Below are 60,948 nucleotides of genomic sequence, written 5' to 3' on the forward strand. Positions count from 1 at the left end.
TCAGACAAGTTTTGCTCACAAGCTGGATTGGGTTGCTCTCTATTTTTAGTGGGTGACTCTCGAGGGGTGTAGTCAGCCGGTGGCTCACACTGGTTGTAACTTGGTTTCTTTCTCTCACCACTGTTTTGACCCACCTTCTCACACAACCCATCAAAGAACTTGTGCAACCCATTAAAATGACAACCCTTCATGACAGACCGAAGCCTAAAACCATCAACCCTTTTGAACTCCTGAATCATCATTCCTAGCTGAGGTTCCCTACTTGACACCCAACTAAGAACAGTGCGCAAGTAAGAATTTTCATCCTCAACATGTTGCAAATTAAGCTTGAGTTTAGGACAAATAGTGCATTTAAGAAGTTTAGATCTAGCAATGAACTCAGACTTCTCTAAAGCACTAAGCTTAGCACATGCATCATCCAACTGAACTTGCAAAGCAGGGCAAGACTTACATGCATCAAGCAAAAAAGGTCTATTCTTGACCTCATCTAAAGCAGCCCTAGTCAAATCCAATTCATCTACCAATAAAGCATGCTTAGATTGTAAAGATGCAAGACTAGCCATATGAACACCACATTTATCACACTCAACAACATCAGAAATAGTAGAAACAGATTTAAGCATATCTATCTCAATCAAGGCACTTTCTAACTTAGCCTTAAGCTCAACTCGCTCTTTAGCAGCCTTCTTAAGCAGTTTATCTTGATTGATCAGGCAATCATTAAGTTCTTCTACTTCTAGAGCAAGTTGTTTAGGAGTAGGCTTTACCTCAGTTTCTGTGTCAGAGTCACTTTCCTTGTCATCCTTCTTGGAGTTGAGAGCCATGACACAGTACCCGTTGCGATTCTTGCTGCAGTAGAAGCAGAGGCCATTGAAGTTCTTGCCATCCTTCTTCTTTGCCTTGCGGTCGTCGTCCTCCTTACTTGAGCTTGAGTCGGTGTGGTCGTCGGTGTCGGAGTCGACGTCGCTGAGGGAGGCGATGATGGCACGTGCTTTGGCCTTCTTGCGATACTCCTTCTTCTCGCGGTCGGTGTACTTCTTCTTCTTCTTGGTGCCGTCCTTGTTCTTGTGCTTGTTGTAGTCGTACTTGCTCTTGGATTTGTTCTTGTCGGGACAATCGGCGGCGAAGTGGCCTGGCTTGCCACAATCGAAGCAGTTGTTGTTGTTCCTTCGCCTGTTCTTGCGATTGTCGTTGAAGCGCATGAATTGCCTCATGATCAAGGCGAGCTCATCATCATCAAGAACCTCCAGCTGCTCCTCTGAAACAGAAACCAAAGAAGACAAGGCAAATGACATAGAAGAAGAGTTACTCAAAGACTTAGGCTGTCTAGAGCCTGACATGAGAGCCATACTATTTGGATCAGTAGGGCCTCCTTGTTTTGCTCGGAGCCTCTTGTCAACCTCCGTAGATTTCAACTTGGCAAAGAGTTCATCAATGGAAAGTGTTTCATAATTCGGTGACTCGATGATAGCATCAACCTTCGTACCCCACACTTCGTGATCCAAGGCATGCAGGAGCTTTAAAGCTCTATCATGATCAGTGTAGGGTAAGACGGTGATATTTGCTTTCATCTTGTTCACAATAGCCAAGAAACGCTAAAATAAAGCATCGGCAGACTCATCAGGCAAATGAACAAAATTCTCATACTCACGCCTATAAGTCTCAAAGAGTCTAGCCTTCACCTGACTGTTTCCCTCATGGAAACTCTAAAGTCGAGACCAAATCTCATGAGCAAGAGAGAGATCTTCGACTCGATCGAACTCAGCACGACTCAGACTCGCAAACAGAATATCAACCATCTTGCTGTTGGCGTGATACTTATCCCTTTCATCCTGAGTCACACGAGTAGCAGGAATCATATAAGTCACATCCTGAGTGATTTCCCAAACCCCTGCTCCCCTACTATTTAGATGGGCTCTCATGCGAGTTTTCCAATACCGATAATCAGAGCCATCAAAGTAGGGTGCAGCGGTCGAGAAAAAACGCTCAGAGGTCGCCATAATAGGTTTCGAAACCGATTAGGGTATGGAGAAACCTTAACCGGCTCTGATACTAATTGAAGGACCGAAAGGGCGACTAGAGGGGGGTGAATGGGAGCCTATAAAAATTCTCAACGAGGACTAGGCCTATGTCCCAAACGCAACCCCAAAGCACACTGCGCGTTGTATCATCAAGATGACGCAAGTTAACTCGTGACAAACTCACCCTAGGAACGATTTGACACGCTCAAGATATAACGGAAGCAAGACATAAAATGACTTTAACAAGTTTGCTCAAAACACGATTAACCAAGATCACTACTAGCTAATCACTCAACTAAGCATGCAAGAGAAAAAGATTAATTTAAGTGCAAGGCATGACTTAGCAAAGAGTGATAAAAAGCTAACGCAAGTAACACTGATTAGCAAGATACACTAGAGATTAAAATACTAAACAATCTAACAGAGATTAGCTAGCAATTGCATTGATTAATTGAATACAGAGAAAAAGAAACGCTCACAGTGCTGGACCTGCTTGTGTGCTACGCTATTGACCTGGGCCTAAACTACCTGGTGGTTGTGCTGTGCTGCTTGATGGGCCAGGAAGGAGAGATGGCCTGCCGGCCTCCTGTCTCTCATGCCTTGGGCCGCGAGCTGCTTTGGCAGCGAACTGGGCTGCTAGCCCTAGCACGCTGGCTTGGGCCGCTGGCTCCTGCTTGCACTTGTGGGCCGCTTGGTTCTTTTGCTGGGCTGCTACTTGGGCCGCTCGCGCTGACTGCTACTGATGCTCGCGTAGCGCTACTCAGTTACCCGCGCACACGAACAGAGAGACGAACACAAGAACAGGAAGAACCGGAAGAACAAAAGCGAAACTTCAACCCTAAAATCCTCTCTTAATACTTCACGAATCGAGACGAAACTTGAGCCATAGATGTGCAACCCAAAGGCCTAATAGATCCATGAAAAAGATCTCAAAATGCCCAAGTATTCATCGCAGATTTGGAGAAAAACCGAAACCCTAGCTCAAGAACATGATTCAGGAAAATTCAAAATTCAAGCCGGATTCGTGAGGGATTTGAAGGGGGATCATATCAAAGGTGCTTCCTAAGGTCCTAGAAACATTTCCCTTCAACCAATCTCACAAGATTCGAGCTCAAACACGAAGAACAATCAATCCCCAAAAATAGCTCCGAAAATAGCGAAATAGAAAAACGCTCGGGAGACAAAGATTTAGCACGAATTGAGATATCAAAACACAACTAAATCATAAGGACAACATCTTTACAAGATGAGGACTAGCCTCCTCCCTTCATCCACCCACTAAAGATGAAGAAATCAAGAGAAAAAGAGTAATCACTCTCTAATCTCCCTCTCTCCTATCACCTTAAGCACATGACTAGCCTCTAAGCCAAAAGATAATGAGTTTCTAAGCTAAGAGGTACTGAAATAACCAGCCCCCCATCCCTATTTATAGTCCAGGACGAAAGACTATACTACCCCTACAGCTACAACTAAGATAACTACCCACGCAGGAGTATTTTGGTCCAAGTTTTTATTTGTGCATCGGACGGACACGCCGCCTTCACGACTTTGCTTCGCCTCGACGCAAGCTTCGCAATGACGCCACATGCCCTCCTTCTCGAAGCTCCGGTCGCACCGGGCTCGCCCCCAGTTTTGAGGCCCAAACCGGGAAACCTGCTTGCGCGGTGGTTTTGAGGCCCAAACCACCCAAACCGTCCATCTTTGCTTGGCCGCCATGCGACCTCCACGATGTCGACGCGTGTCCAGCCTCTACCAAGCCTCCCGCTCGACTCGACCGACGCCGTCTCCATCTCGTCATGTTCTCCTGCCGTGCCGTGCACCATGTGGACCGCCCGTGACTCCGCCCGGACTCCTCGGGTCCATCGGTCCAAGCCTACTCGCGTTCATCATTCACCGCCCTTGGTCCATCGGTATGAACCTTTCGCTTGACCTTCACCGCACGCCATCGACCGTCACGTCGTATCCTACACCTGCACATCACAAGCCAAGAGCAACATCAATTCAACACAACGTTGTCAATCACTCATCATCCAAGGGTGACCACCATTGGTCCTCAATTTAATTTGAGCGGTTCTACCACATCACCTTTTTCTCACCAGTCGCCTAGGATATGGTCCTCATCAGAGAGATCCTATCCCTTTTTGAGAAAGTCACAGGGTTGACAGCAAACTATGCCAAGAGCCAAGTTTTCCCTATTCATTGCACAGATGATCATATTTCCTTGGTCCGTGACACCTTGCGATGCAAGATCGCAGACTTCCCTTGCACTTATCTGGGTGTGTCGCTCTCAATCTGCAAACTTCCCAAAGCGGCAGTACAACCACTGGTCAACAAGGTCGCTAGGCACCTCCCTCCTTGGAAGGGAAGATTACTCAACAGAAACGGTCGTCTAATCCTAGCCAAATCCACCCTGGCTGCTATCCCTGTCCACATCTCCATGGCCATCTCAATGGCGCCTTGGGCAATTAAAGTCATCGAGACTCTAATCAGGGGCTTCTTGTGGTGTGGTTCTGAAGTTGCTTCGGGTGACCGTTGTGCGGTCGCTTGGGGCCTGAACATCCCAAATCTACACATCATGGGACTGGCCCTGAGATTGCGTTGGTTATGGCTCGCACGTACCGATACACCAATAACTTCGCTAGGCTTCAAATTCTCGCATGGTTTCTCCACCAAAGCTTTCTTTGATGCTTCTATCTCGATCGAGGTGGGGAACGGAGAACGTGCCCTGTTTTGGGAGGACAACTGGAGTGATGGGTGTTCCATAAAGATTCTTGCCCCCAAACCTCTAGGCGACTGGTTTGGCGCACATGAGAAATTCGAGGAGACTGCGTGACGGTCTCATAGGCAGGCGCCGGATATGAGACATCACTCATGCATGTACAGTTCAGGTCATGGTCCAATTTCTTTGAATTTGGGACCGGCTTCGCGATTGGTTGCTGCGCCAGGATCAAGACAGATTCGTCTGGAAATGGTCGAGCTCAGGGGAGTTCCAGGGACAGACAACTTTAGAAAGTACAGGTTCCAGGGAAATGTCGTTTCTTTAGGTGGCTGGTGTTACATGGTCGTTGCTGGACTTCCAACAGATTACGACAACATAACATACGCGGCTGGTTCGCTTAAGAGGTCGAAACCTTGGATCACTTACTAACAGGTTGCGTATGGGATGGTGACGGCGGATGGGACGGTGCCCGTCTCCGCCCGGGTCCGGCCGCGCGTGGTGATAATGTGGGCATGCGGCTGCCCAAGCGCTAACCAGGTCAACTCAGGATGTCAGGTGACGCTAAACGGGCATCCGGCTATCTGTCGACCGCAGCAGATGGGGAATAGCGGGCCGCCAGGTAGTTCGTTTGTGAACTTGGGCCGACGTGCTTCCGCGTCGTCGGTCTCCTTGTGGTGGGCTTAGGTTTGGATGGATGTGTGGACGACTCCGGCCCAGTCAATGCTCTCTCTCTGCTGTTCCGTATTTGTGATCAATTTCTTGTGTTCCTGACAAAAGTACTTTGTGTTTTATCTAGTTGATGAATTCGAAGGGTTTTCATGACTAAAAAACTGAATGACTCCGGGAACCTCACCAAACATAAACAACTGAATCACCTCTGATGATGGCAAAGCTGGCCGAATAAAAGAAATCTTGTTTGTGGCACACGGTTGTATCGGCAAAAGTCAAAGAGGAGGCTAAAACTTGGGTACTGGCTGGAGCTAAGCAACCTTGGAGATCTCTCTTAGTTTTCTTTTACTTTTCCCCTCTTTTCAGTTTTGATGCCCTTGGGGGCTTGTAAACTTCTGCTCTAATCAGTAAATTTTGCACCATGTTATGGATTATTATGGATTTGGTACGTGGGCCCATCGAAGCTCATAAATCTTGACTTTTGCAAATTGAGTGATTGACCCTCGGCAAATATAGACCTTATTTAGTTCACCCCCAAATTCCAACTTTGGCACTATGCAAAAAGAAGATTCCCCATCACATCGAACTTGCGGTACATGCATGGAGTACTGAATGTAGACGAAATCAAAAACTAATTGCACATTTTTGTTGTACTTTGCGAGACGAATCTTTTGAGCCTAATTAGTTAAAGAAGATTCTCCATCACATCGAACTTGCGGTACATGCATGGAGTATTGAATGTAGACAAAATCAAAAACTAATTGCACAGTTTTGTTGTACTTTGCGAGACGAATCATTTGAGCCTAATTAGTCAATATTTGGACAATAATTCACAGATACAAACGAAACGCTACAGTGTTGCTACAGTAATTTTGACACCCCAAAGTTGGGCAACTAAACGAGGCCATAGAATTGGCCATTTACTGAAGTAGTGCGAACACTAGGGCAGAATGGAGTGAGTAAATAGTTGCCACGTTATCCAGTGAGAACCGGGTCCTCGTTTGTGTCCTGAGACGAAAAGTCTCCTCTCATCACTCAGCTGACTCTTCCCGCCTCGTGAGCCGCACCCACAGCCCGTCCTTCATCTTCATCGTCGCCGTCATCTCGTATGCCGGCGGCGCCTCCATTCCGGCCACTGGCGCCACCACTTCCACTCGAAACCTCCGGAGCACGGCCGCCGCGACCGTCTTCATCTGCACGTACGCCATCTCCTTCCCGAGGCACACCCGCGGCCCCGCGTGGAACACCGGGTACCGCGCCGCGTCGACGGGCACGAACTCGCCGCCGTCGCCGAGCCACCGCTCCGGCACGAACTCCAAGCAGTCTTTGCCCCACAGCGTCTTCATCCTCCCCATCGCGTACGCCGAGTAGTTGGCATACCACCCCTCGCGCACCGCCGCGCCGCTCGGCAGCTCGTCGTCGCGCACCGCGACCCTGCCGTTGAACGGCACCGGCGGGTACAGCCGCATCGCCTCCGTGATGGCGGCGTGCAGGTAGTGCATCCCCTTCACGTCGCCGCCGCCCGACGCGGCCTCCTCGTGGGCCCGCCGCTCGCAGCGCGGGTTCGCGGCGAGGAGCCAGAAGAACCAGGTCAGCGCCGACGACGTCGTGTCCTTCCCGGCGAGGACGAAGGTGATGACCACGTCCCGCAGGAAGCGGCGCTTGGCTGCCGGAGTGGGGAACATGGCGCCGAGCTCGCTGCCGTCCTCCTCGTCCATGGCCGCCATGAACCGTGACAGCAGGTCGGCGGCATCCCCGTCGTCGTCGAGGCCGTTCCTCCGACGCGCCTCCTTCGACTCGACGACGGACATGGCATAGCTGTCGATGACGCCGACGGCCTCCCTAAGCCGGCGCGACCTGCCGACGTCGAGGAGCTTCGTGAGGCGCCGCACGAACGTGGCCGGCGCGAGCGCGCGCCGGAAGGAGATCTCGAGGGCGGCGTCGAACGCCGCGAAGAGCGCCTCCTCCTGCCTCGAGTGGGCGTCCCCGCTCTCGACGCCGAACGCGACGTGGCAGATGGTGCCGAACCCGAACCGGCGCAGCGCGGCCTGCAGGTCGACGGTCCGCCCCTCCGCGGCGGCGTCGTCCAGGAGCGGCAGGAGCCCGCGCCGCAGGTGGGCCGCGAGGACGCCGTCGGCGAAGCGGCGGAGCGAGCGGGACGAGAAGGCGTGCGACGCCAGCTTCCGCTGGAGGCTCCAGAGGCGGCCGTCGGCGGCGAAGAGGCCGTCGCCGATGAGCTCCGCCGTCGCGTCGCGGAAGAGCGCGCCCTTGGCGTAGCCCGCGAAGCCGGCGCGCAGGAGGTGGTCGACGTCGGCGGGGCTCCCGGTGGTCACGGCGTGGCCCGCGCCGAAGGGGCCCCACGCCTCGATGGCGCCCGAGGGCGCCGCGCGGAGCAGGTCCGCGTACCAGTCGAAGAAGCGGCGGCGGTTGCGGATGAACTCGAGGGTGTTGCCCAGGAGCGGGTTCGGGTACGGGCAGTGGGCCGTCGTCGTCCATGTCTGCTTGGCTGGAGAGCCCCCACGGCCCCGGAGGCGGAGGACGAAGACGGTGAGGAGGAAGACGAGCACGTAGGCGAGGTGGATGGCTTCCATTGTTGCACGGCACAGACGGCCTCAATCCGTGTTCAACCGAGGGAACTCTAGCAAGTGCCAAATTTTTGAGTCACTAACATGTGGCATGTATGCAGTCAATCCGATCGATGCTTCTGATTTCTTCAAAGCCTCTATATTTTTCTTGCATTTCTTCATGCCTGGTGACAAGTCATGACAGCGTCTGATCCGCACCCTGTTTCATGCTTGACTTTGCGAAGACTAGCAGCTTGTGGGCTGCGCGTGGAATCATCAGCTTGCTTCTGACAGCTTTCGTGCTGGGTCAGGTCCGGATGGGATAGCGAGCAGTATACCACCCGCTAAAGTTTAGTATGTGTCACATCGGACATTTGATACTAATTAAAGGGGTGTTTTCTTACACCATCTTATTTTTAGCACGTGTCACGTCAAATGTTTAGATATTAATTAGGAGTATTAAATGTAGACTATTTACAAAACCTATTATATAAGTGGAGGCTAAACAGCGAGACGAATCTATTAAACCTAATTAGTCCATGATTTGACAATGTGTTGCTAAAGTAAACATTTGCTAATGATGGATTAATTAGGCTTAATAGATTCGTCTCGCCGTTTAGCCTCCACTTATGTAATGGGTTTTGTAAATAGTCTACGTTTAATACTCCTAATTAGTATCTAAATATTCGATGTGACACGTGCTAAAAATAAGCAAAGGGAACCAAACGCCCCCTAAATATAGACTAATTACAAAACTAATTGCACATATGGAGTTTAATTCGAGAGATGAATCTATTAAGCCTAATTAGTCCATGATTTGACTAACGTGATGCTACAGTAACCATTTGCTAATGATAGATTAATTAGACTTAATAGATTTGTGTTGCGAATTAGCCCAGGAGTTCTGCAATTAGTTTTATAATTAGCTCATATTTAATCCTCCTAATTAGCATCCGAACATTCGATGTGACATTGCTAAAGTTTAGCACCTAGTATCCAGATGATTCCGCATTAAATTTCTTAAAACAAGATCCATATTATATATATATTTATGTCATTTTGTGTGCAGTGTCAACTCATGTGTAGTGATACTACTAATTTATACAGAGGTTGTGTATCAACTTATATATAAGTTATGTATCAATTTATGTAAATTACGCATATGGCAACTCATATATATTTTATTATGATTTTCTATGACTTTGATCTAATATCTGTAGCGATTTATCAATACCCAGTAGCAATCGCAACGAATGTATATTGTTAACTTACGTACAAATACCTAGCAGCAGCTTATAATAACTTTAGTGATTGTTTAGTAGCAAATAATGTAAAGAAAATTTACGTGAATGCCTGGTGACAACTCGAACCTCAACAAAAGCAAGTAAAATGTCCCGTAGCAATTTCAGTGAATTTTTCCTCAGGGAATGCCTCGTGTCAACTTGTATACCATGCAATAATTCTTATATCAACTTATGTAGATATTGTAGCTACTTATGTTGTATAAAAAGAATCTTGAATACATATGCAAAATGCAATATTGATATCATTTTTTGAAGACCTACATGATGCACCGTGCAAATGAAGTTTGAAACGGACAAATATGAAATAATTATAGCCATTCAATTTGGAAAAAAATTAATTAGTACAAACAACGCAACTTACAGTACTACCGTCGTCTCTACCAAGCTGCTTCTTCGGCAACCTGTGCTTCCTGCTCGGCCCAAATATGTACGCAGCCCAACTAGCCCGCTCTTTGACGACGGGCCTTGGCAAAAAAAAAACAATCTGCGCGTCAGCGCTCGCCAGCCCGCGTCGCGTGATAAGTGGAGAGCGCGACCAGTCGCGTTATAGCCTTTTCCGTTTCGGATGATGCAGTTGCGAGCCAAGAAGCGCGGCGTGGCAGGCCCTTGGGCCTTGGCCATACACAAGTGAAGAAGCTGCGGGCCGCAATCGAGAGTCAGAATCGCGCGGGATGGGAAGAAGCTTCGGCCTGCGTGTGAAAAGGGCTGGCGCAATGGGCCGGGGATGCCAAAAAATGGATTTTTGAAGGAATGTCACGGTCACTGATTTTATCATGCTAGTACCATCAATCGATTAACTTTTACTTTTTTGTATGATCGATTTAAATGTTACTTTTCTTCACAAAATTTGATGCTATACCTATTTATTTCCTGGAACAACCTGCGACCATCAAGATTGAATAATTAGAGTAGAAATATGGATTTACATACAAGATACAACTATATATTACCAACAATTTTGGATGTGAAGTCTTGTATAAAACTAATATATATAGTCCATAATTCCGAGATAAGCATGAGTTACTAACTCCAAATGATACTCTTCTAAGTAAATATGTAACCTCACTAGAAAGATAATTATATTCCGGTAACTCGATAAGCTTGGAATAACCAAACAGTTCAAATTTGTATTAAAAGTTACTGAGCCACAAGTTACTTCCCTGTTCCTGAATTCTAATGTGTGTGTCTACATACATACATGCATGCATGCATGCATGCATACATATATACATAGGTCAAAATAACAATTTGGGTCGCCCTAGTTTAAATTTTCATTTAAGCAAAGAAAGGAATATCATGAGCTCTATTGGAAAAATGAACAATAGTTCCCTAAATCCGCATCATTTCCTGTAGCCACTGGCTAATTGACAAGTCGGATTGACTTGGCAGCCTACAACAAGGAGACTGTCCAATCCAGCAGTGACAGGTCAGACCCCACTAAACCCCCTCTCTCACACACACATCAAACCGTAGCCATCAGTGCTGCAAACCTGTCTACTCATGCGTATTTCCAATTAACAATCAAAGAGATAGATTCCTGAAAACACTTTAACCCTTCGTCCAAGCAATAGCTACATCAAACAAAACGCCGTCCCTAATAAGCGGCCAGGGAGTCGTAGGCTGAGCGCACTACGCAGCCGTGCGAATCAGGCTGTTCCAACCAGGGCCCTCATCAATCATCGTCGTCTTCCCGGTCATGTTGACGGCACATTGTGATCTCCCTGCTGCATCACCTTTTCTAGCAGTGTGACTAAACGACGTCTGAGAAAAAGGACCAATTCATGGATAGGATAATTTTTTTATTTGCCTGAAAATGACTAATGGATGCGCAGATGGAATACATCATTGACGTGCAGGGATTGACATGTAACATTCAGATCGTATCGACCATAAGCTTGGGTAATGGTGGTTAGCTAGGATCCTTGAACGTTTGAGACAGCTAGCTGGGCTAGCTACTACCACATGAGATGCTACCTGTGGCGCGCGGCGTTTGCTGCTGAAAGCTACTTTGGTAGGGCCGCCACTCTGACCTGATGCAGCATTAGTTAGTGGGGGTGTAGGATGATTCTCCAGCATCCATGCTCACCTTGCCCCTATGCATGAATAGTATGTCTCAAAAGGTTTCTTTTCGGCTATCTGAAAGGTTATTATGCTTCCATGATTTGTGTGAACATTATGCCATGCGTATCTCTGCGATGTATACGCATGTACCACTTATCAGTTTGTGGCTGCAATTTGTGCGGCTACTCTAGGAGAGATCGATAAGGTCGTTATTGTTAGAAGTAGTTGTAGTTAGTCAAAGATGGAAATGAAAATGGTTATTTACGGTGTAATATTCATTAGCGTGAATCCAGAAGCAGCACATCGAGATAATTATGTCTTCCAATTATTAATAACTCCACATCAGCTATCGACACTACTACAAAAGACCATTTCAACTGATGGCTAGGTATTTGTACAGGAGTTTACATGAACTGACTCTACTAAAAGAACTATGAAAATCTTGCATTTACACAATGAGGGTGAACAGCAGCCTCCTTTAGAAATCATTTGTACATGTGCGCGTCATTGAAGAACAACACCTAGCTAGAAATACAGTTCCAGAGGTGGTCGATTGTGAAAAATGAATCTTTTAGATCACACTTCAAAAATTATTTTGTAGGTTGTGTATCATATAAGTCATGCGATTTTTCATGCAAAATACACACACTCAGAATCTAACCGGACCTTCTCTTCACGCATAGCCTCTCTACCATTTCACCTACGTAGCAATTCTTGACTAATGGAGTGATGCTATTCTTTTTTTTACCTTAACCTCTCCAGAACTTATAATAAATATTTTGACCCAGTAAACAATCTTAAGTGAAATGATTGTAACATAAAGTTGTAGATGCCTTCGAGAGCTATAGGTTTTTTTAAAATTTATCCCCGTCGGACTTAGTATGAAAAGCTATGATTTTTTTCTCATAATAGAGCTGTTTACATTTCTGGAGCGCGGCTGCTTCCGTGACGCATTTGTGAAAATCAATTTCTACGGGTTCTAGCTTATACGACTCATCTCTGAAAATAGAATCTATTTTTAATGACGGTAGCTTATGTATATATAACCATAAAATTGTGATCACATGATCCTTGCAAAACAAAAGCAAGTATAAGAATATCATTTCGTGCATCACTAAGCCGCCATATTTGCTTCTCACACTAGATTTATGCAATTTTTTTTAACGAACGGGCACAAAATAATGCCAATTCATTAATAAAGAAGAGACGGTTACAAGAAAACAGCCTAGAGTTAAAGAAAACTCTAAGCCACAACATCCGAAGACTTAAGACTCTACAACTCTATCATCACCGGTCGCCACAAAGTATCGCGCTTTTCTATCGAAGACCAAACAGCAAAGACAAAGTACCTTCCAAATCACCACAACACCAAGCATGTCTGTCGTTGAGATGGCCTATGTTATATATGCAAAGCCAATCGCTCCCACGGCACTAGATCATCCTTGTCCACAAGTCGCGCACATGTAGTTGTCGAAAACCCCACACATGGCTTCACAACATCATAAACCGAAGGAGAAATGGACAGTACTATGCCGTAAAAGGTCGTCGCCATGCAGGAACCATTGCCGTAATGACACTGCCCCCCTCCCCCCCAAAAAAAAATTTACTAAAGAATTTCATGATCTAGACCACTCCAAGACTACTTCGTAGTTACCACCACGAAACCACAAAGTGGTGCTAGAGGGGCTCCTCACCTCAATCTCATCACCTCGGAAGAACACATCGCATAGGGGTCTCGCCGTGTCCACTACTGGACCGTACATCATGGATCTGTCACCATCAAAGGGGTACGCAACGCCACCCTACAATCCTAAGATCACCTTGTTTTGCCGAGTTGTCACTGAAATCTTGATTGCACCCCAACTCCCCAAGCACAACCACCAAAAAGCCTATCTAGAAATGCTGGTCTACGAGCTGAAGCAAATAAACCCCAGATTATAACATGTGACCTCTCTATCTTAGATGTTACAGCAATGCGAGGTGATATGACGAGAGATGACCTGTGACACAGCGGGAGCAGGAAGCGTGGTACCTGCCGGATTGCCACTGATTTGCTGCTGCAAGCCTACAGGACGCAGAAGATCACGCGCGCCCACATTTGTCCCCACCTCTCCCCCAAATTATGGGGAAGGTCCACCACCGAGAGTTGAGCACTAGCGTATCATCAGGTGTCTCCCAGCCAGGTTGCATCCGCGCGCGCACGCCTATAAATTCGGAGCCCCCGTGCTGGCCCGCCCAGTATCATGCATGCACTGGCACCAGCAGCAGCTCAGGCTAGTCTTTGGCTTGCTGTAGCTACACACTTGTCTGCAGCCACATATCCGATCGAGAAGTGCTGTTGCGAGCACGATCAGAATGGCGGCGAACTCCTCGACGGCCGTGAAGATGGCGTCGGACGGGCTGTGGCAGGGTGAGAACCCTCTCGACTTCGCGCTGCCGCTCCTCGCCGTGCAGATCGCCGTCATACTCGCGGTCACGCAGGGCCTCGCGCTCGCGCTCAGGCCGCTGCGCCAACCGAAAGTTGTCGCCGAGATCCTGGTATATTGTTGTTTTCATTCGTGGTTGAAACTTATGAGCCCGCGACGAGTATATATTAGCAATAACGCAACCAAAAGTATATGATCATTTCCACGTACAGGAAATCAAATATGCGGATCACCAAATCTTCAGAAAATGATGGCCCGCAAAGCTAACAAGTGATGAACATGAACTGCTAAGTCAGATCTCTAACCATTCACACGTCCCCAACCGCATTGCTTGGCATGCTTTTGTTTTCCTCCATCTTTTTAGGAGGGTCTAGTATGCTCGTGTTGAAACTACAGGGGTAGTGTCGTCCAAGCGGCACGCGGCAAGTGTGCGTCCTACACCAGAACAAAACAGCATTCTCTAGACAAATAAACGGTGTGTGTAACAGTTAACAGTTACAGTGTGCAAGTCATCTATCAGTTCGGGGGGAAGATAACTTTAATTTGCAAGTCATCATGTAGTGTCTTGCATGGACGGATGACGGACCTCTCGGGTTGAGCATGGCACAAGCCATCTGAGCTAGCTGCAGACGATCAGCCGCACGAGCGATACAAGGGGCAACATATGTTTCGCTTATAATATGATCGGTGTGTTTGCTTATATTCGCGGCAAGTTAACGCGTGCGTGTTCGTGCAGGGCGGCATCTTGCTGGGACCGTCGGCCCTGGGCCGGTGGGGCGCCTTCCGCCGCACCATCTTCCCGGCGTGGAGCTCCGCGGCGCTGGACACCGTGTCGGGCCTCGGCCTGCTGCTCTTCCTCTTCCTCGTCGGCCTCGAGCTCGACTTCCGCGCCGTGTGCCGCGCGGGGCCGCGCAGCGTGGCCGTCGCCGCGGCGGGCATCGTGCCGCCGTTCCTCGCCGCGCCCTGCCTCGTGCCGCTGCTCAGGCTCGCCGTCCCGTCGCCTCAGCACCACGCCGCGGCGTTCCTCCCGCTATGCGTGTTCGTCGGCGCCGCGCTCTCGGTGACGGCGCTGCCCGTGCTCGCCTGCATCCTCAAGGAGCTCGGCCTCCTCGGCGCGCAGTTCGGCGAGACCGCCATGGCCGCCGCAGCCGTGAACGACGTCTTCGCGTGGGCGCTTCTCGCCCTCGCGCTCGCCGTCTCCGGCGGCGGCGGCGGGCCCACGGGCGCCTCAGAGCTCGCGCCGGTCTACATCCTCGGCTCGGGGGCCGCCTTCGTGGCGTTCATGCTGTGCGCGCTCCGCCCGCTCATGGCGCGCCTGGCGCGCCGCACCGCCGCGCTGGCCTCCTCGGGAGCGCTGGTGGCCTGCGCCCTGCTCGCCGGCGCCGCGACCGACGCCATCGGCGTGCACCCCGTGTTCGGCGCGTTCGTGTTCGGGCTGTCCGTGCCGCGGGAGGGCGGCCTCGCGGAGCGCTCGGGCGAGGCGGTGGCGCCGCTGGTGTCCGGGCTCATGCTGCCGCTCTACTTCGCCACCAGCGGGCTGCACACCGACGTCGACACCATCCGCGGCGCGGCGGCGTGGGGCATGCTCGCGCTCGTCGTGGCCGTGGCGTTCCTGGGGAAGTTCGGCGGCACGTTCGCGGTGGCCGCCTGGACCGGCATGGCCAGGCGCGAGGCCGCCGCGCTCGGCGTTGCCATGAGCGCCAAGGGGCTCGTCGAGCTCATCGTGCTCAACATCGGCAAGGAGAGGAAGGTCTGTTGCGTGCAAGTTGGCAGTTGGCACTCAAACGCGAGTTGAACGTGTGTTTTCTTAACATATATACATACCTGTGGGTGTGCAGGTGCTGGATGACACAACGTTCGCCATCTTCGTGATCATGGCGCTGACGACGACGGTGCTCGCGACGCCGTTCATGGCTGCTCTGTACCGCAGCACGCCGACGGCGACCACACCGGAGAGCGACGGGACCGAGCTCAAGGGCGGCGACGCCTGCCCGGCTTAGCTCAAGCCGAGAGGTTCAGAGGGGTCAACACTCCATGTTATTGTGTTCTTGTATGTATTGTAATAGTACGATGTGCGTGCCGGCAGGTGATGCTGATCAGTACTGTTCAGTGCCAGGGTTGCAGATATGTAATGTACGAACGTAACTGTCGTGAGGAAGTGTAGGACTCCATGTATGTGTGTGTTCACACCTACGTCAACATCCTCATGGATTCATGGCAAATTTCTCAAGTTTCTATCTCACGAACAGAGATCCATGGAGAAGGCTCGATTAATGTGATTTATGGTTTTACACTTGTACTAGTATTTTGTAAAAAAAAACATTTTTCTTTCCAAAGAAGTCAACCTTTTGACTCTTGAATAATTATTGCCAGAGTCTTATTATAGCTCCTGAACTTCAAAACCATGTCTTTGGTTCCTTGAGATCATTTGAAGGTGGCTTTAGATGACATGGCAGTGACCAGTGAGTGTCACCTATGACTTACTCATCTGTCATCTCCCTTCTGTTATCTCTTTCATCGTTTCTGACTTTCGCCAAAACAAAGATACAGTTTTGCTAGATGCTTTTGTCAAGTGACGTGGTGCAAAATCAGTGTGATTTATTATGAGGCCAATATGATTACACGAAATTGATAGTTGAGGGGCCAAATTTGTCCAACGTTGGAGTTCGAAGGCCAATCGGACATGAGCAATAGTTCATGCGTCAAAAGATGCCCAAGGGCCACTTTGCGCAGTTGCAATTAATAAAACCATGTTTTGTCAGTTCCCAAAATATTGCTCCAATGGTGGAGGAAAGTAAAGAAATGCTATGGACATTTTTCAAGCAGCCATACGTAGCGTTAGGAAAAACCCGATAGGAAACGAACTATACGAAATCATCTCGACAATCCTTGCAACTATGTTTAAGAATGCTCTCTGCGTTGTAGTACCACCTCATCCTTCACTCTCGTCTTCCCCAGTGTAGCATTTTGCAAAAGATAAGCTCTTTTCACCATCCTGGTACCAGCTACCACCGGGGTCTGGGGATCCACTAAAAACCGTTCAAATATATGCCTGAAGAGAACCAATTCAAACCAACCATGAAGCCTAAAATCAGAGTTATATAGATGATGACTTCCCTCTGCCTATCTACCATACAACATATCTCACACATGTACACTACAATATAGGCACGGAGCAAACGCACAAGTGAAGGTGTCTCTGAGCATAGTCAAGCAGTGTCCGTGTCGCAACAATGGAGCATTCTGCGTTTCATCCCTTTTTTTTTTCTCCCTTCCATCTCTGCGCATGATGAAGCTGCTACTGGCTAAGTGGTACGCACTCTATCTCGATCTCGACCTCTCCGCGCTCGACGTTCTGGAGCTTCAGCGTGATCTCCTGCTTCACCTTGCCATTGGCAATGGAGATCACGCTGTCCTTGGCAAGCACACCGTTGCTGTCTTCACTGGCCGACCATCTGTAGAGCTCTGTCAATTCGGTGATGGTTGAGTTCTCGTGCTCCTTCGTTGCTGCGATCAGTGGCCGAATGTCCACCTCGGCCTCCCCCATCCGGTCATCGGAGCTGAATGTGTCCTTGTCAAATACTTGCTGTTTGAGGTGGGGGAGAAAAACAGAAGGTTGATCAGTGCAGAGTTTGAACAAAACATTTCATCTGAAGTGAATATTTACAGGGAAAACTATGTCGCTGGATAGATGAACGAGGTAAATACTCGAGGGATTAATTGCAACCTCTCAGAAGTCGAAACAAATGAATACATACCAGTTTAAGAGGTGGAATTGGGTCAGGGATCGAAAGCATTAGTCTTTCGTTCCAGATAGGATTCAGTGTGTTCTTTATCACTTTTGTTTTCATGGACTGAAAAATATGAATGTGTTAGCTGGAAGTCTCAAAGGAATTGAAAACGAGAACAGTCATCTTTGCAGAACCAAGCTGCCATATTTGCCAATAAAAATGTGCTTACCTGGTGCCCTAGAATAATCATCACATATGGATCACTTGACATCACATCACGAACAGCTAAATCTGTGCCTTTTACGATATTGACCTTAACTAATCCAACAAATTCTATCATTCCCACATCCGACTGAAACAGGAAAAACACACCATTAATGTAAAGTATTATATTGAGTGCCACATACACTTGTATATTTAGCATCAGTGAGTTCATCGCACCATTTTCTTTAGTCCTTTGTTATCTGAATCCTTTTTTCTCCAGCTATTCCTGAAAGCATGGCCAAAACCATGTCTGTTGCTATTGTGCTGCTGGTGTTTATCTGGCGCATTCTTCTTATGAAGTGGTAAAGGACATGAAAATTGTGGATCACATACAAACTGTTGAAACTGGTATTTTTTCCTGCATACATACATAGAGAGGGGGGGGGGGGGGGACAAAAAATCATCAGATAGAGTTAGGACAAGTATTGATAATCAATTTACTTCCTTTTTTCGAGAAAGGGCAGGAGAACTGTATTAAGGATATAATCAATTTACTCAATATGTACCTAATGAAATCGTTACGCTCCTCAGTTGAGCACTCTTGTTTTATCTTCTTATTTTCAGGTAAAAAGGCCTCATATCTTGCATTAACAACAGAATTTCCTCCTGATTCAGCTAAACAATTGACTTCTTCATCTGTCCACTCATCCAGATTCACCGAAATCACCTATATTCAATTAAAAATGAATATCCGGTAAGTTCAGCATAAGTTCTGTGACAGTAAAAATAGAGTAGCATTACTATTATGAATTATCCATTAATCATGGCATACGGTAATAGAGTGATGCCTCTTGCTTTTGACAAGAGAAACAATGAGTGACTGCAGTGCACATGTATGGGTCATGGAGGCTATATGTTTTTTCTTTTGAGAAATCAACATTTTGAAGCCTTGCTTTCTAGGGTAGCTCCAACCATAGAAATGGAAATTTGGAATAAGCTGATCTGTGGTGGAACTGAAAATGGAAAAAATGCCTGAACAAAAGGAACTACGAAAAGCACAAAGAGGAAAGTCCATTGGATACCTTTGATATGTGCACTCCAAGACTTCTGTGTGTTCCGGAGCACTTAATGCAAATGAATGCCCCAAAAGGCAAGGCCCTGCAAGTGCAAAAGAAGTTAAATGGTACTAATGCCCATTTTGGATAAGCAGTGCAATATTATTGGTCAGAAAAAAACAGATGCCTGTCAAAACAATCAGATCTAACACTACTTACTAAAGCTATATAAAACAATATTAGATCCTTAGGGTTTGTGAAATTGACCAAAGACTGAAAATTTGCATCTGATGCAAGAAGCAACAAAATAGAATGCATCAGTTAGATATCAAGTGTGACATAATTGACAACTCTAGCAATTTCTTGATAAGCCAAACTGAATGTTCGGGATGAACACTTCTTTTAGAGACTTACGCCCATTTTGGATCAGGAATGCCACAGTCTGCACAGAATTTGTTTGCTGGTTGGTTCAACAGACACTCCAACATTTCCCTCGCAGTAGCCGGATCTGTATCAGAAAATAATCACAAGTAATCATCTGGAGGACAGAAGCCGTTTGCAGCGGGAACACATGAATCAGGCATTGGCAGTTAAACAAACAAAGAAAATTGAACCAGCAGCTCCATCTGTCAATCATTCATCACATAAGATTATTTAGTTTAATTTCTCTCACAACGTGCGAGCTTTTAGTTTAAGAAATTGAATGGCACTGGAATTGACATGAATTCATCAGAGACACGGTGCAAGCAAGAAAACATTGAAATCGATGGCTACAGCAAAATGGGAAAAACAAATAGACAGCAAGGTTCAGTAAAACATTGGCATCCTCCAGCAGCAGAATGTAACGACAAATTTCAGAAATTCACGATCAAATCGAGCATGTATGCTTTATAACCTGAGTCCATATCATTTCCCCAAATTATTAACATTGTAACGTCCTCGATAAATACACAAAAAGATTCAAGAATGCAAAAGGGGAAAGAGGAGGATATCAAACAAAAGACAAACCTGATGCATCAGAGTGATCATCTCCACCATTTTCGGCTTCAAATCCATCGCATGTCCTTCAAGAGAAAGAGAGGGCAAAACATCAAATTGCAAATCCCTAGGAAACGGGCATGCCAGCGCAAGATAACACAGGAGATTACAGAGAACGGAATTAGATATCAGAAGGGACAAAACGCGCACCTTCTGTAATGGGCGCTTGGGGTATCAAGGAAATGCAGAAGATTGTTGCCCTCCATTCGCTCCCTCTCCATCTATCTTTCTTCCTCCTCCTCTACCTCCTAAACTCGTGGAAGAGGAGAAGAACGAGGTGGCCCGCCATCACCCCCACGATTAAATAAAAAACTATAGTCCGGTGCAATGCCCTGATCGAATCGGCTGGCAAAACGAACAGGGTAGGGGAATGGGAGTTGAACGCCGGGAGATTTGGCGTCGAACCAGCGGGGACGCGTCAAGGATTCGCCCGATTTCTTGTTTCTTCCCTCTTCGTCTTTGGTTTTTTGCCCCCTTGATGCTGTTGGATGCGGGACGCGGTATGGCCAAGAATAGGCGGTGACGGCAATTCTATCTGTTTTTGTGTGGGCAGAGTTTAGAGGAATGAGGAGTCCTCCGCTGGAGGAAGGCGGAATATGCCGCGACGCCACTCACGCCAGCAAGAACCGAGGGCGTCAGGGCGGCCTGGCGGGCAATCGGCCATGGCCACGAGGCCGACTACGACCGCTGGTGGTGTGAGAAAATTGAAAATGGTTGGCTGGGGGACGAGACTAGCAGAGTGCAGCTCTTGGTCAGTCGGTCGGCCCACGAAAACTTCAGTGGAATGGCTACAAAATCAGAAGGATTGGCTGGATTCAATCTTCTGTAAATATTGTCCAAATTATTGAGTTGAAACAAACTTTGAACACTTTTTAGGATATTATTACTCCATCTCATACAAATATATGTTATACATATAGCATCCTGATATGATGGCAGTTTAACTAGTAAAATTTTATAAAAAAACAAAATTTCGAGTAAATACAATTAGTTAAAATAGAAATAGTTATAATAATCAAAATATAGTAACAGATATCATAGATTGCCGATCTACTTAAACTTTCTTATACTTAATAGTTAAAATTTAAAAGTTAAACCGGCAGAAGCCCTAACTCACATGGTATATTGCCATAGCTTCATACATTGTTCCTCGTTTTTTTTCTTCTGCGAAGGAGCTTCATACAGGCATATCACTATATTAGTCTTTTAACATGCACCGAGGAAAAAGAAGAGGCAAAAGTAGAGTGAACATCTAGTAGGTGACTTCATTTTTACTTGGAGTGAACCATTTAAAAGAGTTCAAGTATTCAAATCTTCAGTTTGTGGGTTTTATGTACTTAGGGGGTCTTTGGGAAGGGGGCTAAAGTTTAGCCCTCCATTTTAACTAGATTTTAGCCTCTCCATGCCAAAGAGGAGGGCTAAACTCGAGGGCTAAACTTTAGCCCCCCATAATCCATTAGCCCCTCCAAGGGGTGCTAAAATGGACTAAAGGGGATAAAAGTGGTCCCCCTTGTCCAAAATTCCTCCCCTTGCCCCTCTCTCCTCCCTCTCACTTCTCCCTGCCAGATCCCGCCGCACGGCACCCCGCCGCCTCCGCCTCGCCCGCCGGTCCCGCCGCCTCCCGCCAGTCCTGCCGCCTCCGCCTCGCCACCGCCGCCTCCGCCTCCGGCCAGCCCCGCCACCTCCGCCTCGCCCGCCGGTCCCGCCGCCTCCTCCCCTCACTCTCTCTCTCTCTCTCTCTCTCTCTCTCTCTCTCTCTCTCCCCGCGAGGGGCACCACGGCACCTCGCTTCCGCCGGCCCCGCCGCCGTGCCCCCCGCCCCGCTTCGCCTCGCCTCCGCAGCCGGATCCGAACCCAACCTGCCCCGCCACCGCCGCCGCTGCCGGTTCCTAGCCTGACCGACCACACCACCGCCTCCGCGCCGATGAGCTGCTGCCTCTGCCCCGGCGAGCCTCCCGCCGCGGCGTCCCCTCCGCGCAGTCGCGCCGGCGTCGCGGGCTCTCCTCCGCGGTCGACCCCGCGGCTGATCAGCCACACCGGCCGTGGCGCTCCATGCGCAGCTCCAGGAGGCGGAGGAGAGGGCATAAGAGGAGGATGTGGCTGCCGTGCTTGCTCGATTGGAGTTGACAAGGAAGGAGTTGTGGAGGGGTAGAGGAGAGGAGATAAATAAGAGTAAAAAGATCTTTTGGCAATCAAAGTGCTAAAGTTTAGCCCTCTAACCAAACACCTCACAGTGCTAAAGTTTAGCACTCTATTTGAGGGGGCTAAATTTTAGCCCAGGACTAAACTTTAGCCCCTCCTTCCAAACAGGACCTTAGATGAGGATTAAAGAAAAGTTGAAGAACAAAAGATTATGATAAGCTAATAACAGTAATACATATTCAACTGCAAACTGTACACACATGTACCCATAAAGTACTAGTCATTTTAGTCATATCTCAAATAGAGACAGTTTGTCTGTGCTAGCACACACCTAAATTCCCCCCTTTGCTACCGAAAACGCGCGTCTAGTACTAGTCATTTTAGTCATTAACATACTTCCCTTGGCTACATATTTTAGGGGATGTTTGGATCCGGAACTAAAGTTTAGTCCGTGTCACATCAAATATTCGGCGGCTAATTAGGAGGACTAAATATTAGTTAATTATGAAACTAATTACACAGATGGAGGCTAAACGGCAAGACGAATCTATTAAGCCTAATTAATCCATCATTAGCAAATGGTTACTGTAGTAGCACATTGTCAAATCATGAACTAATTAGGCTTAATAGATTCGTCTCGCTGTTTAGCCTCCATCTGTGTCATGAATTTTACAAATAGTCTATATTTAATACTCCTAATTAGTATCTAATATATTTAATGTGAGATCCATTCCTCTTCCTGCATCAACTCGACCGCCTGCAGCCTTGCAAGAAATGATGGCACTACGCCTCTTACGCCCATTGAAGCACCAAGCACGCATGATATCCGAGCGAGAACGCGCAGGCAGGAAGGCCCATGGGCCATGGCCATGGAGAACCTGCCCTCCATAGTAGGTGGCTAGGGGCCTACGAGTAGCACCTAGCTACTTCATAAGATGATGCTGCACCCTTTGTTTTCTTGGAGCGGTCATCTCATACAGTGTGCCATCATGGCTCCGTGAAAAGAATATTTTGTGCAATTCTCGATCCTCTTCGCCCAGAAGGAAGCAACTCGATCGATCCCAGCTCGGCTGCTGCTCAGGCGCAACCACCAATGCTTAACGAGGGGGAAGGAGATTCTGGTTAGACAGGAAAGGAGGACGGTTGCACAAAGCTCTCTTGAAGCTCATTGGAATAGAAAGAGTCAAATTATACTTACGAGCGAAGTCGAGATATTGATGAGAAAAAAAACTTAAATCTAATTATGGACACGGATTCTCACTTCTAATGAATAACTTAAAAATTTAAAGATTCAGAATTGTTGGACCTACAACACACAGTTTACTCTAAAAGGAAAATGATCAGCTAATAACAGTACGCATTCAGCTACTATCGCGCACACATGCACCTACCATACCATCGCATATAGATTAGTCATTTCGGTCAAGGGATATACTTCATTGGCCACGTATATTAACATAGGACTGCAGGAAAATTGTGGAGATCACATAAAGCAATGCAATACTCACATGAAAATCCTTGTACAATTCCTAATCTTCACAAGTGGGAGCGCTGGTTTACAGTAGCTTCAACTATTTAAATCTGAACTTGAACAATTAAATAATCCCTGAGATTCTAATTATCATTTGGCTAAGCTTGGATAGATAGGAATGCAGCACGCTACTGTAATTCGATCGAACCAGCAATAGTAAAATCTTTAAAAATAAAAAAGAGAAATCCAACTTAATCACATTGCCTTCATCCGATATAAAGATCAGCACGGAGTTACATATATCATAGGATTGGGAAAAGAGCAACAACAACAAAAAAAAAACTTTAAACATGAAGTCTGCCTCTCAGTGAGCGGTATATCAGTTAATCACCATTTGCTAGAACTACTATGATAATTAGTGCCAAATTGTCTAACATCTCCAGCTGACAAAGATAACATCATCCCCATGGGCAACCGACAAGTATGAAGGAACACGCTGCTGTTTCTTGCTCTTGCAGTAGACAAATGTCAAACAGCTTGACTAATGATCCTCTGCAGAGTTCAAATCACAACAAATTGAAGTATGCCAGTGCTTTTAAGTATGTCGAAATCACAACAAATAAAAAAATTGTGATGAAGCAAATTGGCAAGCAATGAACCTAAGCCTGACAGGACTAAGATTTTCAGTAGCAAATTCTGATAATCTGTGAATCAGCTTCAAGCAAAAGAAAGAGGTAACTGTGAACTCCTCTGAACTAATCATAAATTGAAAAACCATATATGCTAGATATATAGTGAAAAAGCAACTCTTACAAAGGTGACTACATATACAATCCATTGCATTGTGAGCATAAATGATGTTTTCTAAGGCAAGCATAGAGAGCTGTTATGAGTTTATGACAGAACATGCACACAAATGAGGCTATGGGTACCCCATGGGTCCCCACCGACCAGGATACAGTGGGCCCGCCCGACCAGAAAGTGCGGGTCAAGAACTTGAAGATACTTGGAGCACAAGACAAGGAGGCCGGACGATTCAAATCAGCACGGATATTGCGGGATACGTATTGTAATCCGACTCAGATCACCTTCCATGTAACAACCGAGTAGATTAGGTTCAAACCGACTTGTAACCCTAGGTCGTCAGCCTATATAAGGCGGCCAAGGGCACCTCCCGAGGGCAATCCCCATCCGATCCAATCTATTCTTCGCACCCACTCAAAGTAATACAAACCAGCAAAACACAGGACGTAGGGTATTACTCTCCCGAGGCCCAAACCTATCTAAACCTTCGTGTTCTCGTGATTACCTTTGAGTTCTTGATCTCACAATCCTCCCTGCCTACAAATCTACCACTTGGGTAACCCCCTGGTGGACTGCTGGGCTACTAAATTCGACAATTCACGCGCCAGGTAGGGGTGATTGTGAGATCCTCCCCAGCGAGCTCGATAGCATCTCACCCCGGTGTCATCTTCCCCGAGAGCATGAAGGATTTCCTCGCCAACCTGATCTAGCTCTGCTTTGGGAGCATATCAGTGGACTCTGACTCCATCACCTCTTCCACCGACTCGGCGCCCGCTGCCAGCTCAGCATCTGTCGGATCTACTTCGACGGAGCAAGATCTTCACTCGAAGATCATCACGCCACTTGCCCAGCAGGTCGGCGATCTCTCTCTCTTCGAGAGAATTCCGAACATCCTTGCGGTAACCCGCCCACCCACGTCCTCCGACTTAATCGCGGGGCTAGATCGCATTAGCAACACTATTGCTGAGTGCATTGATCTCTCTGAGGTGGCACTACGCCCAACAAGGTCGGCGTAGGGTCCTTCCCTCACCCCCTTTGGTCTGAGGAACTTAGCTGCCGCGTTTTCTGCAAAACTCACGTAGTCCCTTCAGATCCAATCTAAAGACCCACCCGTATCCGCCTAGTTTCCGAACAGTGGCAAACTTCAGATCCCTTGCATCGTCCTGACTCCGAACCCTTACGAAAGCGACGACGAGAGCAACTCCACCACGCCAGATCGCGAAGCCTTCATGGTCTCTACTGATGATCCACCCAAGGATGGTGAAACCTCTTCTCAGGAAGCAGGCCGCAACGCCAAGAACTAGTTACGTGTAGTACGGCTCCAAAGGGAGCAAGCCGATGCCCAACAACGCCAACAACCTGCTGCTAACGCGGGAGCGGAGGCGGTAGGTGACCAGCGTCGACCACCGGCCGTTGCCAATGGTGACCCACTGCGCGCTAACGACGGCGACAACACCAACTAGATCCGAGCATGTATCCGCGTCGCCAACGCCTAGATTGAAGAATGGGCCCGAAGCTGGTCAAGACACTCCTGGTCCAAATCTACCCGGCACTCTCGAAGCCGATCCGGTCATAGCAGATCCAATATCCACCGAGATGACCATGGTAACCGCGTGGGAGGTCGGTTGGAGCCCGTTCGCAAAGAGGAGGTGGAGTCATCCCGACTTCAAAAAAGGGCCCCCGAGGTCCTCATTGCTGAAGTCGATCCCGCTAGGCCGACCACCTTCCTCTGGGAAGAGTTTGATGTCTCCATGAATGCTCCGTGCCCCTTCCATAAGGACGCACATCACAGTCTCCGGGACTACATAGTCATCAAGAAAGAGCTCATCGCCCCGGTGAAGTACAAACGAACTCGCTGCAACAACTATCGCAGGGACAACAATAGTTGCGACAACCGTCACCACGATGACTGTGATGCCCCTTCATCATCCGAGAGGTCATCCAACCAGGCACCTATCGACTCCAATGGGCGGATGGCTTAGGCGTCCCTAATTTGTGGAACATCGAGCACCTGCTGCGCTTCTACCCTTAAGGCCTAAAAGCTATGTATTCTACTTTCCCCTTTTTACTGAATGAATAAAACCTCCAAGGTTCTTTGCATACCTATTGCCTTCCTGTTCCTTTGTCCGAGCTATTCCTGACGCTCAGGGGCTGTCCGACCTATTCGACAGACTACTCACTCTCAAGATCGGGGGCTTCCCCCAAGCGCTGACCTCTGGGTCTCTCATCTTGCTCGTCCCTCTCTCAAGGCAATACGAGTAACTCGTGTGGCCGGCGTCCTAGCTCGCGGAACCTAGACAACCTTGCGTGCACCCCTTCTACAAGCTTGAGATCCACTCTCAACAGAACGCTGGTCAGGCAAGGCTAGGCGTCTAGCGGCTACAGGCCTCGGCTACACGTTGTCTTGTTGTATACACCAAGGGAGAGATGGAGCTCCTTTCTTTCCGCATACGTCAAGTCAATCACATCGCATGTCTTATCATACAGTTTGATACACCACAAGTCTCATTTTATAGGTCCGGATCATTAACAATGTTTTCGGCAACATCATTAAACTGATCGGCCAGTTCTAGAAGCTTCTCCGCAGCGAAGTTAGCCGTGACCCCTGCACTAGCACGCTCCAAGGGAATCCGCAGGAAGTGTGTCTTCAACACTGCCAAGACGTCCTTGACGCATTCTGTCGTGGTGTCCTTTAGCAGCTCCTTTAGCCGACCAAGCGCAGCCTTCAGGTGATCAAGAATTGGCGTCGGTGCGGCCAGGTCAGTTTCCAGTTGGACCATGTCCATCACATAGCCAGATGCCTTACGTAGATCTTCCAGCTCTACCTCCAGCCTTGCAATCACAACTTGGTCATGCTGAAGACTATGCATTGCAACCTCTAAGTAGCACTCAGTATCTTTGCGCACGCCGGCTTCGTAAGCCAGCTTCTGTGACACAACGTACTCACGATGGACCACCACATCATGGTCTTGCTAGAGACAAGCATTCAAATCTTCACACTCTTTGAGGTGTTGCTTGAGCCTTTGCTCCCTCGCCTCGGCATTTGCTCATTCGAACAAGCAAATATCAATACCAAGACTTCAAGGGCTGCATCGAGTAGACAGGTTGGCACAACATACCTTTCAAGTGTGCAGCAAGAATCTGTTCCCACAAGGCATGATCCAGGTCTTTCTGCATGGCATCCTCTTTGACCTTCTTGAGGTCGGCCTCAAGTCGCTCTACCTTCAGGCAATATTGCTCAGCTTGCTGGATCGCGTTTGGCCTCTTATGAGCACGCTCGGCCAGACCCTGCTTACGTTTTAACAATCAGAGCTCTGCAAAGGAACTTGATTTCAAATATAAGTTCTCCAGGTTGGTCGGCTCACTTAAACATAACAACTTGGTAATCTTCAAGGATGATTGTCGCAGCTCGGAGCTTTCTTGTCCAGTGCCGCGTACCCAGCAAAGTCAGCCCCAGAGAAGTCCAAGGTATCAGAATCATCTCCTCCATCCCCAGTGGACCTCTCCGGTGGTGGATCATCCCTGGGCAGCTCTCCCAGCTGAGGCTCGGCTCTAGCCCCCTCACTAGACATCTGCTCGGCCCTAGAGCCGACCACTGCACCAACTGCAATATCTTAGACTACGCTTTGCTTTGGTGTCGGGTTTGGTATTGCTCCTCCTCTGGCACGACTACCCTTATCCCTCCCAGCCTTCGGAGGTGGTGACTGTTCAATAGTGCGGCCGCTCACCCCCTCAGTCTGAGTCGAGCAACCGGTCAGCCGCGCACCAGATTCATCATCTAGCACAACATTCCTGCATTGTCGGTGCAAGCAGCAATTTAAGCAAGACAGGCAGCAAAACAACCACAGGATGGATAGTATAATCGGATTGCAGTTACATGGTGCTCTGCTTCACTCGGAACTTGGGATGTAAAGGCGGTGGCGGTGCCAACACATCTCCGCTAGACCCCCGCGGATCTTTGCCTTCAACATCTCCTTGACCCGCTCCACGTCGGCCGCGGTCGTCTCAAGGAGCTCGAACTTCCTCTTCTTGGCGGCTGGGCTCGGCGTGTCTGATTCTTCGCTGGCCAACCTGGCTGTGGAGTTTGCACTCGGGGCAGCCTTCTCTTTCGTTCTAGCCATCTTCTTCCTCTTACTTCTTGGTTTTTGAGACTAGGAGGCTGGAAGCTACTTCACGACCTGCCGTGTCCGGCGTCCCACTGGTTTGGAGTCCTCGGCTCGGCCGACCTCTTCTAGCATGTCCTCATCCGACCCGATGGAAGAGTCCGACTCCCAATCAAGGCTGACAGGCGGCTCATCAGACTCGGTGGTCGGGCAAACCTTGGGTCGCTGTTGCTCGGCCCCTCCAGGAAGTGGCGCCGGGCAATAGAACTCAAATTCGTTGTTCTGGTCAATCCACAAGAATAGTCAGAGACAACATACAAGCACAATAGGAATGCCAAATCAATGCAGTTAAGATCATACCAGGTCAGCCGGCCTCTTGAGGGAATATGCTTTGGGGCAGCTCTTGTTCTTGATGATGCCACCAAAAAACTCGAAAACCCGGTTGGCAACTTCTTCCTTGGTCACCTTTTGCTGGACCTCCCAGGCTCCGTCAGTCCTCGTGCTTGGGGATAGGCGTCTATTTCAGGTCGGCATGCCTCCGCGGCTCCACCAGTCCTCGCGTTCAGGGGCTAGGCACCTATTTCAGATCAGCGTGCCTCTACGGCTCCGCCAGTCCTCGCTTTGGGTCTGGGTGCTATATTTGGATCTCTTTTTATGAAGGAAACAATACATCAGATTCTTGACCAATGGACTGAGTACTTTAATCGCTTCAATGCTCGGGAGCTACTCCATATGGAGTGTGTCTTGCGATGCCCTCCATGTGTTTCCCTTCGATTTATAGGATGCTAGACATCCCGGAGCTCGGCAGTCGCATAGCTATGCACATTTGGTCATACGTCTATGGAAGCTTCAATTTTTCTTTACTTTTTTGAGCACCACGTAGCCTCTCCATCGCTATAACAACTCTGCAACTTTAGCCAAGTACATTACAAGCTTTGTTGCGCATCTGTCAGGCTCATGTTTGACTTCACATTGCTCAAGGGCTTAAGGGATCAGGGTACCCACGGGTCCCACCAACCAGGATACTGGCCGACCTGACAAGTGGGCCCCACCCAACTATGGCGTGCAGGGCAAAGAATGAAGACACGTGGAGCACAATCTGGGAGGTTGGACGAATCAATTTAGCCCGGATATCATGAGATACTTATTGTAAACCGACTTAGATTGATTTACTTGTAACAACCGACTAGGATTAGATCTTATTGACTTGTAAGCCTAGGTCGTCAGCCTATATAAGGAGGCCAGGGGCACCCCCCGAGGGTAATTCACTCCACCGCACGTTAACTCCTCGCACCTACGATTAGCAATACTATCCATTGGAACACAGGACATAGGGTTTTACTCTCCAAAGGCCTGAACCTGTCTAAACATTGCATCTCTGTGTTACCATTCAAGCTCTTGGTCTTACGATCTCCCCCACCTATAAAATCTACCACCTGGGTAACCCCCTGGTGGATTGCCGGTCACTAAATCCGACACACGAACAGTTTGAAAAATTTGTTGAAGTTGTGCTCAGGTTGAACATCAATATGCCACTACTGGACGCTCTATAAGTTCCAACCTATGCTCGCTACTTCAAGGATATACTGATGAACAAGCAAGAGATTCCGCAGTTCACTACAGACCACATCAAGATGACAGAAGAGTGCAGTGCTGCGATCGCTAATCAAGCTCCTGAGAAGAAAAGAGATCCTGGATGTCCAACTATCCCATGTTCAATTGAAGCGCTGATGTTCGGAAGGGCATTATGTGATCTTGGCACAAGTGTGAGCGTCATGCCTAAAACTATATTCGAAAAGCTACGCCTGTCGGAGCTAGAACCAACTGTTATGTGCCTAGAGTTGGTGGACAATACCCTTCGTTATCTTGAAGGCATTCTAAAGATGTACTTGTGAAGATCGGGAATCACTTTGTCCCTGTTGACTTCGTGATACTCGAGATGGGAGAAGGAGCTAAATCCCCACTCATTCTGGGAAAGCCGTTCCTGAAGATCGCAAGAGCAAACATAGACGTTGGGAAGGGCGAGATCAAGTTTCATATTAATGGCATTATGAGCGCGTCCAAGTTTCGCCCACGCTTTGAGGTATGAAACATGATTTCTAGCAAGTATATACCGCCACATCGTCGTGTCAAGTAGGAGGAGAAGAACAAGAAGGCAGAAGAAAAGAAGCCAGCAGAAGTTGTTATCGTCAAGAACAAGGAAGAACGCCAGTCTGTGAAGACCAAAAAGATAGCCAAGCCTATTCCTACATCGAAGTCAAAGATGGTGAAGAAGTAGGTGCCAAAAACTGCAACGCCGACACTGAGCGCTGGTCTGAAGTGAAGAACTAAAGAGTCTAGTTATAGACTATAAACGAAGCGCTTTGCAGGAGGCAACCCGATCATCGAGTCAAGAATAAGCTACTGGGAGGACAACCCTGGAGTCATTTGAATTTTCAAGTAAGTGAGTCGCAAATTTTGCTACATCATACCTGGTGAACATTTAATAAGTTGAACCTTCGGTCAGAACAATTTTTGGAGTTTTATTCGCTCAGTCGTTTTCTATTCCTCTCTTTTTTATAAACCAATGACATGAGCCATCCCAGTTTTTATTTGATTTTTCTTGGAAAACTAGAACAAAATATCGCCATCCTATCAGACTTTTCATCTTGACCATGATGTTTAGCCTGACTTGTTTTCATGATAAACCCATGAGTAGAGCCCGTGTTGTTCTTATTTTGCAAATTTTGACGCATGCTAGAGTCCGTGACCACTAGGATTTTAGTTTGCTTAAACTTGAAAAACTCATTGGTTTTCCTAGAATTAGAATTTTTCTTGACCATCTAATTATTTCATTCAAAATTCCTCTCTCACTTTTGATCAAAATTAGAACATAAACCCATTACCCCGCGGTTGGAATCGAGATTGCTTCATCTCAATTAATCAGAATGAATGATACTGATGCAACCAAAATCAATGTAGTCGGAAATCTTTTCGACTTACAAATATTTTTGATGCTTCAAAACTCCTCTAAAATATATTTGAACTAATTGCTAGCTCTGAGTTGATTTTTAATTGTTAAAATTAAAGGAGGATTAAGCATCTAAACATGATTTGGAGGGTTTGTGATCTTCATTAACATTAATGGCTTGATTTGTGATCATGGGAACAATCATGGAGGCACTCTCACCTACCACACATGCATAAAGAAACAAAGAGTGGCCTACCATACTTATTTGTTGCAGCTCAAAGGACAAAGCATTGTGTGAAATTGAGAAAACAACAAGGCTATGACACATAGGTGCATGATTTTCAACAAACTGACAACACAAAGGAGTGGAGGGGGTTGATTTGGAGGTGCCCTTCACGTGAACACTGATTTTTTTAGTACAATAATGAGCAAGTGGCCATGTAAATAAAGATGAGGAGGAAAGTAGCCAGGAAGACACCAGGCCGATCGGCCTGAAGTATTTTTAAGGCCTCCCGTGCCCCCCTTTGGTAGGTACCTCCTCTCATATTTGTTCATCATATTTTTCACCAAGAACACCTATGGATAGCCTCTAAAAATTTTGAAACTCCACTCTTACACAAAAATTTTAGAAAATAAAAACTTCAGCAAGCACTTCTTGCTAGTTCTTGCTCTTGTGCATTTCCTCGTTGGCAAGAAACCCCTGCGAAGTATTTTCTTTGAAGTGTGTAGAAATGAAGAGCTTTGGAAGGCTTTTTAGAAGGTCGAAGAAGTCACGATCGTCGGCCAAAGCTTCATCTATGTCAAGTGCTTCGTGGCAATACTCGGTCTCCGATTTACCACGAGGCAGCGACGTCGACATGGAGGCACCACGCAGTGACCGCATGCTGCTTGGAGGGATGAACATGAGAAGCTCTTCCATGTGGTTCGATGAACCGCGTGGAATTCCCAAAGCCATGCCACAACCTTCGAGGAGAGCAACTCACTCTCAGAGTGGCTACGCTGAGAAGAAGTCAATATATGGCTTCACCATAAAAAAAATGAAGAAGAGAAAAGGCTAAAGAATATTGTAGGAAGACTTGTTGCCAACCATGATGATCAGAAGATGGCTCACGGAAGCTACATCTGGAACTAGAGTTGTTGGTTCATGTTGCTATCTCACTATGATAGTAGCATGCTTAAAGCCAGATATTAAAAGGCTCCCTGCATGGGTTATAAAAGCTAGAAGCGTCGACGCCAAGACTATGAAGAATGCACATCTGATCAGCGACGATGAGGAAAATGGCTATACAGTAGGGGTCACCAATTTTGAACTGCCCGACAAAAGACTTGGAATTTATCATGTGGGCAAACCCAACAAAGAAAGAGAAAAGAGGGCAAAAAATCAAAAAAGGCTCATTCTTGCAAGTAGTTCCAGAAGTACCACCGCCACCACCCAGCTCAAGGTAATGGCAGACTGAGTTTCAAAATGCACCGAGCTATGAGTGAGTTCCCAAAGGATGGCAGCAGGAGCAATGGCCAGAGGCGCCGGCAGAAGTATGGACGCAAGGCCCGTTTGCACCAGACTTTCAGCAGGCGGTGCAGCCACCACCACCACCTCCCTATGTTTTTCATGGTTACATGCCACCACCTTTTCAGGGACCCCCATCATATGCTACATTGTCTGCTCAATTCAGCCACCTGCCACAGCCACAAAGAAGTGCGCGCACCATAGATGCGTACATACAAAGGAACTTAGAAGATGCTGATACTATGATGCAAACTGCCGAGAGGATCGAAGATGGAAGCATGAGCATCGCTTATCATTTTGGGACAATGGGAATCGTTCCTCCGGACTAGTACCAAGGTGGCGCGTAGCAACATTACGAGCAGGGATATCATGAGCACCAACAACAAGGAGAGCCACATTACAACCCGCCGCAAGATGACCTGGATTAAAGACCGAAGGGATCAAATAAATAAGCACACATGTGATTTGAGTTTTCTTTTCTTTTCTTTATTTATTTTAGATGTGTGTTTGGAGTGCGTAGTATTTTCTGTTCAACTTTTCTGTTTTATTTTCATTTTATTTTCAATTTGTGTGTCTATTTCATCTCATCATGCTTAATAAAATATGCATCACCTGAACCTAATGATATGTGATTAATTGTGATAGTTTAAGTTCTTGTCATGTTGAAAGATGATGATCGTTGCCGCTTTGTTTAATTTTTGTACTTGGTTATTGCACCACTGAACTAATGCTCTATCTAACATGAACTGAAATTGACATAAACATTAGCTTATCTTTTTTGTGAAGGTTATGATAATTTGGACCCATATGTTTGTTTATTGCTCTCCCTTTTAAATGGATCAAAGTCTCTTTTATTTTTTGTTACAAACCAAATCATGTTGACCTTGTCAATAATACTCCTTGCAATTGCTCTACCCGTCCAAAGCCAAATATTTATATCATGATGAGTTGTAGATTGCAAAATTTATTTTTGTGTGAATTGATTTAGGATCTACTTTTATGGTATGAGACTTAGAAGCTAGTCAGTCCTTTTTGTGTAACCTCTTATTGCTAGCCTTTCTGTCCATGCATTGTGAATTTCCACATCGAGAATCTTGCAAACCTCGCTGGCATCCAAACCTAAACCCATATATGTCATTTTTGTGACTACCTCCTTGACCACAACCCAATATGAGTATGGAAAATATTTCGATGAAGATTCAAAAGATTATTCAGTGCATTTTCAAAAAGCTCAAGACCTGGAGGCAGCCACCAGTGCATGGAATAAAAAGCAAAGGAAACAGAGGCTAGAAGGGGCCAGGCCGATCGTCCTAGGGTGTTCCCCCCTCTGTTGCCTCTGAAATTTGGCATGGAAGTCCCTCCAGAGGAATTAAATAATTTTTTTCTAAAAGATTGAATATTTTGGTACTTACATCAGCAGTTTGTTCTTCTTCCTTTTAATGCTTGAGGACGATCATTGTCTAAGCATGGGGGGAGTCATCGCATTATCTCTGACTACTGCTGAGTAAGTAATATGTTGCAAAGAGTTTTGAGGAGCAAAACAAAAAAAAATATTGTGGAAAAAGAAAGAAAAAAATGAAAGAAAAAGAAAAGGAAAAAGAAAGGAAAAAGAGAAATAAAAGTACTCCTCAGTTCTTTGAGCTTCATATAGATCCGAAGTGCTCTCAAGATTAAAGATTATTCCATACTCATTTTTCCATCCATGTGCAATCCGATTACGAGAACCTCATCTATGTCTCGTGATCACTCTTTGCCCTTGTACATGTCCACTATCTAAATTTGTGTGTTCATTCTCTCCCTCTCCATAAGCAATTATTTTTCATGACCTTTTTGACAAGTCTCAGTAAGATCCATCAGAAGTCTTTCCTGTTTTGATAATATCCTGATTATAATATTTTTGTTAGGACTAACATTCCCAAAAATCTAGATAAAGCCTTACAAATATTTTATGAGTGATGACAGGTTGGAGAAGTTCTAGCATAGGTTTGAGAGACTTGATGAGCTGAGAGAACATGAGCAATTGCAAGGAAGTTTAAATTGTTGATCTCGGTTCAGCTCCTTTTTTAAAAGTTTTATTAAAAATCTTCTGAGGTTTGTTTAAAATTGAGAGCAAAAGAATAAATTTATTGTGGGATGTGCTTAAATGATATCTACCCTCCATCTTAGAGAAGGCTGGTTGCAACTTGAATATTAATTGAAAAATTCTATGAGAGCATTATGTTTTCTTGTGTGTGATCAAGTGCAGGATTGAACACTAAAAGGCAATGCTGATTTCTATTGAAGACCTACTCAAGGACGAGCAAGGTTTAAGCATGGAGGATTGTTGACGCTCGTTATTGACACACTTTTACCCCTGTTTATCTTCAATAATGATATGAATTTAATACCTAAACTATTGATCACAACCTAATAAACCGGTCATTTTCACATGTGCAACATATTTTGGAGGATGTTCTATTTTTGCAGGGAATTGGATCTAAAAGAATATTTTTTGGATAAAGCACTGAACAAGCATCAAACCAAATGAAAACGAAGGCCAACGAGCCCACAAAGGGCATGGGCTGATCGGCCCAGAGGAGCCTAGGCCGATCAGCCTAGGGTCTTCTAGAGCCCTCCGACGCCCATCTTTAGCAAGCAATCCTCCAAGATGACTTAAGGGCTAAATTTGTGAAGATATGGCAAGGATGACTTCGGGATCAACGAGGAATCAAAAAAGATCAAGCAGGAGATTTGGAAAGTTATTAATGATCAATCTCATCCTAAAGCTACCAATGTGCCAGGCCCACATGCAAGTGAAAATAAGACTCATGAACATCTAAGAAGACTTGGAGACGAAGCAAGACGCGAGGGGCCAAAAGGAAGGCCCAGGCCAATCGGCCTAGACCCTCCCAGGCTGATCGGTTTCCTTGGCCCCCTCGCCTTCCAATTTTTACCACGCACTCTGTAGACTATAAATACCCCAAAAACCCACCGAGCCCCATAATCCAAGATGACGTACTCGACATGAAGTAGCATAGAAGCAGAAGGAGCTTGATGGATACCTCTCCAGAGAGTCGAGAGCTGTGTAGTTGTCGGGGGTTAGCGTAGACGAACCTCTGCCGGCGTGATCACCCTGCAAGGAAGATCACGCTGGAGTTTTGAAGCTAGGAGTCATCAAGATCAAGGTAGGATCCTGGTGGTGATCTTGTGATATACAATCATTCATGGTGAAGTAATAGATGTGTTCATGTTCTTAGCAATCTAAATATCTTCTTTGATGGTTTTATGCTTTATCGGGTTTGCTTACTTTTCAATCTATGGATCGATGATAGATTGCTTAGGATGTTCTTGTGGTCATGGTGATCAGATTTGCATGCCTGATCTACCGATGAGTATGACACGTTCTCTTGATCGTGCCCTTAACTTGCTTGCGCTGATAGAGGTGATCGTGACAGGATCTTTTTAATGTATGGTGGGGGGTTTTGGAATCTGGACCGGAGGTGTAGAATTAAAGATGCTTTTTACTAGGATTATATATGTGTTGCTTTGCTATCTATGCTCGGAATTACAACATATGCATAGTCTAGATTGCTCTAGATTGGTTATCTCTGCTCTATCTGTTATCCATCTGTATATACTTAGTAGATTGAATTTGAATCTCTCATAAATACCAAGTTAATACTAACAATGCTAGTTGAAATAGATCTTGTCCTATGAGTTCCACGGATTGATAAACCTTGGAGGAATACTCTGAGGGAAGAGGTACAACTGATATGTACGCTTGCAGTTCATAATTGGCGTACTAACAGCCGTCAACATGGGCGTCGAGGAGGACGTGGCCAACGAGTTGAAGCTGACCGTACCTGCGACCCCAAGGTTCCAGACTTTGAGGAGGTCATGGTGTACGCTTTGGAGATGTCTTTACTGGAGGCGCACCAGACCTGTGACAGGAGAGCCATGCACGAGGTGCACGCGCAGCTTCGTCGGAGGTTGGCTAACACCCCCTACCGTTGTCTACCCAGGCCTGCCATGGATCAATGGACTTCGAGCGTGAGACCCACCAGTACTACCAGGACGCCTGCACAAAGCCCGACGAGAGGTTCCGTGTTGCCACTCACTGTATCCATGCCCAGGACCTGGCCATGTTTAGGATGGACTACGAGATTGAGGTACTCCGCAGAGGGTGGGACGACAACATGGCCAGGGTTGCAGCTACAGAGGGCACGGTTGTAGGACTTGTGTTTTCACGAGAGAAATACTCAAAATTTCTCTGTGTACGGTTTAATAACGGCTTAATAGAGTGCGGGCGTGCCAGTATACAATTCGTATACAAAATAAACTTGTACAAAGCATGTAGGAATAATCAAGCATATCAAGGATATTGGAGACACCAATTTTACGTGGAAAACCCTTGCGGGTAAAAAACCACGGCTGCCTGAAATCGAACTTCACTATATCAAATGAGTTACAAGGCAGGGGATTAACAACAAGTCATTAACTCATCCCATGCGATTTACAAAAGATATATGAAGTAAAATAAATCTATTGCGGTGTATGCCTCCTGATGCTCTATAGTCATTGAGATGTTACAAATCTCATCTTTTCCTTTACATTTATCCCTGTATGTACTCAGGCGATCGTGTAACTCATGATTCCCAGAGCCTCGAGAGAACCCTAGTTAATTACATCTGCAGTCAACACCTGCAGAATACCTCTGATTAAGCTGTGTCATATGGTCGTCGTCATCAATCCTCTTGTCTTGTACTCCATAGGTGTGTGCTGCATAAGATAGAACAATAACAAGGAAAATCGAGTTGCCAAGTGACTTAATTCCATATTCCATCATGTACAGAATTTCTGTTAAATGCGTTCGGCCTCGTCGGTCACGAACATGATTTGTCCAGCCTTGTCGGTCAGGACATGTGGAGACTTCCGGCCTCGTCGGTCCTGGAAGGGTGACGATGATAAACTAATAAAACTTAGGGGGTGTTTGGCAACACACTCAAACTTTAGTAGCTGTCACATCGGATGTTTGGATACTAATTAGAAGTATTAAATATAGTCTAATTACAAAACTAATTGCACAGATGGAGTCTAATTCACGAGACGAATCTATTAAGCCTAATTAGTCCCTGATTTGATAATATGGTGCTGCAGTAACCATTTTCTAATGATGGATTAATTAGGCTTAATAGATTCATCTCGTGAATTAGTATAGGGATTCTGCAGTTAGTTTTATAATTAGCTCATGTTTAGGGCCTGTTTGGGAGCACTTCACCTCACCAAAAATCACTCCACTCCACCAACTCCAAAAAAATCGCATCCAAACGTGTTCGGCTCCAGCAATTCCGGCTCCAGGAAAAACGTGGAGCAGGGGGTAGATCCACGTTTTTGGTGGAGTACCTCAAGGGGTGCTCCAAAAACCTTGAATACAGACCTCGTCGTGGAGTTCGTAGTTATTTACCCACCATACCATCCGTTACACAGTACCCCTTCGATTCCGGTCAAAAGAAAATAAAACACCAGACCCATCCGCTACTCATCTGCCTGCGCCCGACCTTGCGCCTCCGCCGATCCGCTGACCGCCACCGGCGCTCTTCCGGTGAGATGGATGGGGACGGAGGCGCCGGACTGGGCGGCGCGGCGAGGGAGACGCCCGCCGGCCTGGGCGCCGCGGAGATGGAAGGGCTCGCCAGCCTAGCCACCGCGCCACGGGCGGCCCATCGCGGGCGGCACCCGCCGGCCTGGCCGCCGCGCCGAGGGTGGCCCCCGCCAGCCTGGGCGGCGCGTTGCTGGCGGCCCCCGCCGGCCTGGGCGGCGCGCCGTGGGCGGCCCCCGCCGGTCTGGGCGCCGCGCCGAGGGCGGCCGCCGCCGGTCTGGCCGGCGCGCCGAGGGGCGGCCCGACCGTTGTGAGTGGCGTGACCGGCGCGATGAGGGAGGCATCAGGCATGGAGCAAGATCTGTCCGGGGGTGATTTCGGGGCCCAGGATGATGGTGACCAAGGTCTGGCCGTCGGCGGACGAGGTCGTGACCGTGTTGGCAATTTCAGGAGTGGAGGCCAAGGCCGTGGCCGTGTTGGCCAGGGTGGCGGCCGTGGCCGTGGCTGTGGCGCCGGGCATGGCAGCGAGAAGGCATCAAAGAGAAACGCTCCTGACACATTAATGGAAAAACTAACTCATGTAGCCAGTGATACTTGTATAATTGTTTGTCATCTTTCAGCTGCAAGATAGAAATATGCTTGTAAAGTCAATTTGGATAGCTGGATCAGGAGTGAAAGGCTTATGGTAGAATTTGCTGAGTTACTTTTAATTTTCCGTCGTGTCAAAGTTCATCGCTGTTGCTTTGCATAATAGGCTCAGTGATCAAGCGCACGGTTTGCTGATCGTTTTACTTGATTGATCTTATCGATCTCAAGCCTTCTAGTTTTGAAAAGAACACTTGCTGTGCTAATAGATGTTAATTCGATTGTCGACTCCGGAATGGTCCCATTTGTTTCCCACTTTTTCTGTCGGGATTTAGTGCGAAGGTGAAATGCTGCGGTAAAGTTAGCATCTACCTGTAGTTGTTGGTAAGGCCCAATTGACCATTCCTTCTAAATATGATCATTATGCTGTGTGTTTGGTTGAGACTTGGAAGGCTTTTTCCTTCCTAAATAAGCAAGATGGGTTCAGTTCGTATGAACTATTGGTGCAGGTCTAGATGAATGGGTTGGCTCAGGATTTGGAGGAACCACATCAATTTTGTTGAGCAGTCACATCATCTTTTCTTGGAAATCATTGCTCATGAAATGGCTTTGTAGTCTGAGAATTATTTTTTTAAAAAAGTTTCAGGACAGTTGAGTCATATATTCATTCGGGTACTTGTAATGTGTGGTAGCAAACTTGTATGCATACTTGCCTGTTATCCAGCAGGAATTCCATTAAGCCATAAGTGCAATCTGGTAGGAATCGAATTCTACTTGGGACCATTTGTATATAGTAATCTTGTGATTTTAAATCCTTTTGAGTAGCTACACTAATGGTATTCAGAATGAGTCAAGGTTAGCTATTTCTGACCAGATTAACCAGATTTTTTGAACCTATCACATATGAAACATAGGGTGTATTTAGTTGCTAGTCTGCTAGACATCATGTGGTGCATGCTAAACTCTCCTGTGAGCACCTCCGATAGGCAAGGTATTTGTACCGCTAGAAGAGTTATATGGATTGCATGTTATATGGATTGTGACTGAATAACAATTGTGGTTTTATCAACAAGGTCAGATTACTTTGAATGCTTGTACTTCAATGGACTGTCATATGTTATTCAGGGTGATTCAATTGAATGGACTGATGCAAACACGACGATCATATGTTCGTTGTTTGCCAAACAAGTTAAGAAAGGGAATAGACCGAACACTCATTTGAACTCAGTAGGCTATGATGAGGTCAGCAATGAATTTTTCAACCTCACTCACTGCAATTCGTTTGACCAAGCGGCAAATGAAGAACAAGTGGGATAAGTTGAAGACCGATTTAACGACTTGGAAGAAATTAATGAGGAAGCAAACGGGTGCGGGATGGGACAGAGCAAGATGTGTGATTGATATGGATGATGAGTGGTGGAAGAAGGCAAGGGCGGTGAGTTCCGAAACTATTTTATTTTTGTTAAGCAATAGGTTCATGTCATTTCTTTTTGTAAATAACGATGATATCCTTGCAGGAGATTCCAGGTTGCGACAAGTTTCGAAAAAAACCGTTGCAAAATGAGGAGGACTTGACAGTGATGTTTGCTGACATAACTAATGATGAAAGCGATCGTTGGAATCCTATGAGCTCTAATCCCATCATACCACCAACACAAGAGGATGTTGACAACGGACATGTGAATGAGGTTCATGATGTCTCTGATGATTGTGACGATGACGGAGTTGCTTGGGATGAAACAGATGAGGTCCAAGAGGTTACTCCTTCTCCTACTATTTTGTTAGCAAACAAAAGAATTCCACCAGCAAAGAAACAAAGAACTGGAACAGCACAAGTTATTCGGTACAACGTTATTTGGTTCAATATTTTTTGCCATGGGAAAAAAACCCTGAAGAAAGTATTGTACGCTATTTACTGTAGCAGCAGGAAAAAAAACTCAAAAACACCTACGAACGGTACTGATGGCCTGGTTTTACTGTACCAGCGGAAAAAAAATATAAACCATGCTAAAAACTCAACCGATCCAACCACCAAGGACAAAATAGAACATTCCCACCAAAAACTCATATTCCTGGAGCTGGAGCACAACAATATGCCAAACACGTTCAACAACTCCATATTTTTCTGGAGTTGGTGGAGTGGAGCTGCAAAAGTGTGGAGCTGGTGGAGTGGAGCTGATTTCTGAAAGGTGGAGTGCTGCCAAACACCCCCTTAGTCCTCCTAATTAACGTCCGAACATTCGATGTGACCCTCCTAAAGTTTAGTACCCGTATTCAAACACCGCCTTGGTCTTTAGCTGAGCTCCTGGCATCACGGGATACAACTCTCATCATGCCAGGCTATCCTCTACCTAAGCATCTATTGATTTCCTTTCCTCTGCCTCATTGGCACAGCACATGTACGCACGTACTTAATGACGTGTGCAATCTGTAATGCTAGCTCTGCCTGTTTAACAAGAGCCTTCATAAAGAGCCTCTCACAGCATCTCTAAAGAATTGCATTGCACGTAATTGCAATTATCAAGGGTCAAATTCACATTAAACCTAGGCAGAGCCCTTTTACTATTTTACTCTGCAATTGAACCTGCATAAAACATAAATACCCAGCTAAGAGTATTTCGCCTGAACCTGCGACATGCATGTGAAAGCACCACGATGGAATCAGTGTCCCTATGGACCTCCTGATTAAGCACTGCTATCTCTCAGTGACCACTGCGAATTAATGTATTTTCCTCTTTCAGGCACGTATGCGCCACTGTTGGAATAGCAATGACCATTCATCTATTTCTCTCTCTATCTCTTTATAAGGAGCATGTATCGTGCCCCTCCTGCCAAGATAACATGAACTCAGTACCTGCAAAAGAAGAAAAAGAAACACATATACACTGCCGTCGAGGCAGCCAAAACCTGTGGAGCGATTAGTGAGGGCCGCCGCCAATGATCTTGCGAGGCAGGTGAGGGCCGCCGGCATCTCCTTTGTTTAGATCGCAACTGAGGGTAAGGCGCTCGCGCGCTGCGCGATGCCCTTGTCAAGGCATGTTCCTGTGGAAGAAGAACAAAAAGAATTGCAGGCTCCAGTGCCAAGCCACGCAAATTACTCACCATGAAACAGTGCCATGGGCACGGTAGAGAAGAGGCGCTGATGACGACGAAGCCGATCTTTTCGAGACGGCGAGATCCTGCCCAGCTCGCCTGCCGCGGCGAGACTGATCTGCAGGCGACGTTAGTGTTTGTGGATGGAGGAGGATGTGTGGTTGTGTCTTGTGTGTAGGAGGATGGTGGTGTGCCTGTGTGTGCCTGGAGAACTGCTACCCCCGAGGAACCTGCAAAGAAAGAAACACATAGGCCTTGCCATGCCGATGGGCATTGATTGCGCTGGCGAGCTGCAGTGTCCCTGCAAGAAAGGAGGAGAAGATCGATATGCTGGCCGTGGCGCCATGCGTGCAGCTTTGCAGCTGATTACAACAGAAGAGGTGCACTAGCTGCCGCCGGCCGGCGACACCCTCCGAGACGGCAATCTTTGCCCGGCTCGTTGGCCCTGACCAATGTGCACTCCTCATGGTGGTGGTGGGTGCCGCTTGTGTGCGCGCGCGCGCGCTGAGTGCTCTGCCTCCCTCCTCGCCGGAACCCCTGTACCTGCAAGACAGAAGACCTTATATAGAAGACGGAGGTGAGGTAAGACCTCAAACAAATCTAGATCCTTAACTTTTGGGGGAAAAAAACTGTTAATAATTAAAATATCTAGAAAAAAAAAGAAAGAATCCTCACGGGAGCATTTTCACCGGATCGCTAAACTTTGTTAATCCGCGCGCGCATGATAAGCTCCTCGTATTATGTTGGGATCAATAAAGAGAGTCACATATTAACGTCACACAGTATAGTCACGGATCCAGAAACAGTCACATATGTATCTTACATGTCTAAATGTCACATTAAAAAAAGGATACATGTTGAGATCTATCGAGCACAGAGAGATCCATCACGAGTATATGCATGCACGTTTTCCATGAAAAAATGTTACACCATCGACATGTGTATCCATGCAGCATGCACAATCCATTCAAAGAAGAAGAAGAAGGAACTGTTACACATTAAGATCCATCCTGCACGTAGCACGCATCCTCTCCCACTCCTCTGAGTCCTGGTCTAACATTTTTTTCCCTCTAAGGTCATCTCACGTTCACGCTAAAAAAATAAATGAACAACGGTGCATCACGTCTGGACCTGTCACGTTCATCTTCCAAAAATAAGAGAGAATCTATCACGTACGTTAGATTTGACCTCTCACATCGTCAGTTTTTCCCCTTTCAAAGCCTATCACGTTAGATCTAGCAAGATATTTTTCATATTTTTAAATTAAAAATATATGGATAAACATTTATTCTATTACCTAGATCTGCATAAAATAGACGGTCCACAGTTATTTGGGAGTACCGTAGCAAAGCCCATACCTACACCTACCACTCATCGTATACCTAGTTACCAGGCTATCACATTCATGATCATCTTCATTCTTGCCGTGGCTCGCTCTTAATTGGCCATGACGACGCCGATAGTGGGCGGTGGCACATGCTTTGCATGCACAATTCAGCTTTGCAGTTGCATGCACAACAAATGCTCCGAGTGTGGATATACCGTAGATCAATAATGCCGCACTCAAAACATAGCAGTGAGATCACGCCGAATCAAAATGTAATTGTCTTTGCATGCATACATTAATGGAGCACATATATTCACTTCCAAAATTTGTTGAAAAATCATTGTTTTATATATGTACTTTACATATATATATAAAGGTTAGTATGTTTCACTTGTAATAATTTAGTTTTTGTTCTTGCTCTTTTTACTAGTACCTTATTTATTTGTACATTTCTGTAAACGTATATGTTTCTAGTATCTCTGAATCTAGAAAAGTCAAAATAAATGGAGGGAGTAGAATTTTTTGCGAGTTTTCTCGCATGCTACTTCTCCAGCTAGATTTCTCATCTAATTAAGGAAACTCAACAAGCATCGTAAATGCAACTTCAGCTAATTAAATGCGCAGAGGCGAGAGGTGCAATATTGCTGCAAAAAGGTCGGTAGTCAATTTTGGCCGGCGGAGTAGGTGAACGCACAGCACGAAAAGCAGCCAGTCGCGCCATGGCCTTCTCGCCTCTCCTCCCGGCCTCCTGCGGAGAACGTACGCGTCTGCCATAATCAGGGAGCTGAGCCGGGGAGGGAGGAGACAAGCGCTGCTGCCACTGAGGTATGCCAAAACGCACGCTCATCTCCCGCAGGATGCAGCTGGGTTGATAAATTCATTGGTCGGCCAGCGTCTGCACCTACAGCAGTCCTCACTCCTTTTGACATCGGCAAGCCGCCACAGTACAATTGGCATATGCTCCACCACTAGAGTATCTAGTCTAAGACTACTCGCCGAGAACTTAAGGTATGCCTGTGACTGTGATGAGGGCGTTGTATGTTCCATGTGCATTAGTATGCTTCTGTTCGCCTGTTTGCCTCTGCGAACATATCTTACATCCCTGTAAGAGGAGCGTGTGTTGGTCGGTCTATACCATTTCCCAAAGGATATCCCTGTCCACATATCAACAAGACAGATGATGAGGGCATAAGGCAACGCCATGGAAACTTAGCGATGTTTTTCATTGCTGACTGACAACTGCACTGAGATGTTTAGAACTGCTGATCTGGACATAAGCGGCACAACGACCGTGATCAAATACAGTTGGCCGGCCCATGTTCTGCGGTGGCAACAGCTGATGCAATATCATGCACTACACCCTAGTTAACTAAAACTAAAAGCCAGTCGAAAATCTAACTGCAAAATAGATTGTTCAATTCCTTGCAGGCTTAAGTCTGCCGCGCTTTCCTCTGCGGCCTCCTTGCTGGGCCAGCATCTTCAACTTTGTTAGGCGAGCTGCTCTTCGCCTCGGTTCGTTGCGTCTTCTGCCCCCTCCTCTTCCCTGGTTTTGCCTCTATCTTATCATCTGCTTCTTCGTCATCGTCCTCATGACCAGCTTCCTTCGATGAGCCCTTGGTGGTCTTCTCTATCTGCTTCCTTCCCCTCTTTGCTGGTTTTGCATCTTCCTCAGCCTCTTGATCCTGATCAGCAGCTTCATCGCCCACAGTACTGCCAGCATTTTTAGTTGAGACATTAGCTGCCCTTGCTGATTGCTTCCTTCTGCGCTTTGCTGGTTTTCCCTCTTCCTCCTCATTGCCATCATCACTAGCATTAGCAGCTTTGCCTGACAAACCTTTTGCCGCCTTCACTCTTCCCTTTGCTGGTTTTGGAGCATTTATACCTTTTCTCGACTTTTGATCATCATCAATGTCCTTGTCTTCGCTTCTCTTAGATCTGCTTGTTGCCGCATCCGCCCCATCTAGCTTCTGTAACTCTGGCACATACGCTGAAGTCTGAACAATATACAAACACATTGAGAGTAAGAACAGAATCACACAGGATACAGTCGGCTCGAAGTAAGAGCAGAATCAAACAGGATACAATCGGCTTGATACTTACCCTACCACCTACTGTAATGAAGTCAATTTTCTTCCCTGAAAACAACAAATGCCACCTTCAATGTTGACAGTAACCTGAGCACCACATGTACATTTATACCAGAAAAAGAAATGTTGCTCATACCATCCACAAAGGCTTTGCCAGGTTTCTTCTCCCTAGAATGAAATATCCAGTTTTCTGGAAACTGACTGCTATCAGCACCAACTTCTAAGGACTTATCAATAACCTGTGTAAAGGAAAAGAAAGATTACCATAGATGAAATGATCACCCTAATGACATGCACAAGGAAAGAAAATGGCTACAATATTATTTGGCCAATAATGCCACTCCCTCTTCATTGCATAAGTATAGCATTATCCTGACTCATAAAGTCTTGCACTCTTACTTCAATGCATGATTCTACAGTTGTCAGTAAATATAGATAACACAAATGCTTTGTGCAGTTCTTTTATCCTTTTGGTTTAGATGTATTTAGTAACATTACATGCCTGCTTCAAGCTATGGTGAAGGCTCAAGCACTTGTATCCTGTATCAGCCAAATATCAGTCACCAAGGACAAAAGGAAATATAAATTTTACCATTTTCAACTAACTATTTGATTGGTTGAATTAATAGTAAACTCATCATGCATAAATTCCAATAGATAAACGTCAAGTTTTTGAACCTACAATCCATTTCCAACAATACAGATTCTGGATGCCTGCCATTGAGGCCTGGACTGACCTCTTTAACGCACAGAAGGAGTGTAGCACACTTGTCTTTTGATATCTTCGATGCAGTTTGCATAGGATGAATCCTTGCCTATATGTGAAGCAAGCAAAATGTGAAGCATGCATGCAGCATAGTTCGACATAGCAAACTAGTTATATAAAACTGCAGGTATCCAATAAGCTCAAGTGTGCATTTTGAAACCAGCAGAATGCTTATTGCAAACACACATGCATGTGTTTAAAAAAAATGCACCAGTAAATTATCAGGCAGAGAGTATTGCACACAGTTCTGCAGAAAAGAGTGGCAGCTAGGCCCTGTGTTGGAAGTTTGCACACAAACATGTAAGCATCACTTACCCTGTTAAGATTGCAATCAAAGGTTACCACGCCTAAACAAATGCTGCCCTAATTTTATTAGTTAGTGTTTCGATGCTATCACAGCTTCAGCTTTACCCACTTGTCAAATACAGTTTTTGTCCAAGTTTGTCTAAGGCTAGGTGACCAATTTCTTGCAACAAAAGTGTGGCAAGACTAACATTAGGCAAGAACATATGGCAAAGTTAGTATGAACCAAGCATGTCAAGCACCAAGCACATTACAAGTGTAATAAATGGTCCAACTCAAGCCAATAAAATGTAATAACAAACACTTTCATGTCTTAAATGTTCTGCAGCAAAATATTGGTTAAAATTATGGATCTCCTGTGGACAGATTTATATTTGGGATCATTCATCTCAGGTGGCCACACAGTAGTCAGAAATTGGTGTGGTTTTGACTCTAGCTACAGTGTCAGAAATAGTTGTAGCTTTGTGAAATTAACTAAAAAAAATGAAGATCAGTGGAAGCAAATGTCCAGCGACCTGATAAAGCACTTCATCTGCAATCCAGTTGCCAATTCCTGATATAAAGCTCTGCAAAAGAAGTTGGCACCTGTTATTAACGTTTATAATGAGAAAATACTGTTTCTGCTGCTACTGAGGACAACTATGAGGATCCTAAACTATCTAAAGCATGATGAGTTTATATGCAGATTTGTGTATGACATTAGGATAAACAAAACCTAAATGCTAAAAATTTGGGTTCAGGCAGTTTAAGCACAGCACAAGTTAAAATTTCATACCTGATCAAGTAAAAGGGATTTTATTGGCACATTCTTTCGACCTAATGGTTTCATAAAATCATCAAGCTTCATTGGTTCAAATAAGGCATCAGGTCCAAGCTCAGAAATTGGAGGGACAGCTTCTGGCTATTAGAACATACAAACAAGATTAGATTAAACATGAAACATCACAGAAAATGAATAAGCAAACATTATTCAAATGATCACTATAGAGTATTACATTGTCAACCAATCGTATTTTAGCAAAACGCCTCTTGTCAGTAAAGGAAAACTCCAAACCATCATCCATCTGCAACAGGTTAACAGAAAGAAGAACAAATGAGAGCATATTTGGATCACAAGTATAAATAACTAACGCAAATAACAGTGCAATATTCTTTTACAGTGAAGAAAGAAGGAAACCCCACTTAGAGTGCAATAAAAAGCAAAAGTAGGTACACAATGCATCCATAATTACAATATTTCAATTTGTTTTATCAGCATGTGCAATGTTACTGCTTTTCATGTAAATATCATCGTGATTTGAATGAGATACCTCATAATTTCAATTTAATTGGATCAGAAGACCATATTTAAGAGTTGCAATCAAACATTAAGTCATTATCATGAAACTAAGTTATACTGAACACAATAACAAACACATCATTGTGTATACTGCAATTTGCCAGCAGAACCAAACATACTTCTGAAGCATTAAAAACCAAGAAACAGAAAAAATTGTAATACTCCCTCCGTTTATGTTTATAAGGCATGGTGTGACTTGGCACGGTCTTCCAAATTACACTTTGACATTTATTTATCTTATATTATATTGTTTATGGTTATAAATTTATAATCATTGTAGAGTATATTTTATTACGAATCCAACCATATAAAGTGTACATTAGAAAAATAAAAATTTGATAGTTAAATTATTGGTTAAAGATTGTAAAGTTTGAATCTTGATATGCGTGTGCGCCTTACAAATAAAAACGGAGGGAGTAAGATTGTAGGATTAGAATCCGTACTTGAACAAAAAGCTTGGAGTACTTCGAGGGCCATTCCTCAGTTGGGCCCACTGCAGACCTACATGAAATGACACGGGAAATAAAAAGAGCTGAATTATTTTAACTTTCTTTTCACCCATTCATGCTAATATTCAACTTCAATATTATAAATTTTCCAGGTTAGCCTTTACAAGGAATCACCATCCATATGACCAAACTACGCAAATGGTAATAACCTAACTAGAAATGTCTATTGACATATGTTGAAAATCTAGTAGAAATTTAGAATCATATTGTTACTGTATTAGGAAAACTGTACAAGAGAGCCCTACTGAATAAACCCTCCAGTCACCAAAAGATGCCATTTGGGACATCAATATGATCATCAATAGACTATTTTGATCACTTATTACTAGTAGTATAAAATGTTGAAAAAATATAGCATAGATGTAGTGTTTTGAAACTACTTTTCCAGAAAATTTTAGCTATAACATTTCCAAAGGCTCAATCAGAATACTCAAAAAAATATTGATGGTCAAAGTCTGAACATGTAGACAGCAGGCAATGGAAAACAGAACTCTTTTGTGGCTGGAAGTAGTATATTAATAAAATAAGTCATATACAAGGTCTGTAAGATTAAGATATCTCCCTTACTGATTATAGATCCTTGATGGCAGGTTTAACAAATACACAATGTCTGTAAAATCAAGTGATCTCCATTACTTGTTTTGGTAGATCCTTGATGGTAGGTTTAACAAATACGCAAGGTTTGTCAGACCAAGAGATCTCCATTACTGACTTCTGTAGATCATTGATTGCGGGTTTAATGGATATACTAAAAGCTAACACGAGAGCATTAACTAGTGTAATTTACATCGTGATCTGACTTAGCGTATTGATGATCCATCTCCATACAGAAATCATAATAAAATGGAATTTTACAAACTTGTCATATCTCTAAAACTAAGGTGAGACTCCACAAGACATAGAAATAAAAATTTGTTAAACTAGAACTACAACTTGTCAATGCACAGATTAAGGTTTTACTGGCTGCAGCTCGATCTTATTGTGTGCAGCTCACTCATACTAAACTTTGTACAACATCAAGGGCCTCAGGTGGTACCAATAACCATAATGATAATTGTGTTATCTGCTACCAGGATAGCATGGAAAATGAAATTAATACAAAATAAATAAGCTATATTTCAACCATCCATTCTGTTTCGATGTAGCTAGTTCTTTTGTAAGAGGTGGTAGGCCAGAACTGCCTTAAGAAAAAACAAACATCAAACAATGAAATCTGTCAAAAGAAGAAACCTCTTATATTTGCTCAGCTCCACACCTTTGATGTAAATAGCTCCAGCCATCCCTGTAGCAAAGATGAACACTTGAAGTCCATTTTTTTAAGGCATATACTTGCAACTTAAAATGAAGGGAATTTCTGGTCCAATTTGCTAGAAGGGAAAACTGCAACAACCCAAAAGGCACCATTATAATTTTATTTGTTATGTCGAGTCACATCACTTCAATTTTATCTAATCAACAAATAGATTATCACTCTATTGATAGTCTGTAATTAACTTGGATTCAAACCCCCTTACTTACAATTGTGTATTTGTTGGTATGATTCCTCTAATTTGCACAGCAAAGCATTATCAGTTGTTATAAGTAGCACGGCAATAAATAGGATCCAGACTCCTTTTACAACAAGAGTACTCCACTCAGTTTAGGTATCCAAATATTTGTAATCAGATGCCCAAGCCAGTCCAAATAGCTCCTAAGCTAGTAGATAAGGGCATCTTACAATGCTGGGTTATCGAAAACCTTTATTAACCTTTTGGTGCTTAAGCTGATACACTGAGATACACGGCATTGTGTATTCAATTTAGTGTATTTTGTTGCACATTGCGTAAAAAAAATGTTGCAGATTAGGGATTTGCACTACTCTTAAGGAAATAAAACCAACCACAGGAACTCCCTAAAGCTGCATCCAAGAACAGCATGGATACAAGAACTCGAACTGAAGAAAGGGAAAAGAAAAGGGTAATATGAAATCCGAAATCACTGAAAGGAGCCTGTGAGCTGTCAATCTACCAAAATAAAAAGTCTGAAGAACCAAGAAACGGTCCAATGCAGTAAGGAAGGGGAACGAAACCCAACGGAAGTAATTTGGTGGTGGAGAAGAGAGCGGAGACGGACCAAACTGGAAGGTGGGATGCGGCGGGGAGTCGAGCTCGAGCCACAAGTTCTTGCCCTTGCGCCGCGCGGCGGTGATGGCCCTCCCAACCAGCGCCGACTCCAGCCGGTCCCGGGCGACGCCATCGATGACCTTGGTGTCGTCCGCGGCGGCGCACCGCACTATCCTCTTCCCGACGCAGTGTTCCTGGAGCGCCCGCCGCGCCGCCTCCACTTCCGGAAGCTCCGGCATCTCTCTCCCCGCCCTGTTGGGGTTTTTTCCCCCTCTTTCCTTTTTTTCCGACGAGAGAAGGTGTGAACTCGTATGTGAGCTATAATATTATTAGGAGTAGTATTCTAGCCTGAGCAAATATTTCAGCTTTGATTAGACACTGATATCGATGAAAAATGAAATGAACATGGTTTTTCTCCGAACAATTTCGTTTCTTCAAGACGGTTTACAGGATCAAGGAAACGTCCGCGTCGCTTATCAGGATACAAATTGGGTAGAGAGCCGCACGGGATTACAATCGCAGCACAAACACGCAGCAAACGAAACAAACACATTCACACAGAGAAAAATGAGAAACATGGTTTAGGATAACAACATCGATGATAATCCTATATATAATCTGGCATATCCAGTGGCATATGAGCCTGTGTAAGATTCTGATTGTCTTAGATTATAATTCACCTAGATCATATAAATTGGATTATGGAGCATGGGTATCATGATAAAAGATCACGTAGGAACCACATTTGGACCATAAATAATCTGAAATAAGTTAATCTTGGACAATTATTTCAGATTATTTATGATCCTATAATAATCTTTTACGCTACTACCCTTGGATTATAATTCAACTTATATAATCTAGGTGGGAACAGACAGGACCTAAATCAATCTATAATAACCAAATGTACAAGTAGGAGTATTTGACTTTCTTCTAGACACTATGTATGGATTACCCATCCTCTTCGACCAGGAATGGAGCCAGGATTAAATAATTGAAAGGGCCATTGACAGGATCTATAGCATAATCGTTCCAAGAGATGCCAACTTCTAAGCTAAAATGCAGAACGCCAGCTCAGGTATATACAACAGAGATCAGCAGTCAGCGCGATGTTCTCTGGCTGGCAACATGGGGGCGGATGGCAAGTCCACCCCGATGCCCAGTCGCCTAGGACTTCTTGGCATAGCTAGATGAGGGAGTACCATAGCAGGATGAATTCCAGTGATAGCGTTTACTTGAGGCGTACCAGAGCGCTCTCTTCACCAGAGAATCCTGAAGTCGGATGGATCGATGGACCGGCCAGGCATATTGCGTGGGCATGGATGTGCCAGAAAAGGGTTCGTTAGCAACAGTTCAGTTCATAGTATAGAGAAATTAGTTATACCTGAATCCGGAGTAGTTGAGAAAGTGACTAACCGGGAAGTTCCTGATGCTTCCCAGGCACAGTGCGAGACAGTTTTGCATCCTCGATGTGTTCATGTCACTTGTAATCGAACCCATCAAAGTGTGGCGTAGTGTTGTTCTGCGGCATATGCACTTCCCTTCAGCCAAAAACGTCTCACGCCTAGGCGCGCGCCTAGCACTGTTGCAACTTGCAATTCCTTTTTATATCCCCATTTTTTTTTAAAAAAAAGAAATATGTAGAAAAATTGATCCACTGCAAGGAGTAATGCAAATGCGACGTGGATGTGCAGTTACGCACCTACCAAATCTTCGCATATTGTTGCGTTGTACTTCTGTTATCAAGAAAATCATTGCACTCTCTGTGTTGTGGTGGCTTTGTGCTGTTTTTTTTTTTCCTTTGCATTCTCGATCAAAAGTTCCTAATTTCAGCGGGACAGTTGGTTGAGCCAGCTCTTTGGTCCACCATATGGAAAAACATAATTTCATACATTTAAGGAAGCCTATCAGATTGAGATTCCCTTCAACAGGGGGCACAAACAAGATTAGGTTACTGATTTTTTTTAGAAAGACACCCAACTGACTTAATCTTGCATGCCATCCCAACTTGCCAAATCATCCCACTGAACTGGATGGAGTATCTCTGCAGATCTAGCAGTGTAGTAGAGACAGTTAATTAGTAGTAGTTCATCGCCAAGCATCCGGTTGATCTGTTAGGTTCTGTCTCACGACTGCCAGAAGCATGATGAGTTATGCTGCCGTCCTCCACTCTTGAAATCCTCCACGTCTCCACGCACTGTCTACCACCGATGCGCGCAGATCCATAGGTGCCAAACCAGGTAGCTGAACTGAAATGCATCCTGCTGTAGAATTGGCAAGGGGCACCCAAACACTAGAATATCTCTCGGGCGGCCTAAACTCAAATGGATCGATGTGCGTGGATGTCCACGAAGGAAACGGATAGTTGCTTGAATCATACTTGGGCAATATTTACCGCTAATTCTAAAGGAATAACTGAGAAAGCAACCAACCGTAAAATTCCCAATGCCTCCCAAGCCTGCAATGTCTCCCTGCTGCAGTTATCGTGTTCATATCATTTGTTATGTTGTGCTTGGATGATTTATGTAGCTCCATCATCCCTCCCATTGCATGTGATAGAGATTAGATTCACGTGAAAATCAGATGTATTGAACCTTACACAAGGGTTACATAGAGGAAGGCGTTCTTCCCATCAAGCTGATGAACGGGCCAATTCCGAGAGAGAGCCAAAGACAACGCTGTGCGGACGGTGGCAGGCTTCACCATAGGACTGAACATTTCATCGTAATCAACACCAGGGCGTCGTGTGAAACCACGGAGGACCCAGCGAGCTTTATACCGATCGAGTGTGCCGCCAGCATGGAACTTGTGGCGAAAAATCCACTTACCAGTCACGATGTTGGCACCCGGTGGCCGTGGCACAAGAGCCCAAGTGTTGTTGGAGAGCAGGGCAGCATACTCCTCCATAGCACTGCGCCAATTCGGATCGGCGAGAGCACTGCGGTAGGTCTTGGGGATGGGCGACAGTGACGAAGTGTGAAACGCAGCTAGCAGCCGGAAACCAAGCTTCCCACGGGTGGCCATGGGTGCTGGTTCACCACCGGCTGGGTGGGAACGGCTCCTCGAGGGAGAGACGATGGGCCGACTGGACCGGGTGCGCGCACGGGGACACGCACCGGTGAAGCCCGAGCAGCGGGACGCATGGGGCCATGGATGTGGCGGGGTCGACGGGCGTAGGTGCGCGGCAACGGTGGCACCAGAGGCGCAGGCACCAGGGCCGCGCGTGGCGCGTGCTGGGCCGGCACAGGTGCGGGTCCAGGAGCGGGCGCCGGAGTCGGGGCCGCTCGCGGGCGCGGACGCTGAAGACGGGGCCGCGCGTGGCGTGGCGGACGCCGGAGACGAGGCCGCGTGTGGCGCGATGGACGCCGGCGCAGTCGCGGACGGGGCCGCGCGGGGCGCGGGGGGCGGCGCGGACGGTGGGGGCACCACCAAGGGTGTCGGTGGTACTGCTGGAGCCCCCGGCGGCACGGGTGCCGCAGGACTTGCGCCAGATGGGGTACCTGCAGGGGGAGAGCACGGCCCGATTGGGAAAATAGAGGCCGGGGTCTTGGAGGACATGAAAAGATCGTTAGCAGGATTAGGTGATTTTGACAGAGGGAACGAGGCCTCGTCAAAAACTGCATGACGCGAGATGATGATCCTGTTAGATGAGAGGTCAAGACACCGGTAGCCCTTGTGTGCAGATGAATAACCAAGGAAGATGCACAAAGTGGAATGTGGCGAGAGCTTATGGGGCGTAGTGGCGGATATGCTCGGGTAGCAAGCACAACCAAACACGTGAAGATGATCGTATGTAGGGTGCGACCCAAAAGGTAGAAGTAAGGCGTTCCTAGCTCTAGTGTTTTGGTGGGGAGGCGATTAAGCAAGTATGTGGTGGTGTGAAGACCCTCAACCCAGTACGAGGTCGGAAGGGAAGCCTGGAACAGTAAAGAGCGCACAATAGGAACGGATTATGCGCTCAGTTTTACCATTCTAAGCAGACGGATAGGGGCATGACATCCGCAAGATAACTCCGTTGGTTAGGAAGAAGGACCGAGAGGACGAGTTGTCAAACTCACAGCCATTGTTGCACTAGACACTTTTGATCGTGCAACCAAACTAAGTTGTCATGTAAGAGAAGTTAGTCAAAGTTGAGAAAGTCTCAGATTTTAGCGTAACAAAAACATCCAAAGGAATGACTAGGTAATACTTGTAGCCGAACATACTCACGACAGAGGATGTCCACAAATCACAATGAACCAAGTCAAAATTCTTAACAGTCTAGATGAATTATGAAAAGGCAACCGAATGTGACGACCAAGTTGACAAGTATGACAAATCGAATCACTAGTGCCTTTATTACAGGTAATGGCAGTAGTGCTAATGAGTTTGGACAAGGCCTCAAGACCAGGGTGTCCAAGATGTCGATGCCATGTGGTGGAGGGAGGAGCAGTAGCGACAAGGGCGGATAGTGTAGGAGGCGACGTCAAGAGATGCAAGGAGTAGAGTGGCTCGGAGCTATTGCACCTGACGATCACGTCCTGAAACGAAGATCCTTCACAGAGAGGCCAAAGGGGTCAAATTCAATAGAACAGTGGTTATCAGTCGTAAACTGGCGAACGAAAATTAGATTCTTAATAATATCTAGAGAGAATATTATTAAGAAAAAAAAGATCAGGTAAGACTGTATGACCAGAAGCTGTCACACGAAGAGTAGGATCCATTGCCGACAATGATAGATGAAGGGTACGAAGAACGTGGAGGGTGGAACAGGGAAATGTTACCGGTTTCGGGTGTAATGTGATTTGAAGCGCTGGAGTCGAGAACCCATTCGGTGATGCCAGGGGGATTAAGGGTCATTGTGCTAAAATTGTTAGCCAACGACTGTTGATCCCAAGAACCAGACCAAGGTGTCCAGTTTGGCGATGCGGTGTAGAGGGGCTGCTGCGTGGCGTGCTGCGCGGCCGGCTGCATGTGGTGCTGCTGCATGGCGGGAGGGAGCTGTTGCACGGCCTGCTGTGCTGGAAGTAGGGGCTGGATGGCATCTGCTGAACCGGCGGCATCGAGGCGGCCAGCAGAGCCTGCTGGTAGGCCTGCTGCTGCTGCGACCCGCCCTGAAGCTGCAGGAACGCCTGCTGGTAAGCTTGCTGTTGCTGGTTCGGCCCCCCGTTGCTGCTGTTGGCCTTGCTGCTGGTTGCCCGTGGGGCCGGGCCACATCGTGATCTTGCCTGTCCACGGGTTGTAGATGGATGGCCAAGCAGCGCCGCCTTTGTTCTTGCGGCGGGGTCATCAGGCTTCGGGAGGTCAACCATGGATACGGCGACGAGCGGTAGCGGAAGCGTGAGAAGTCACGGATCGTGAGTCGTGACAGTCTCGTGATACCATGATAGAGATTAGGTTCACGTGAAAATTAGATGTATTGAACCGTACACAAGGGTTACAATATATAGAGACCTCAATCAAAGGATATCTCAACCTCCCTGATTTATAGAAACCTTCGGATGTTGTTTGTTTGTACCAGTCATCAAGAAAATCATTGCATATATAGTTCCGTCTGCGGCCAAGAACCAGAGACATAAGAAAGAACATTGCCTTCAGCCAGCGCACATGAAGAAAGAACATTGCCTTTAAAGTCAAGAGATCAAATTGCTCCAATGGCTCACTCAAAGCCATGACACTGAGCCGTGTGCCCATGACTACAGTTGTATGGCTCCGTCGGATGTATAGCAAAAATTTTACGAAATCATATGGCATGGTTTCTTAGAGGAAGGAAGAGTTGCTTAATTTTTCTTTAGTTGTTTAATGTGTGTAACAAGATGGTTGGACCTACTGAAGCAACAATTTATATTAGATATCGGAGAGGTTTTAAGCAAAATGCTTAAGGATGTGTCGACATTCTCTTTCTAAGTAGCACCTGGCACTGTACTCCAGTACTTGCCTGACAATCTCTTACAAAGCTTTAAAGATGATAGAGCATCTTTGGAAGCATAAGATAGAGGCATGCGGTCGGAGTCAGGGTAAAAAGAAGCGCGAGGAATAAGCTCTTAAGAATTAAGCTCCATAAAGTTTTCTTTTTACTCCATGAATTAGACCTTGCTTCATATAGCACCGCGCATGGGAAATAACACTATCCAAACTATCGAGACTTGAGGCTACTTAGAGCGCTTGGTACAGTGTTGCATTGTTGCCTCTTCATACACTTCAGTTCCCCTACTTCATTGGGAAAAATGGCTCACATCGAATACAGTAAGATGGAGTCCTATATATCATACTTTTTTTTTGCCAGGACCTTTATATCCTTATATATATGATCCACTGCGAGCAGTAATGCAAATGCAGACAAGTTACACAAATACGCACACATGGAGACGCAGGCATCTACCGTACATTCGCATGTATTCTGCTATAAATTGTTGTAGGCAATGTCCTGCGTCGTTTTTTTTCTCTCTCTTTTCACAAAACTGAGGACCTTCTGGTACATAAAAGGTTCACAAAGATTTCACACAATAATGTAATTAATTCTCAAAAAAAATCTTGTTGGTTTCTTGTGTAGTGATTTGTATGCTTTGTCTCATGGCTAGATGATTTCATTTCCACAGCGGGATAGAAGAAAATGAATAAAAGCTTTTAAGAAATTGATTTGATGCAAGAAATGCTAGTGTAAAATGCCCTGCACAAACTGTATGTGTTGTTTTATGAGTACATAAGAAGGGGGGGGGCATATCTTGAATTTCATTAGCTAGTAAGAGGACCATATCTTGAATCTCTAGTGACCTTATTAGTTTCTATGAATGCTATGAAAAGGATGCACCATTTCAGATCTGTAAGTACTGAATTGTGAAAATGAGTGATAATTTGCATTCAGATCTCAGCACCCACACACTGGAGGAAATTAAAGCTTGGAGCGTGGAGGCGGTTCAGTTAGAGATCAAACAGGCAGAAGATACAACCACACAGAGAGAATTAAAGAGAAGTTTCATGTAGAAATTGCAATTTAGAAAGGGCATGCACATGGTTACATGTACCAGCTTCGCAGCCTGTTTGCAGGCAGTTCGCAAAAGTTACAACTTACAACCAACAAGCATGGTAAATTTGCAATACATATTATTGATACAAGATTAATGATGCAGCAGGCTGTTTCTTCTTGTCACATTAATTTTGAAGAAGAGGTACCACGATGATACACTAGTGTTCAGTCTTGTTTCCATTGTGACTGAGTTTCCTTTTACAAAATCTCACAAAGCGTCGTATGCAGATCCGAATTAGAGGCTGATCCAATCCAATGCTCAAAGCACTGACCTCTTCTGGTAGTGTGCAGGAATGAGGCCTCGCACATCTGTGGAAGGTGGTAGCAGAACATGAGGAAACCAGAGATAGCATTCTCTTCAATATAGCAGCCTGAGGTCGGATGGATTGATGGCCGCCGCCAGTGCGTGGGCATGGATGTGCCAGAAAAAGGGTTCATTAGAGATTAGTAGCTTCTGAATGTGAATGAGTAGTTGAGAAAGCAGACTAACCGCGACGTTCCCAATGCTTCCCAGGACTAGCTAGGGCGAGACACAGTTCTTCTGTATCGTCACTAGGTTCATGTCACTAGCAATCTCAGCATCCTTCACCCTGCAATGCGTCCATCTATGTATTGTCCCAACTATCGACGGTAGGTTTAGGAAAAAGGAAAGCATCATCGACGGTAGAGGATACTTTAAAGTGTGTGGCATAGTGTTGTCCTGGTGCATATATGTAGTTCCCTTCAGAAAAATATGGCTCACGCCGGCAGTGCTACGTTTTTTCCCCAAAACCTACCGCACGATGGTGTTTAATTAACGAGTACTTTTTTTCTGTGTTTTTTGGATGCACGGCTCTCTTCCCGTCTATCTATAAATAGAGGGGTAGGGCACTAGCCCAAAGGAAGATCCATTCATCGATTGTTCTCACTGTAGACTCTTATAGTCCCCTAGAAGCACTCACATACTTGTTTGGACTTCGTAACCACCAACAGATCGAAACACCGGATCGGGAGCGGTTTAGTTGTGGATTCTAAGGCGTTGAATGTCTTGTCATATATGGAAGAGTTTCTCATTTCAGCGGAACAATGGTTGAGCTATCTTGGCATAGCCGAAATTTCTAGGTGGGGACAAGCTACATGGTTTGTACACAAGTACTTCCTTCTTTTCTTTGTATAAAGCATATTAGCATTTGAAAAATGGTCTTTCGAAAAAAAAATTGACCATTTTTCCTCTTAGAACACATTATCAATTATCACACAATCATATTATACTGAAGATACGTCAAATATGAATCTATTGGTACAACTTTTAGACTCTAAACTTGCATATAATTTAGCCAACTGTTAGTTAAAACTTACAAAGTTTGACTTTTCAAATCCTCATACGCCCTTCACAAAGATGGAGTACCTTTTAAAGTGAAATTAGAAAATGGAACAAACTTTGCTGCAAGCTAGTAGTAGTGTGCTGCAGATACAGCTATGAAACACAATGCACCCACCACATCTTCTACGCAGTACCCACTCTGTTATCTTATCTAGATATGAGTTTCGATCAACAAAATCTTGAGAAATGTCCATTTGATATGGCGGCGCGTGAAGTTCAGTTTAGAATTCTGTGATTCTGTCTTTGTCGATTGTTTACGCTAGTGAAAGAATGGTATGAACTACATCCATCAGTAATTTAGAAATATGCAATCATTTGCAATAGCAATTTCCAAGAATAACAGCTTTTGATGAATGAACTATACCATTGCTCCCGAGTTTATGTGATGGGTCCTATTTTGTGCGCAGTGCCACCGAGCACCCGTAGATGCATGCGAATTAAGCTAGCTGCGATGAGCCCCAGCATCAGGAGTTGCTTTGGTCGCTGCTGCTCCAAAGCTCCGCAGCATCAGGAGTTGCCTTGATCAAGCTGTGTGACCGCGTGCAACGACGCTTGGCATGGCACAGCTGTGCAATTGGGTGAGTCAATTTTGCTTCAAACAATCCTCAAGCTGCCTGGAGTTGGATCCATAGGCCAATTCACGTGCATGGATGTGCAAGAAACAGTTAATTAGTAGTAAATGGTTGGAACAGTTGCCTAACTTAAAAAGCAAGTAACCATAACATTCTTGATGCCTCCTAGGCCTACATTGGCTTAATGATTGCCGCCGCATTTGCTATATACGTAGTAGTATTGGGTGATAAAATAAAAACAGCTGAGTTTAGACCATCTCAGAGCATTTGGTGTGCTTGCATCTATATAGTTGAAATTTTTGGCTTGCGTATAGAAACAGAGTAAGATGGGAGTCTTTTTCTATCCATTTGGTAGACGAAATGGTTCCTTGTAGTAATGCAGATCAGGAATATGCATGGACCTACCATATCTTGCTCATGTGTTTCTTTGTTGCTTCATTCATCAAGAAAGTTATGATACTTCTCCTTTGGCAGTGGTCCAGCATAATTTTTTTTTTCACTTTTCATTCTTGATCAGAAGGTCCTATACTGATTTGCATTTTAAAGCACTGGACTGGAGAGATGTCTATTTCATTTCAATGCAATGGATTTAAAGACGAAGCAGCCTTGTTATGTACTTACAAAGTTAATGCCCATTGATACAAAGTTCACAGAGATATGGAAATAAATAGAGTAATTCTTGCAAAGAGCTCAATAAATTTCCATTTCTCCTATGGGACACCTAGGATGATCGATCTAATGTTCTGATTAAACTAGCCCCCAATCAAAAAGGCCTTCGAGCTCAAATTATGTTCAAGAGCAGTGGGTGTTAAAGATAGCCACACGAGCAATAAAATCATACGTGCCACATCAATCACATAAAAAAGCAGCTAACTATATGAAAAAAAAGTATTAGAAACCAATCATTTACGCAGCATGAGAAAGAACAGGGCCTTTCGAATCAAGAAATCAAATGCCTACCAATTTACTATATGTGAATATGTGAAACCACCATGTGCTCCGGACCTGTGAGTGTAGGACTCCATCCACTAGGATTTAGATCTTGTATACACATTTCAAAAGATGAATTATCGTGTGCATCCCTGGTTGGTCCAAACGCCAGAGATTACCTGTCTTTTTAAGAAAAATGTGAATATGTCATGTATTTTAATAGTCCGAGGGTGCAAACGGGCATGTGTAGAAGAAACATAAGCAAAAATATGGCCAACCATGCATCAAACTTTCAGAAGGTGTTAATTAGCATAGGCATAATGAACCTCCTCTCTCAAATGACCTGAAGTTGGGTGGATCGAGGATTGGCCGGTGCAGGTCCATGGACGTGTAGAGTTAATTAGCAGAGTGACGTGCATGCGTCTATGTAGCACCACAGATGTCTTGTATTATCCAAACTTCTGAGATTTAAGAATGCTTTGAAGTGTTTTGTACAGTTTTTTTTCTGGTTTCACATATACTTTCCCTACTTTAGTGCCGGCGAGAAATGTCTTATGTCTAGTATCATAGTAAGTTGTAATCCTTTTATATCCACTTGGAATTAGAAAATGCTAGAGAA

At 45.6% G+C, this 60,948-nt stretch overlaps 5 protein-coding genes across 5 annotated transcripts; 1 reads left to right on the forward strand and 4 right to left on the reverse strand.

Annotated features, from left to right (window-relative positions):
- Window positions 1-6,189: 6,189 nt before the first annotated feature.
- Window positions 6,190-8,268, reverse strand: LOC117847734 (cytochrome P450 94A2). Its single transcript, XM_034729005.2, has one exon. The coding sequence runs from the start codon at window positions 7,998-8,000 to the stop codon at window positions 6,441-6,443; it is 1,560 nt and encodes a 519-aa protein (XP_034584896.1). The 5' UTR covers window positions 8,001-8,268; the 3' UTR covers window positions 6,190-6,440.
- A 5,321-nt stretch (window positions 8,269-13,589) lies between these two features.
- Window positions 13,590-16,158, forward strand: LOC117847618 (cation/H(+) antiporter 20). The gene is made up of 3 exons (XM_034728855.2): window positions 13,590-13,876; window positions 14,501-15,514; window positions 15,603-16,158. The coding sequence occupies exons 1-3, from the start codon at window positions 13,694-13,696 to the stop codon at window positions 15,762-15,764; spliced, it is 1,359 nt and encodes a 452-aa protein (XP_034584746.1). The 5' UTR covers window positions 13,590-13,693; the 3' UTR covers window positions 15,765-16,158.
- Window positions 16,159-16,843: 685 nt separating this feature from the next.
- Window positions 16,844-20,482, reverse strand: LOC117847162 (probable ADP-ribosylation factor GTPase-activating protein AGD11). Its single transcript, XM_034728327.2, has 9 exons — window positions 19,943-20,482; window positions 19,763-19,818; window positions 19,169-19,262; window positions 18,782-18,857; window positions 18,266-18,426; window positions 17,937-18,117; window positions 17,725-17,847; window positions 17,523-17,618; window positions 16,844-17,350 (listed from the first exon to the last, which is right to left on the reverse strand). The coding sequence occupies exons 1-9, from the start codon at window positions 20,011-20,013 to the stop codon at window positions 17,063-17,065; spliced, it is 1,146 nt and encodes a 381-aa protein (XP_034584218.1). The 5' UTR covers window positions 20,014-20,482; the 3' UTR covers window positions 16,844-17,062.
- A 24,072-nt stretch (window positions 20,483-44,554) lies between these two features.
- On the reverse strand, window positions 44,555-50,767 carry LOC117850227 (formamidopyrimidine-DNA glycosylase). The gene is made up of 10 exons (XM_034732037.2): window positions 50,469-50,767; window positions 49,587-49,638; window positions 48,291-48,348; window positions 47,504-47,572; window positions 47,284-47,409; window positions 47,024-47,074; window positions 46,177-46,254; window positions 45,576-45,678; window positions 45,453-45,487; window positions 44,555-45,346 (listed from the first exon to the last, which is right to left on the reverse strand). The coding sequence occupies exons 1-10, from the start codon at window positions 50,695-50,697 to the stop codon at window positions 44,783-44,785; spliced, it is 1,365 nt and encodes a 454-aa protein (XP_034587928.1). The 5' UTR covers window positions 50,698-50,767; the 3' UTR covers window positions 44,555-44,782.
- Window positions 50,768-53,025: 2,258 nt separating this feature from the next.
- On the reverse strand, window positions 53,026-55,694 carry LOC117850228 (uncharacterized). The gene has a single exon (XM_072292797.1). It carries the CDS (start codon window positions 54,014-54,016, stop codon window positions 53,054-53,056), a length of 963 nt encoding a protein of 320 aa, XP_072148898.1. The 5' UTR covers window positions 54,017-55,694; the 3' UTR covers window positions 53,026-53,053.
- Window positions 55,695-60,948: the final 5,254 nt, after the last annotated feature.

The sequence above is a fragment of the Setaria viridis genome, chromosome 3 (assembly GCF_005286985.2).
Source record: "Setaria viridis chromosome 3, Setaria_viridis_v4.0, whole genome shotgun sequence".
NCBI classification, from domain to species: Eukaryota; Viridiplantae; Streptophyta; class Magnoliopsida; order Poales; family Poaceae; genus Setaria; species Setaria viridis.

What these genes read in the sequence shown, in the direction of transcription:
- LOC117850228 (XM_072292797.1), bottom strand. Translation starts at nt 54,016, where the DNA reads ATGTCCTCCAAGACCCCGGCCTCTATTTTCCCAATCGGGCCGTGCTCT.
- LOC117847162 (XM_034728327.2), bottom strand. Translation starts at nt 20,013, where the DNA reads ATGGAGAGGGAGCGAATGGAGGGCAACAATCTTCTGCATTTCCTTGAT. An exon ending in TTGGAGTGCACATATCAAAG is followed by an intron (nt 18,427 to 18,781) that starts GTATCCAATGGA and finishes AATTGAATATAG; the next exon opens with GTGATTTCGGTGAATCTGGA. An exon ending in TGATTATTCTAGGGCACCAG is followed by an intron (nt 17,619 to 17,724) that starts GTAAGCACATTT and finishes CATATTTTTCAG; the next exon opens with TCCATGAAAACAAAAGTGAT.
- LOC117847618 (XM_034728855.2), top strand. Translation starts at nt 13,694, where the DNA reads ATGGCGGCGAACTCCTCGACGGCCGTGAAGATGGCGTCGGACGGGCTG. An exon ending in AAGTTGTCGCCGAGATCCTG is followed by an intron (nt 13,877 to 14,500) that starts GTATATTGTTGT and finishes GTGTTCGTGCAG; the next exon opens with GGCGGCATCTTGCTGGGACC. An exon ending in ACATCGGCAAGGAGAGGAAG is followed by an intron (nt 15,515 to 15,602) that starts GTCTGTTGCGTG and finishes GTGGGTGTGCAG; the next exon opens with GTGCTGGATGACACAACGTT.
- LOC117850227 (XM_034732037.2), bottom strand. Translation starts at nt 50,697, where the DNA reads ATGCCGGAGCTTCCGGAAGTGGAGGCGGCGCGGCGGGCGCTCCAGGAA. An exon ending in GAGCTGAGCAAATATAAGAG is followed by an intron (nt 48,349 to 49,586) that starts GTTTCTTCTTTT and finishes CATTTCATGTAG; the next exon opens with GTCTGCAGTGGGCCCAACTG. An exon ending in ACTCCAAGCTTTTTGTTCAA is followed by an intron (nt 47,573 to 48,290) that starts GTACGGATTCTA and finishes AACCTGTTGCAG; the next exon opens with ATGGATGATGGTTTGGAGTT.
- LOC117847734 (XM_034729005.2), bottom strand. Translation starts at nt 8,000, where the DNA reads ATGGAAGCCATCCACCTCGCCTACGTGCTCGTCTTCCTCCTCACCGTC.